General features: G+C 51.0%; 1 protein-coding gene across 1 annotated transcript; it reads right to left on the minus strand.

Annotated features, from left to right (window-relative positions):
• Nucleotides 1–13228: 13228 nt before the first annotated feature.
• LOC128814333 (gamma-aminobutyric acid receptor subunit gamma-4) lies at nt 13229–49285 on the minus strand. Its single transcript, XM_053990078.1, has 9 exons — nt 49182–49285; nt 43736–43884; nt 43462–43529; nt 25615–25835; nt 25124–25206; nt 23409–23546; nt 21796–21948; nt 18910–19112; nt 13229–17821 (listed from the first exon to the last, which is right to left on the minus strand). The coding sequence occupies exons 1-9, from the start codon at nt 49235–49237 to the stop codon at nt 17528–17530; spliced, it is 1365 nt and encodes a 454-aa protein (XP_053846053.1). The 5' UTR covers nt 49238–49285; the 3' UTR covers nt 13229–17527.
• Nucleotides 49286–60948: the final 11663 nt, after the last annotated feature.

The raw sequence follows: 60948 nt of genomic DNA on the forward strand, positions 1-60948 counted from the left end.
GATTAGCAAGGAGTCTTCTGCACCTCTTCTCTTCCTAACTCTTTGCTCTTTCTCTCCCCACTGCTCCACAGCTGCATTTCCCAGTGGATCTCAGCCAGGTGTGTGGGACTGCTGCTGCCTCTAGTCCTTTCAGATCAGTCATGGGTTTGGCTAAAGAAAGTTGAAACAAAGAAAACAAAACCTAAATGACCTTTATGTCTGTCTGACTCCAGCTCACGCTTCAAAAACATTTTATGCCATCAGCTAATTCCACCCAGACTGGAACTGTGTATTTAGAAACATCATTAAACTGAGGAATTGAGGCAGAGACTTTATCAGTGGTCCTGTTGGCCTCACTGTGAGCTCAGCCCTAAATCAGACCTCAGGGATTTTCATCCCAGGAACTCCACAGCAATCCCAGGTTCCCTCGCAGAGCAGCTCACTGGCTCTCCTGGGGCCACCTGGATTTGCACCAGAGCAAGTCCCTGGCTGTTCCCTGTAAATCCCATTGCTTTTTCAGCCTATGTGACAGTTTTCACAGAAAACAAGTCTAGTCCAAAGAGCCACTTCAGATTTAATCTGTGAATGATGACTTGAATTAAAAACCAGCTACAGCAATGCAACTAACACCAGGAAGGCTATGAAAGCCCTGGTCTGGCTGTGAGAGACTGGGCTCTGCACACCTGCCAGGGGTCCCTTTCCCAGCTAGAGAGCCTAGGGAGGGGTCCTGCAGCCTCATGTATCATTTAAAGAGTCACTCTATTCCAGAAAGCAGGCAGCAGCTCCCGTGTGGGCTATACCTCAGCAGTCATAATTTGTCCCAGTTTATAAATAAGATGCTTTTCCTGGACTGCCAGGTCCCAGTGACATCTACAAGGCAAGCTGTGATCTCTGTGGCCTGTGAATCATCTCTGATAATGGAGATCCTGCTGCCTGGCTCCTACTTTTGTCAGCTGTACAGAGTTTGTGGATGCACCCAGAGAGAGCTCCCTGGCACTATGGCAAAGGGAATGATTTTTTCCCTCTGGAGCAGAGCCCCGGTGGAGATCACCTGGGAGGGATGCTCTTAAGGACAGAACAAGCTGGTACTGTTGACTTTTGCTTTCCCTGAGAGGCAGTCCTACCTCCCTGACCCAGCCTGGGGAAGATTCAGCGCCTTCCTTCCTCTCACCTCACATTCATGCCTTTTCCTAGCTCCAAGGCCATATTAAGTCTGAATTTTCCCCTCTCTTGCCCTTGGAACTGTTCAGTGCCTGGCCCATGTGCAATAGCCTCCAGCAATAAGGGGAAAACTTGGGGTCTCAGCATCTACTTCTGCTTCTCCCTCTGGAGCATCAGCATCCTGGCCTCCGTCCCTGGAATCAGTTCAGAACTCCGATAAATCTGCTCTGTGCACCACTGTCCTCTTTACTGTGGCCACAGGAGTATTGCCCTTTGTCAAAGTGAAGATGGCATCAAAAGCTGTGGGGATTAGAATGGACATGAGCTACACCCGGGAGGGTGAGAGCCTTTGCTGGGAGCAGCTCTCAGGTGATGGTGCTGGAGGCACTGCCTGGTGGGTGAAGTGTCTTGGGTCCTCTGCCTGCCTCCACCCGTCTAGCACAGCTGGCAGGGTGCTGTTCCCACACTCTGCATCTCCTTTGCAGCCAGGATAACAACACCTTGTGGGGGGTGAGGGTGGATGTTCTTTGGCATTTGTCATGGAATTGCCTGCAAGCACCCTGGGGAGGCCTATAGATAAGTGAGGGGCTGTGATTCAGCAGCCACTGGAGGAGAAGCAGCTGCCACCGTGTCCATTTCATGATCACTTCAAAAGCCTCGAGTCTTTATTTGATTTGTGTTTTTGCATTACATTTGCAAGAGCCCCCTCCACAAGCGGAGCAGGGGAAGGTGACCTGCTGGGAGGGCGGGCAGGATGGTGTGGAAGGAGCCCTGTGGTAACAGTGCAGCCCCTGGGAGTGATTGCAGGCTCCAGCACGGCACCCTCCCTCCTTATAGATGTGCACCTGCTTTTATGTTTCTCTCCCCTTCCGTTTGCTCTGGTGGGTTTTCCTGATGCCTGTTATTGCTGGGCAGAGAGGGGCAGTAAAAGAGATTGCTCAGGCCAGGCTTGTGGAGAAACAAGCAGGTGTCTGGCTGTGTTATCAAGGTAACAACACTTTTGCATGGGACTAAAATGAGACTGAGTGATCATTGCAAAAAACACAACTGTGTTCACCTCGAGGCTCTGAGCAGCAAAATTGCAGCTTGGATTTAGGTTCGGGTTGCTGAGCTTAACTTTACTCATTTAATTTGCCCAGTGCTTTGGGACTTTATTGGCAGTCATGGTTGTGTGGGGCTGTGTGGGGCTGCACCTCCTGGGACATGCTGAGGTGAAGGTCCTTTCCTGTGTGTATATGAACTTCTGGATGAAACGACAGGATTCTGTTTTCTGCAGGAATTCTGTGGTCTGCCCTCTGCCCAGAGAGCCTCACTGGAGGCCTTGGCTCTGTGTCTGTTTGGGAGGGAGGGTGTTTGTCTGTCCCTGGTGTCAGGGTGGGTTGAAATGTGCTGAGCAGGGTTGTGCATTTCCACACTGATGTTTTGTGGCAGGGGGAATCAGTTGGCACACAGGGTGGTGAACAGTGACCACAGCAGCATGTCTGCCCTAGAACATCCTGCTGGCTCCATGCGGACTGAGCTCCACCGCTGGCTCAAAGCCACTTGACTGTCAGTTCTGTGAAGTCTCTGCAGCTCGGTGAGTGACAACCCCCTCTGTGCCCTGGCTGTGAATGTGGAAACAGCCACAGAGGCGCCACAGGCTTCTTCTGAAGCACAGCCAGGGTGGAGAGAGGATCCCTCAGCCAGCTCACTCTGCAGCTCTCCCTGTTTCTAATGAAGCCTCGTTCCTGATGACCACTCAGCCCCTTCTGCTTTCAAGTCAACAAATTAAAAAAAAAAAAAAAAAAAAGGAAAGTAAGAAGCAAAGAGGAGGAAAAAAAGACAGAATGATATATTTTTGTTCACTCTCCCTCTCCTCCTTCATTCCTTCGAGCCATTTTTAACCCAAGCTAATTCAGCTGGAAATATTAATAACCCCATAAGGAAGCCACCTCCTTGTAATGAAGTGTAAAGGTCACTTCTGCTCAAATCACACAACTCTTTCATTTTGTTCTCTGCAAGGAACGGCTCCTCTCTTTAATTATTCAGTTTGCTTTTATACTGCAGCCGCTGCTCTCTCGTCTCTAATCTCTGACACCTCCCCATTACGCAAGTCCCCAGGAGGCCGGGCGGTGTCACCTGCTGGGTCACCCCCAGGGCCTGGATGTTGTGAGCAGCAGCTGGGGTCTGCCTGGTGCGGGGGGAGGCTGGATGTGGAGAAGAAGAGCTGACTCTTGGGTTTCAGTGTTGATTCTTTGATGGTGTGAGTTGGCTGGTATTTCTTCAGAGTGTGGGCATTGCAAAATATGTTAATTTTTGGTGGAGTTGAATCCTCGTGCATGAGGTGCCAGTTGATGGGAAGGATAGGAGAGGGGCTGGAGGGGGGTTGGGGCATTCCTGCCCTCCTGCTTTACCTGACGGGTGGATGGAGGTGTGAGGCTGTGGGATGGGAAGTGACCTCTGCGTGGCCACTCCTCACTGAGGAAGGTAATTGCTTGTGAAGCCCTAAGACGAAGCAAAACCTCTCAGATCAGTGCAATGTCCTCCATTCTCAGATGTCTCCTGGGCCATGATGTCCACAGCCAGGGAGAAGAGAGGGACAAATCACAGCATCCTGCTGCAAACGTGAGCACTCTGGGACAGCCCGTGGGAGTCACCAGCACAGAAATGGGCAATGGATTTGGGGGAAGCCGTCCTCTAGGGATGAATTTGGGGTCACATGGAAGTTCTCCCCGGAGAGATGCCCAAGAGGAAATGGGGCAGTAGGACCACGCTGGTCAGCCTGGAGAAGGGAAGCCTGAAGGGAGACTAAAGCGGCTCCAAAAGAGCTTGAGAGGGAATTTGGACAAGGATTTTAGTGATGGGACAAGGGGTAATGGCTTTAAACTGAAGTAGGGTAGGTTTAGATTAGATTTGAGGAAGAAATTGTTCCCTGTGAGGATGGGCAGGCCCTGGCACAGGGTGTCCAGAGAAGCTGTGGCTGCCCCATCCCTGGAAATGTACAAGGCTAGGTTGGATGGGGCTTGGAGCAACCTGGTCTGGTGAAAAGAGCCCCTGTCCATGCCAGAGGGGTTGGACTAGATCATCTTTAAGGTCCCTCCCAGCCCAAATAATTCTGTGATTCTATGATTTCAGTGGCTGAGGTGATTATTGCCCTAATTATTACTTATTTATGTAACATCATAAATAATTAATAACCGTAATTAATTGTATGGACCCAAGAGAGCAGAAACAACTTTTGTGGTGGCTGTAACCCCTCCCTCCCTCGAGCACTGCTCACTCCAGAAGCTCTCTGCAGTTTTATCTCCCTGAATGTTTAAATGACTTGAGCAATTTGGGGTTTCCTCTGTTCCCCACGGGCTCCTCACTCTCTGCTCTAATGATAACACCACAGCAGCTGTTAATGCCCACAAACAAACACGGGTCCTCAGCAGCTGCAAGGAGTTAAGGTTTATATAATCATGTGAAGATTTGAGAGCTGAAAAGCCTTTCTCTGTGCACTGCATTAATCATTTAAAAGGAGCCTGACTGATGATTTTGGCGTGTGTGTGTGGTTGTTTCCTTTTTCCCCCTGTGGAGTCCAGCTGCTGCTGGCTATACGTGGTGTGCTCAGCACCAACCAAATCACTGCCAAAGCCACCGGGGGCTCTGAAAACTCCTGTTCACGTTCATCTGGTGATTCGTTCGTGCAGGACATGGGCTGTGCTGGCAGTGAACAAACAGATCCAGCCTCTGATGAGGATGTGCAGAGGTTTTGCTTAATGGTAAGAGGTGTTCTGTGGTAGAAAAAGGCTCACACTGAAAGAACAGGGTTAGTTTTTGTGGTTTTTTTTTTTTTTGACATTGGGATTGAAGGTCTTTGAGATGGCAGTTTGTGTTTAGATTTAGGTGCTTAGTATTTTTTATTTATATTGTAAGTTGTGAATTTTATAGTATTTTACTAATAAGTTATAAAATGCTTTACTATTTTTATCAGGTTTTTAAAGGTTAAATTATTTGAGAAATTATACTTAAATTATCTTTATTTTTAATTTAATAATTAATTACTCAATGTTTGTAATGTGGACTTTTTTGTTTAGCTACAAAATAATTACTTAAAATTATGAAGAAGAAGAATTAGTTACTGCTTTAAAACTTTTATTTTAGTTATATATATATTACTATATTCTAAAACTTTAAGTTTTCTATTTTGTGATATTACACACTTTTAATTAACTACACACTTGTAATCTTAGTGTTATTAATTATTTTTGGAAGTTTTCTCTATGGTTTTAGGTGAAATGTAGTGTTTTCTTGGGAGTCAGAGTTTGTTAGCATAGAAAGTCCAAAATCCTCAACATCCAGAACTCCAACATCACAGAACTGCCACGGTCATTTCCAAATTACAGCTGGCAAATGAAGCACGGAGGCCTGGGAAGCCTAATCAGGAGCACAGCACTGCTCAGCTCTTTGGCCAAGCATGGAGAAATCCTTTTCCAAGCTGTGCCAGTGCCAGGGGTTTTCCCTCTCACTGCCCCTCTTGGGCACGCTTTGGGAGCAATGGCATTGTGGCTAAATCAAGCCACCAATTTCAGCTTTGCAGCTCTTTTCTCTGATGTTGCCTGAACACTGGGCAGCCATCCCTCACACAGCTGGCTCCAGAAGGAAACTGCTGTCCAGCTTTTGTAGCAGCATCATCCCTCCCTCCCTCCCTTCCCCTCTGTGACCACTCCAGTGGATCCTTAGCAGCAGTGCAATATGCAGGAGCACAGACCAGACTGGGGCACAGCTTGCTCTGTGTGCAGCCACACTTGTAGCTTGGTTCCAGCTGACAAACCTATATGAACTCATATCTGCAAAACCTGATCTTAAAACAGTCATTTGAAAAGCTCACATGGACATAAAACTCAGAGTTCAAAAGTTGCAACTTTTCAGACACAGAGGAGGAAAAAATAGCTGTGAGGTTTTAGGTTAAAATGCAGAAACATTGGGCTGTGGCTTTGCAGATGTGATTTCCATGCTGCCACCATCAGTGGTGGGGACAGTTCAGCACCTGCACTGCCACCATCCTCCTTCCAAGCCCCTAAGCATGGCTCAAAGTAATGAGATTTAAGGATGGGAAAAAGTCCTGGCAGAGCTGAGGAAAGATAATCAGGGCTAGTGTGCTGAGAGGCTGAAAGTGGCAGGGGGCTGTGGACTGGGTGGTTGAAATTCCACTTTCCAGAGTCAACATTTAGGCAAATCAAGTCTTCTGGCTGAAGATGTGGCTGTTTTAATAATTAGAAAGAGGAGCTAAGACAAGGGGGCTTGCTCAGGTCTATAGGTAGCAGTGCTGCGGGTGGTTGCTGTCCCAGACCTGTTCATTTGAAAGCATCTCTGCAGGTACCAGCAGGAACTCAGCCGTAACCACGTGCGCTGGAGCCTTCCCCAGCCAAAGGCACTGCAATTAAGGAAAAAAAAAAAAAGGCAGCTTTTGCTCCTGGAGTTCCTTAATGCCCCCGATGCCTGGTGCCGCGCTGTCGTGCCCGTGTGGGTGGTGGGTGCTGCACGGGGACAGCCCTCACCTGTGCAGGCACGGAGCTCTGCCTCAAAGGCTGGCTGCAGCCCGGGAACAGATGGCTCCCCTGACAAATGCACCCCTTCCCGCACTGCCCTGCTCCTTTCCGCTGCAAATGGAGGCCTTAAAAAGGATTGATGGTGCTAACAACAACCTCATCTAGGAGGATTTTTGAAGGGATTAATGACGAGCCGCTGGGGAAAGGTTTAATGGTCCAAAGAGATCAGCAGTCTCAAGCCAGTTTATTAATCAGCTAAGGCCATTACCACTTAAAGGCTCAGCCTGGGGGGGAGGAGGAGGCGAGGGGTGGCAGTGATCCATCTCTGCAGAGAAACATGCCAGAGAAAGTGAGGAGATCCCTGGAATCCAGTGCACAAACTCACTGGGCTTCATTTGGTGCGGACTGGGATTTAGCAAGGAAATGCAAAGAGTGAAGGGAGTGATGGCCTTGCTTCATTTACTTCTGCTAACTGCAACCAACCTCATGCTCTTGTAGCTGCAGCAGCTCCTGAACAAGCCCAGGGGCTTCCAGCCAGGTGTGTCTCTAGCAGTGGCTACCACACATCCCTAGATGCTGTGCTGTGGCCTGGGCACTTGAGGACCACTGTTGTGAGAGGAAATTTATTTCTAACACCTTGTTCAGAGATCATTTTTCTGCCCTGGAGCGTGAAAACGGAGGTTCTTATTATTTTTATCACAGCAAGTCAAAGTGCAGAAGCTATTCTTATTCATATGAATGTCTAATCCTACTCTGATTCCTTCTGAGCTGTTGCATTTGCCATGATTACTTTTTCCAGTTATAGCTAAGATAAAATTTGCAGTATAATTATCTGCCCATACAATAAGCAATCCCTGAGATGAGGAGATGAGGGTTCTGCCAGGGACCCTCTCCCATTTCAGGGTGCAGGAAAAGCTTGGCTGTGTCCTGGCTGCCCTGGATTGAATGGAGGAAAAGCAAAGTGCCTCAGTCTATTTATTTCCTCTTCACGTGAGACCTCTTAGGGGTCATCTGTAGCAGGACGTCTGAGTGCAGCATGGGTATAATGTCATTTTCTGGGGTCAGTGAGGGAGAGCAGTAGGACTGCTGGGGAAGGAGACCCCAGTTTTCACCTGTCTCCATGCAGTGGGACTGTGTAGGGCCAGCCCTGGGTCTGGGAAATGTTACAGCAAGCTGCTATGGGTGGCTTGGGGTCAGGAGGCTTTTTAATTGCTTGAAAGTGAGGTGCTTGTGCTTTATCCTCACAGAGGTTCTTTTAGGCCACCAACAAAGAATCTGATCTTCTGAGGAGAGCTCTGGCTTTGCTCTAGAATCTGATCACAGTGAGAAGTTGTTTCTGTTCCAATACATTTTTAGGTGGCCGAAAATCTATGTTATTTTTGGATATTTTTTCCCCCCTCTGTGCTCGTTCCATCCAAAGTCATGAACTACATGTGAGGTCAGGTGACTTACTGCATTCATCAGCTGCCTTTTGGAGTGAAACCTCTTCTGAAGTCACATCCTGCTTTTCTTCCTTCTTCCTGCAAACTCGTGTATCAGCCAAGTGAATTTCTGCTCCCTTGGGACGCTGCTCCTGGAGAGCCTGGACCTCTGGCTGGCCCAAGATGGTAAAAGCCAGCATGGTCCATATACTCCAGAGCTCCAGCACTCCAGGTCTCTCCTCCTGCCTTGGTATTTTCAAGAGTCAGCAGAAAAACCAACCCCTCTGGAGAGGAGCTGGGACAATCAGCAGGTGAAAGCTGTCACTGCAAGAGGTACTTGGTGTCAAAAAGTGGTTTTGTGTGTGGATGTGGCTTAGGGAACAAACAGGGCGAGCAACCTCCTGCGTCTTTGGATGGTTTTTGCACATCACTTAATACAGATTTTGCAGTTTGCAGGGGCAGCAGCCTCAGTGTAGGGAGTCACAGAGCAGAAAGGAGGTGGCAGATGCCAGGGATGAGCTGAGTTCATCCCTTCCTAGAGTGCCATGCCAAGACCTCGCTTCTCTTCATCCCTCTTTTCACAGGTGAGATGCTGTCTGTGGACTCAGCTTTCTTCACTTTTGGATTCCAAGAGTTCCAAGCTAGATATTTCTATTGCTTTAACTAATGAAAGGTAGGGATGGTTTCAGCCTGCCAAGTTTTCCCTTAATCTTTACATATACACTGGCAGTGAATTTGAATTCAGGCCCTAAACACTGTAGGAATGTTGGCCACCTATAGGTCCACAAGGAATGGTGACCCTATAACCCCTAAACCCAGCAACATTTATTAATGGCTTATCTGAAGTCTCTGTAGCAAACATTTCAGTCCCTTCAGCCAGGGAGAAGTGGGTTACTTTGTGAATATCAATGCAGATCAAATAAAAAGTATCTCAAGGACAAATGTATTTGTTCTGAAAATTTGGCCAAAGAAATCAGAAATGGTTCTTTAAAATACAGCAGCCTAGAGCAAGTTTTTATCTTTCTTTCTGAGCAGTGAATTTTGATGATCAAGCTATAATTTGAAATATATGGTAGGATACAGCAAAACCAATGCCACTGAAATCGCCTTGCAGTTTGAACACACAGAGCTGAAGATTTGACAAAAAACATTTTCTTTGTTCTACAGACATGAGACCATTTTCCTTCCTTTTATGTGTAGCACCCCTGGATTGCTCTGCACTGATCACAACTGCTCTGGTGTTCTCTTTGATGAATCCATTTGTTTGGGTTTGTTTCTTTTGTTGGTTTGGTGTTCCTTTTTTGGGGATAGTGGGTGGGTAAGATCTTACTGGGCATGATGGGAAAGGGACAGTTAATTTTTGTCATGGGTTTGGCATAACTGGGCCATCAATCTCAGCAGAGCATGTACAAGGTGTCTGAAGTAGAGAGACACAAAGATCCAATTGCTGCTTTCTTCCTTCTCTTATGTGAAATGAAAGCAAAAAAGGCAGGATTGGTACCTTCTGGTTCCAGGCTTCGTGGAGCAATGCTGGGGCTATCAGCAGTGCTGCAAAGGGAGAGGGGAAGGAGGGAAGGTGATGACTCACAAGAAGTTTGCCTGTCTGTTATGATTTTGCTTCGTCGTTTTGTGTTCTCTGGATGACTTAGGGAGAGGCGCTTTTCCCTCATCTCCAATTTGCTGCCACATGAATATATTGAGTAGCAGGATATTGAGGAGTCACGGGAAACTAATGAGAAATGCCTGAATGAACTCAGCATGTTCCTCCACTCGGCTGTTAGGCTTTAATATCCCAGTGGTGCTGGGCAGAGGGGGTACAGGGGCTGTGCAGTTCCTTTTGCTCTTTGTTTAGTGCCAGAATGGGACAAGGAGTAATGGTTTTAAATTAAAAGATGTAAAGCTCAGCCTAGACACAAGGACAATTTTTTTTTTTATATATATAATGAGAGTGGTGAAAACCTGGCATAGGCTGCTCAGGTAGAAGCCCCATCTCTGAGAACATCCAAGATCAGGTTCTGAGGCTCTGAGCGATCTGATCTAGATGAACATTTCCCTGCTCATTGCAGGGAGGTTGGATTAGATTGAATTGAAAGATTCCTCCTAACCCAAATTATTCTTCAGTTCTGTCTTCCTACCTGTTTGGCCAATGTGTGATCTTAGTCAGAAATTCAGTCACCTAGAATTGTTATTGTACCTGTTATTTTGAGGTGTGACAGCTCTGGCTGACTAAAAATCCTTAGTACAGCTTTTCCTTCTCACAGATTGTCTTGACTTCCTTCCCTGAGCTCCTGATCTCTGCTGGATGCTGGGGGTCCTGGCTGTGACAGAGGGGATGGTTGGTGAAGGATGTTCCTCATGGAATGTCCTCATGGCAAAGGCCACAGCAGATACTGAGCATTTTCAAGATGCTGACTGTAAACTCTTGGGCAGAGATTCCCTGTCTTCCTGGCCTGGTGCAGTTCTGCTGCTATATTTATATATTCTTAGAGGTTACTGGGATTTTCTGTGGCTAGAATGGGAGGAGACTAGAGGCCCCTTTCTGCCTTAAAATGTGTTTCAGAGCTGCCTGAACCTGGTCCAGCAGTCAGCATGGCAAAGCACTTTTTCCTTTGCGATGGGCACAGCTGAGAGCATGGCTGCCAGCAGGCCTGGACTGCATGATCTTGAAAACCAGACTGCAGTTTGAAGGACTGAATTGCTGCCACGGGTATTTTTTTGACCAGACCTAAAGTTATTTCTTCAGGAAGAGCGATGTATAGCAGGAAACTGGTACTCCAGTCCCAGATGGGCAGCTCTGCCTTCAGCTCATCTCTGATTCAGGTAGTGTTTTACCCTGAGGAGATGAAAACACCCAGAGAAGCAGAATAATGTGAGGGAGACATCTGTGTTTCACCACACATTTGGCAAGGGGAGGTGGCAGCGAAAGTTCCCGAGGAGGTTTGTCAAGGTCAGTAACACTCCAGAGATGCAAATCAGCCCAATGGCAGCCTGGCAATGACTCAACCTTCCCCTACAGCCTGTTTTTGCCTATACGTGTGATACAGGCTGCTGCAAAGATGGGTTTCATTTTTACAGACTTATCACCTTCCTTGGGCCTTTCATGCAGCAGAATGACGAAAGGCAGGAACCTTATGGCAGCTGAATAAAAGTCATATCCCAGGAGCTGTGAAAATGTCCCTGCCTTGTTTTTCTGAGGAGTCCATGGAAGAGCATGGTGACACCCATGGCTGCCACCTCCTGTCCACCTTCTCCTGGGGCTCTTCAGACATCCATGGCATCATCCCAAAACCTCACCCAGGGGCACCCAGCACACGCCCTGTGGGTTTCACATCACATTCAGCTTGTGCTGATAAGATGGGTCTGTGCCTCTTGAGCCCAGCAAAGGGTGGTGTGAACACAGGAGAGGGGCTGCAGAGCCATTCAGCAGCCAGGGTAGGGCCCTTCCCTCAAAGATGGCTCTGCCATCTGATTTCAAAGTTGTCTGCCTTGACACGTGGTATGCTGTGCCTTGTGAAGGAGGTAGTCAAGAGCCTTGAGTTCTCTTAGATAAATGGCTCAGCTCACTGTGGCTTGATGTTCCTGAAGCTGCTAATCCTAATTAACAGGCTTTTTCTGAATCCTTTCATACCACTCCAGCAGCCCAAGTGGGCTTTAAAGTGAATGGAAATTACCCCATGGAGCGCTCTCCCTGGAAATGTTGCTATGCCGACCTGCTCAGAGCAACTATTGAGGCTTCCTAGCTCTCCTCCATCCTGCATTGTTCTTACTGTCATAGAGGCTCAGATGGTGCCAGAAGTGTGGCTGGGACAGAGAGGGCCCAGACTCCATTATTTACTTTTTTTGACGACGTGGGTAGAAGGGGAAAAAACAAGTAGAGAGGGGTAAAATTGTGTCAAGCATCAACAACAACAGAAAACCAACCTGAAAGACCTGAGAGTCCTGACAGAAAATGGAGTGAATTTTCTCATGCACAATCCTTAAAAACAAAACAAAAAATCCATTTTTTTTTAATTGGAGGTCTGCGGGCAATGGTGCATTTCCCCTGGGTGCCTGGGTTTCCTCACCCACTCTGGTGGCAACGCTGGGAACAAGGCGTGTTCCACCCCAGCCCTTCATGGGCTGCCAGAGGCTGTGTGGTGCTGCTGGGTGATGGGGCCATTTCTCCACGAGGGGAGGCAGCTCCTATCCCATCCCGTGCAGGCAGGAGCGCTTGTGGCTCCCCCTTACCCTGAGGCACACAGCTTGGAACGTTTTTGGCCACTCTCCTTCTCCTTAAATTCAATCTTCCCAAGGCCTATGAATCTGAGGCATTAAGAGGAAGACAAATTATAATGAATGTATATTAGGAATATAAAAAGTAACGACTTAATATAACTTTCTCTTCTCCCCTTCCCTCCCCCTTCATGACCTCGTGTTTTTAACATTTTGGGAGCTGTTAAATCTTGGAGGGATACACGGTGTGCCAGGGAGAGGTGGAGGTGCTCCATTTGTGGGCTGGTGCCAAGCCAGGGGCCTCTGCCCCAGGGCGCTCAGAAAGCAGCACCTTCCCTCCCTGTGCCTCAGTGGTAAATAACACCACCTCCACGGGCACTCAAAAGTGGGGAAGAAAGGGGGATAAAATGATTAAAAGGTTCAAGTGCCACAGATGTGGCTGTGTGGGCCCAGGGGCAAGAGGGTGGCTCTTGAGCGAGGCCTTCTCCAGAGCTGGGGCTGTCCTTTGGGTTATGATAGCTCCAGAAGTCACCAGCATGAATGGAAATACAGAAAGGCTGAGAGAAACTCCACCAAATATTACTGCCAAACCCTCTCCACCCCAAGACACTGGGGGAAAACATCAGTTATTTTATTTACAGTGGCAGCAGGCTGAGGGGAACAAGCAAGGCCTTCTGCTTTAGAAATAATGACTTGAAATGGCTGAGACTGCTCCTGAGCAGTGCTGACTTGAAGCAACTTCTGCCTTTCTTAAAGAAAAACAACAAACCCAAAAATACCCACCACCCATCAAAAACATCAGTGACATTTTTCCCTACTTTCCAACAAGATAGTTTTCTCTGGAAATAAATAAATTCACTAGCTCCAGTAACCCCATCAGGAGAGGGGCAGGGGACAACTTTTACCCTTTCTTAAAGGTGCAGACAGACAGTGGTAAGGATGGGCAGTGTATAATGTTGTTTATTATGTATAATAAGAAGCATCCAGAAATCTCAGTTAAGGACCAAGCCCCAGAGTGCCAGCCCCTGTACAAACACACAGTAACAAAATCCCTGTCCTGAAGAGCATACAGGCTAAAAATGGTTCCTTATGCGGCATAATTTGGAGGGGAAGAATAGGAATTGGAGGCAGAGAAATGAAAATCAACCTTTTTCCTGATTTCCTTTTATATTCCAAACAAAGGCCACAAGACATGAATGCTGAGATCATAATTTCCAGTCCCCATCATTAGATACGAGGCTAGTGGAGTGATAGAATCACAGAATCGTTTAGGTTGGAAAAGACCTTTTATGATCATTGTGTCCAAATGTAAATCTAACACTGCCAAGAGCTCCATTAAACCATCTCCCCAGGTGCCACATCTTTTAAACACCCCCAGGGATGGTGACTCCACCTGGGCAGCCTGTTCCACAGCCTGACCACCCTTCCAATTATGAATTTTTCCCCAATATCCAACCTAAACCTGCCCTGGCACAACTAGAGTACGTTTTCTCTTTTCCTGTTTCTTGTTATCTGGGGGAAGAGACCGACCCACCCCTCACCACACCCCCCTGTCAGGGAGTTGTAGAGAGCAGTAAGGTCTCCCCAGAGCCTCCCTGTCTCCAGGCTGAGCCCCTTTCCCAGCTCCCTCAGGTTCCCCTCATCGGGCTTGTGCTCCAGACCCTTGCAAACCTGACCCCAGGAGCTGAGGAGTGGCCTCACAGTGCCCAGCACAGAGGGACAGGTCACTGCCCCTGGGGTGTGTTTGTCTTCACCACGGCAGGGGGATGTGCAGGGCTGGGAATGGGACTTGCTGCTGCCTGGGAAGGGGAGGCAGGAGGTGAGGGAAGCCCAGTGCCCACTTGGCTGGTGAGGCTGACAGCATAAAGCTCTTCCATCAAATTCCTGGGAAGGGGAGAATGTTGAAACCTCCACGAGAGGAGGAGGAGGAGGCAGCACAGCCACTGAGTGCTTTGCAGCAGCCCTGGTGCCTCTGTCCCCCCTGCCCAGAGCAGCACAGCTCAGCCCCATGGGTTTGGTCTGTGTCTAATGCCAGCCTAGGAGGGCACAGAGGGGCTCGACTCCCAGAGCCATGCTGAGCAGGGCAGCTCATGACTGCTGGATGTCTCTGTGCTCTGAGTCCCTCCTGATAGCTGGAAAACCATTTTACAAGTAAACTGGAGCCTTGCAAAGTAATTCCAAAAGAATGGCAGATTTTTCTTTTTGGCTTTTCTTAGCTTTCCCTTTTTTTTTTTTCTTTTTTTTTTTGGATACTATAGAAAATTAAAAACATGACTGAATTATGTGCATGCCTTTATTTATTGTGCTATGGATGATGGGCACAGACTTCCCTAAGCCAAAAAGCCCCCTCCCTCCTCCTTCCCCAGCCTTAGTAATCAGCTTCCTTGTGCTCCAGCCTACGCTAGACTATTTTCCTCTGTCAAATCCTCCATCATTGGTTAAATTACCTAGGTGTGTGTTGGCTTTATCTTTTTTTTTTTTTGCAAAATCTTACAATCTTTCAAGTCTACTTTGTCCTCTTAGGTTTTTGTACACCCTGTTTGTCTCCTGGCTGATTTTGTAAAAGGTCTAATTTCAACAAGCTGCTGCTCTCGGGGCTGAAGTCTGTTCTCCAGTGCCCATGATAATCATATGTGTTCACCAAGAGCTTTGAAGCTACAGCAAATTGCAGCAGTTCGGGCTCCATTGCACAGGGCTGTTAATTTTTCCCTTCCACCCTCCCTTTCTCAGCTGCTGCCCTTCCACATTTTGCTCCCTGTGCTCAGTGCAGCCTCCACTGCCTGCACACCTTTCAAGCCACCATCCTGTTGAGGAGGTATCTGGCACAGAGCCTGGTTTGCCACCGGGGCGTCCCCTCCCACACAGCCCCGACAGCTGCCTTCCCAAATGTGAGGCCGTGCTTCACTCAGAGTCTGTCGTGTGAGCCAGTTTTAATCTAGGATGCTCTTTCCTTTTGGCTCCCCGAAGAGATCACAGGACCCTGTTTAATCCAGCTCCCTGTTGGGGTAGGGCTGAGTCATAGGAGGTTTTTCTGTTGCTACATCTAATAACGCTTTGCTACTGGGAGCAGAACATCAGCCAGCTTGGCTGGGAGTCGGCACTGTCACCCAGCAGCTTCCCTTGTCTGCAAGTTGTTTTGATTCTTTTCTTAGACTTCTCCCTCTCTGTGTCTTTCTCTCTAAAACATTAATTTCCTCTAATTAGAGCCTCCTTAACAATTCTTTTTTCCCCCCTCTCCTCAGTTAATTTCCTCTAATTAGAACCTCCTTAATAATTCTTTTGCTAAATCAATTTCCTCAGTTAGAACCGCCCGCCACAATTTCTTTCCTCCCTTTCAAAAGCTGTCGGAGTAGCTAAGCAAATTATGCTTCTGAGTAACCTTTATCTCTTCCTTGGTATTTTAAAAGAACTGTAACAGGTGAGACAGGCACAATTTCCCCTTTCAGAGCTCTGCTGGTCTGACCCCATAAGGTTATACTTAGCTGAATGTTGTACTATTGTATACTTAATAAGATGCTCTAGCTGTTCATCTGGAACCCAGGTAAGGCTGCATTTGTGAATGAATTAAACATGACACTTCATTATTCCGATCAGATTTAACAGTGTCAAAATCCCTCTTTAAACCAGACCAAATTGCTCTCCAAGAATATGTGAAACCTCCTGCCTCTGTTAGCTGTCCTGTGAGCCAGCCTTTCCTAACTTTTCCTCTGCAGCCATGCCAGCTTTCTTCTCCTGACAAGCCTTTTAAGTCCTATTTTTTTTTCTAAAACATGCTGTTTTTAAAAAAAGATCTTTTTTGTTTCTAATTTACACAGTAAGTAACTATTAACGGCCCACTGCTTTTCACAATCATGCTGTGGGCCACATCAGCAGCTGGTGTAAATGGGGAGGCAGCCAGTTGACACATCATGGACCTTGGGCCTGAGTTTCCTCTTCTTTATTATGCAGTTTCTCCCCAGCTGAAACTGTGTTATGCACTTCTCCATCTCTTTAAGATGGGATCACCTCACTACATTTGTCCTTCTTAAAATCCATCAAGGACAACTCACTCCATGTCCTGATTTTATGAGGAAACAGGCCAAGTGATGATGGCAACCGGGAGGGGTCATCAGTTAGAGTGAAAACTCTTGTTTTGTGCAGTTATGAGAAAAATAAAGAAGGGAACACATCTGAGCTGCAGGAATGCACTGGAAGCTGTGTGTCCCCTTTCCTGTACCCCTTCCTCAGGTTGGCACTGACCACCCAACACAGATCTGATGGCATCAACGAGTGTCACTGCGTGGGACAGCGCTGTCCCTCTGTGATTCGCAGCCCATGTGGACAGGCCAAAGAGAACTACCTCACAACAGGCTCAGGAGGCTTCTTCTGGCCCTTCTCACAAGGTCTTCCCCCCTCTTTTGGCTATGCCCAACTGCAAAGCCTGCTCCGAGTCCTGGTCTCACAGCAGAAATGTCGCCGTGGGCCCTGAAGAGTCTGCTCCAGTAAGGCAGGTGGGCCCTTCCAGCTCGTGAAGTGCTTTTCATCACTGTCGGATGGGAATCAGCAGTGCCTCAGTGGGTGGGTGTCCTGGAGTGATCCGTGAGAAATGCTTCATAGATACTCTGCGGGGAGCTGGGGGAGGCTTGCAGCAACTCCATCCTCGTCAGTGCCACCATCAGATGTCTGGGCAGGCCCAAAACGTTTCAGCCAAGCCCAGCTACTGTGGGAAAGCTGCACTGCTGTCCTTTTCCACACTATTTCCTTCTGACCTTTCCGAGCTTCTAGCAGCCCACAAAGTCTGTTCTGGTGGAAGTGGTGCAGAAGTTGCAAGATGTATTTTATTTCCTTTGCAGTCTTGTTAACTGTGCAGAAAACTCCATTTGCCATCACTTCCCTTGAAATTTCGGAGTAGGATTGGATGGAAAAATGAAATGCATTAAGGGGTCTTTTTTGACAAAATCCCTAATGCTTGAGATGGGAATAGGATGTTTTTGGGTAACCTTACAAGGAGTACAATGCTGGTGGTGTTGGAGAGAGGGGTGTCTGGGGAAGGGTAGATTCTCTAAAAAGATTATGTTAGAAGGCTAAAAAAAAAAGCTGTTTGGTCTTCTCAGAAGAGATGAGAGAGCAGGAAGAGGGAATCACCAGGTCGGGTTGTTCAGACTGACAGCTGACTACAACAGGAGAGACGCTGTTCTCTATGCTCCTCAAGAAGCCCCTCTTGCTGGTGCCCTGTCCATTCCAGCTGAGGACGACGGGGGGCTAGAGATAGAGATAGGCAATCCAGTAGACGATGTTGAAGAGCAGGAAGGCGGTGGGGAAGAAGACGCGGGAGTAGGAGTCCAGGCGGGATATGTGGATGCGGATCCTCCCCTCCCGCCACATTCCCGTCTGACAGTCCTCGATGCAGCAGAAGAACCTCTCACACTCCTTTCCCTCCAGGCACGGCGAGCCGGGCTCGTCATCCTCATCCTCCTCTATCTCCGGGGGCCAGTGCATGATGTGGTTGATGTTGATGGTGGTGAAGGTTGGCATCACCTGTGCACCAGCAGGTGGCTGTGAGGGGGAGAGGCAGGCAGGTTAAAGGAGAGGAAAAGGCAACAAAACATGGTCTGGACATCATCTCCCACCCAGCTGGCAAGAGATCAGATCATCATGGGTGCAGTTCAGTGGAGGGGGATGACTGATCATCCCCAGTCTCTGCACCTGGTTGTGAATCACCACTTTTGGGGAACTGGCAGCTCCCTGCATGACTGTGAGTGTTCTCCCTGGCACCTCAGGGCACAGCCCTACTCAGCAAAGTCTGATTGCACTGATTGCCCATCTGTGCCAATAACAGTCAGTGCAGAAACACGACCTGTTCGATCTGTTCTGGCCTCTTCCCTCATTCCCCTGAGCTCAGCTGCCTCTGAAGACACAGCACACAGCCCAGATGTGTCTGCTGGTTGCTGCCTGTTACTGGAGAAAAGCTGGGGAAAGGCTGTGTGTGGCTCGTCATGAGCCTCACGGAAGAGCTCTGTCCACCCTGGGATATGAGGGTGGGGGGGATGTGCTGGGAAATGAGCCTGGCCCAGAAGAGATATGTCTTTTTCTGTTTCAGTTCTGCCCCAGGTCAGAGGCCTCTTTCAGTTCATGTGTCAGAAGTACCTGCCATGAGCTAGGGCAGATCTCATGGTAGAGGATGAGGATGAAGAGAATGAAGACTGCCATGGGCTCACTGTCCTCACACTCAGGAGGTCTCCTGATGGAAGACCACGAAGGAAAGTCGGTTTCTGCATCTCTGTGACCTAAGATACCTCTGTAATCCAGAGATCAAACTGACACAGGTGTCTTAAAGTGGCATTTGCATTCAGTCATGTGAGTCATTCTAAACTGTTCTGATAAGCTCTCCAGCAATTCTGAAGGGAGCACAGGGTACCTGGCTCTGACAGGGGCTTCCTTGTTTTAAGGGAGCCTCAGCTGCTTTTTCTGGTTGTGTCTCACCTCTCAGACCCAGCACACAGAGTGGTCTGAAGACTGGGTGAACTCAGTATGGGTCAGGCCCTAAAGCCACATCAGTAGTTTCCAATGCAGGCTCAGGAAGGATATTTTTAAATAGCGTGGGGTTGTAACAGCATCCACCTCTGCTGGCCCCTCTGACCCACCAGCCTGGCTTTCCTGTGGCTGTGCTCCAGTGGTTTCTTGTTTCCCACCAGGTAGTTGAGCGTGGCGTACTCCATGAGAGCGGCGAAGACGAAGATGAAGCACACAGAGACAAAGAGGTCCATGGCTGTGATGTAGGAAACACGGGGGAGGTGCTTGCGGGAGATGGTGCTCAGGGTGGTCATGGTGAGCACAGTCGTGATACCTAAGAGAGAACACAGCTGGCTTAAGTACCGACAAGGAGTGCATCTGTCTTCTACACGCATCCACGCCTCAGAACACCCCCCTTTCCCCTCTGCTCTGATTGTCTGGTCCCATTTTGGCTCTGCTCAGCCAGACTCTGGTCTCGAGGAACCCTTTGACAATGCTCTGTGAAAAAGAATGATGTTCAAAAGTGTGTTATCGCACTGATCATCAATGTGGACTGGTAAAGGAGTGGGAAATTCAGACTCTATATGAAGCTGGGTTGGTCAGGCAGGGCTTGCCCTCACCTCCTGTCCTCCCTGTGCCTCAGCACAGCTTCTAGAAGGATCTGTTCCACAATCTTCCCAGGCACAGAGGGGAGGCTGACAGGTCTGTAGTTCCTGGGGTCCTCCTTTCTACCCTTTGAAAAAATGGGTGCAATGTTTCCCCTTTTCTGGTTACTGCCATGACTTTTCAAGTATCATGGAGAGTGGCTTGGAAACCACATCAGCCGTGCACTGGGATGTATCTTGTCAGGTCCCATAGACTTATTCAGGTTCTTCAGGTGGTCTCAAAGCTGATCTTCTCTTGCAGTGAGAGGGACTTTGCTGCTCCAGTCCCTGTCTTGCAGTCCACCCACTGTGGAATGTGGGGAGAGAGGCTGCCAGTGAAGACTGAGGCAAAAAAGTACCTCAGCCTCCTTCTCATCCATTTTTACCAGTTTGCCAGTTGTATTCAACTTGCTTTGACCTTCCTTTTCTGGCTGACAAACCTGGAGAAGCCCATGTTAGTATCCTCTGCATCCCTAACCCCATCCCTACACAACTGGGCAGTGTCCCTGTACTCCTTCCAGGATATCTGGCCCTGCTTCCACTGCCTGTGTATGTCCTTTTCACCCTTTAGTCTGATCAGAAGCTCTAGAGACATCCATGCTGGTCTCTTCCTTTCCTGATTTCTTACACCTGGGTATTGAGAGCCCTTGTGCTCTTTGGAAAATGTCCTGAAAAATCTGCCAGTGCTGTTCTGCTCCCTGGTCATCAGGCTGTCCTGTAGCAGATACCAATCCCAAGGTTCCCTTTATTTCCTTGGTCCGATTCCATAAATTTTCAATCTGCTCCTGGCTGTTCTTCAGAGACAACTGTTCACAATCTATGCATTCCTTGATGCAGCGGGCAAGTGCGTAGGAGGTGATAAGGAATTTCTTTTGACATGAGTGGGGCTTGGAATTGTTTTTGCAGGAGCAGCAATGGCCATGTTTCTGCTTCCAGAGATGAAGTGTCAGGAGCCAACAAAGGATCAGCTACAGGACTTGGTACTGTGATCTCATCCACTGATTTTCAGGATGTGGGGAAGGAGCAGAAGTCCACCTGTTTCTCCTTCTCTAGCATCCACCTACATCCACCTGCCACTGTTTCCTGAGGTCACCTCAGTGGCTCTGGAGGTGAGCATGGCAAAAGATTTTCATGTTTTCCCACCGCACTTGCATTAGCAGATGTGATGTGACTTCCCATGTTTTTGGAGTGCCAATGGAACCGGTCCAGTTTATATCTCCCTAATGTAGGCTGGCAGGCTCGAAATGTGCTGGGGCTCATTTGTATTAAGTACAACAGGGGCTGTGGAAAGAATACATTATTCTTCGTGGGCTGTAGTCCCTTCCCATAGAGAGGGGCCCCTCTCCTGGGGAAACTTGCCTTTGATTTTTGAGACAGTCACTGGAGCCCTGCACATTTTCCTCTTGCTGTTTATTCCTTTACCAGCCACAGACTGTGGCACACCCTCACCTTCATTGGAAACTACACCTTCCTCCTCCTCCTCCCTCCATGAGCACCAAACTAATTAATTTTGAGAGGGATGGGTCATCATGGATGGGCTCTGAATAGCTGATGGCCCGTCCTCTCCTCTCCATCCCCACAGAGACCTGCAGGCACGGCTGGGAATGCTACCTCCAATTAAAGGCAAAGTCAGCGGGGCTGATAGGAAGGACAGCACCGGGAATCACAGCTTGCTGCAAAATTCAGATACAGCCAAAAAGTACTAAAGACTGCAAAGATGTCCCCAGCACCCATCAGAGCAGCATGCAATCAACAGAAGCGTTTCTCCTGCCTCAAGGAGCCACTGCAGTTTGCTGAGAAAATCTAAACAATAGGCAGAGCTGTTGTCACTCTCTGGGTCCTCTGGGGTGACTGACAGAAAAAGGTTGTACCTACAGAATTCCAGCTTCTGCCAGAGCCTGTGGCTCTGTGGATGCAGCCAAGCAACTTTGCCCATTAACCCTACAACCTTCCTGTCAGCAGCCCTAGCCAGAAGCCTTGAAAAGTTGTGAGGAAACGTGGAAAATGTGCATGTGACAGGAGCCCGTTGGGCAGCACTGCAATGCCACAGCTCTGCCCTTCTCTCTCCCTTTTGGTGCATGAGAACATCCCAATGTCAGCTTGGAAAAGGCCATGCTTGGGTTTCAGGTGGAGCCATGAGAGTGAGGTGCTCTCCTGAGGTAATCCAGCAGCCCAAGCCAGCACAGCTGGAGATTTGGTTGAGCTGTGGAGTGTTACACACACAGGAAGCTGAAGGAGTGGAATACTCTCTGGTAAGCTCAAAAATGCCGGAAAATGGCAAAGTGCTTCAGGAGATTTTGTAGTCCAACACTGCCAGTCTGCTTGCCTGGCAGAGTTTGACAAGCATCAGACATGCATCATCCTGTCTCTTACCCAGAGATGTCCTGGCTGGCGTAGAGTCTCTCTTGATCCAGAAGGAAACCCAGGAAAGAACAACAGTGAGGATGCAGGGAATGTAGGTCTGAATGGCAAAGTAACCCATACGTCTGCTTAGGTCAAAAGAAACTGTCATCACCATGTACTCCCCTAGGAAACAGCAACAGACATTGGCATCACAACCTGAGGCTTCCTAAAGCAGAAAAATCAGCAAAATTTCAGAATCTGGAGTTTCTGGTGAGGCTTTTTCATTGCTTTAAGTGCCTGTCCATCTGGTTTGGTAGCTGCCCAGATTGTTAACTTCACATAGCTGGCAGAGTAGGTTTGGTGACTCACTGGTTTTCTTACTAGTGGATTCTGTGGCTACATGGCTGGCTCTGTAGCTGTCCTGCTTGATGTCTTTGTGACTAATTTAAGGGCTGACTTTGTGGTTGCCCACTGGCTGTTTGCCTGGCTGTCCATATGGCTACCAGGCTGCATTCATACTGGCCTGGCTAAGGACACTGAAAAGCACACAGTTTGGACAATTTTCAGGGGAGGAACTACAGAGAGCATTTATCTTCAGCTGACTGCTGCAAGGGTTTCTTTTCTATAGAAGCTCTTTGGCTGTAACAGGCTGCATGGCCTGGCTTGCTAACGAACTACCTGAGCTGTGACAAAGGAGGTGACCTTCAATCACTTCCACTGAGAGTCTGGTTCTGCCTCTGGAAAAGACATGTGGTGCTGTACATCCTAATTGCTCATTTGGCAACTTACAGTGGTGGTTCTTTCTTTTTTCAGAGGCTCACAGTGAGTATTGGAAGAAAGCCACCTGACAGCTCTGGGGTTAAGATGAGGCTTGCAAGCAATTACCAAAAAAAAGAGAATTACAAACATCAGAGGGCCACTGGTGCATTCAAGACACTTTCACTTCTTGTCCCAGTTTGTGCTGCCTTTCTACCCTGGCTGCCACTGTTGAGAGCAGCAGCTTCCTGCAGAGTAGGAGAAGCACTGCTCCTTGCTGTTTCAGAGGGCTTAAAAGTATGAGCTCACCCCACCTTCAGGAATCCAGAGGCTTTCCTCAGTTGTCTGTGGGAAGGAAAGGGGATGTGAGCTATTATGAGGAGGAGGAGGAGGAGCTGAAGGGCTTCCATTATTTAGTTTCTTCACACATGCAGCCTTGTCCCTGTCTCTTATAGCACAGTTCAGGTGTTCATCAGCCTGACATGAGTTTACAGAAGGAAAGATCGAGACCTGCAAGTTCTGATTTCTCCAGCTCCCGTTCCAATCATAAGCATCACCCAGAGATTACACAGCATGCACACATTGCAACAAGAGGGGATTTAAGTTCCCTCTCCTCTCCCTCCTGACCCTCTGATTAGGGATAGCTTCATTCACATCAGCACTGTCACCCCGAAGTTCACAGATGTCAGTGGTTCTGGTCTCTCCTTGCTCCATCTTCCTCTCACCCTTCATCCCTGTCACTTCTGCAGCCTCTAGCCAAGGTCCATCCCTTCATTTTTGACTTTTTTCTCTGACCGTGCTGTTGTAACTTCCCTTCCCCACTGCTCTGCCTCCCACCAGGTCTCCAGCACAGTGGTGCTCCTGTGGGCTGCCTCCGCTTGCCTCACCTGCCCCGGTCCTGAGGACTTCCGAGGTGTTCCTCAGCCCCGTGAAGTCAAACTGGTAGAGCCTCCAGGTGCGCTGGTCAGAGACCTCGATGGAGTAGCGTCTCCAGCGATAGACAATCTCCTCCCGAGGGTATCCATCTGGGAAAATCCATCCACGGACATCAGTGGAACAGTATGCCATGCACCCCCACCTCGGGCACCACCCCGACTGCAAAAGCACGGGCACCTCAGCAGAGCTGTGCTGCAAACACCAACCCTTCAGGCAGGTGTTTCTGGTGCCTTTTGTTTAGATTCCCTGAGGCATTCCCACTTGGAATGGGAGTAGGGACTGCATCTCCCCTCGTGGGCTGCTTCAGATCCTGGGGATGGGGAAGGCACTGCCAGAAAGAAAGCACTGCCAGAAACAGAGCCTTTCTAAGGACTGCACTGCTGGGAATGAGATGTGGGTCGGTCCAAGAGGACTCTGCTGGTTTGAGGAAGAACTCGTTTGAGGGTGGCAGGGCAATGGAACAGTGTGCCCAGGGAGGTTGTGGAGTCTCCCTCCCCTGATTCTGGAGTCAAAACTCTGGATTCAAAACCCCACCTGGCTGCATTCCTGTGTAACCTGCTCTAGGTGATGCTGCCTGCCAGTGGGACTGTTCTAGAAGATCTCCAAAGGCCCCTTCCAGCCCCGACTCTTCTTTGATTCTGTGATTCCACCAGCCTGAAAGCTTTAAGGGTTTTAGCTCTCTGGGGCAGCCAGCACCTCATGAGTGCCATCCCAGCCATGAGTACACTGGGAATCCAAAGCTGCCAGCATGGCTCTGGCTGCTCTGTGTGCTCCCTGTACCTCTTGCCCTGGGAGCTGATCTTGGAGAAGAAGGGGTGCACTTTCCATGGAGAAGAAAACCTGGCCCTGCAGGCTGCAGCACAGCTTCTCCTGCCTCTGGCTTTCTTGATAAAGAAACAAGCCTGCTGTGAAGCAGGGACCTAGGAGAAAGTCCCTTGGAGGAGGATGGAGTAGAGAGCTTGGCAGCTAACTAACAGTGTGTTTCTAATTATCAAGCATGTACGGCATGCACCACTAATTAGCAAAGATGAGGGGCGGTGGGAGATGAAGGGATGAGATCTCCTCAGCATGCTGCCTCCTTCTGAAGCACCTCAGAGCTCTGAGCTGCATCTCTTCAGTGGCAGGGGAAGCAGGAGAACCCGAGCTCAGATGATTAAATCAGATTTCCCACCCACGCACGAGGACAGGGATCTCTTGGTGCAGAAAGGCTGCCTGCAAAATTACCAGAGATGTGATAACATCAGAACCCTCTCTGCTGAAGAGTCTGCATGAGTAGTGACTGAGAGGGGAGGTCTGAGTAACCCTCCTTTGGAGCAGAACGTTTCCAGACCTCACTCAGAGAGTGGGAGAAGGGGGAAGATGCAAGGCAGGACGGGTGCCATTTGTCCACCGGAATTTATCCATGTTCTGTCTGGAGTGACCAGAAGGCCAGTGAAATAATCTCCTCCAACACCCACCCAAATTAAGGAGAAACTCAGAGATGTTGTGAATCTGTCCCTGACTCTGCTAGCCCAGGAGTGGGAGATTCTTCAGGTCAGGAAGGGTGCCATAGAAATTAGGTGAAAAAATGTAGCTAAAAGGGAGGGTGGTTTCCCCAGAAAAGTATCACTGCACTGAGGTTTCTCTGCTCACCTTCTAAAGCTATCTTTGAAATAGGTATACTCACAACTGGAAAAAACCAAAGGGCAGGAGTGAGTGTCCATTGGGAAATTCTGCAGCTGGAGCAGACATTCAGCCTCGATTGTCAGCCTGAGACAGGGGGAGAAAGAGAAAGAGATTTTGAGCTGGTGAAGATGGTTTGATTCCAACATCTAAATGTGACAGAGGCATTCTCACTTCCTTGAGAACTAATTTGCTGAAGATCAGTCTGTTTGCAGGAACATTCCAAACCAAAAATATATGTTTGGATATTTTCAAGGTGAGGAAAACCATGTAAGCTTCACCTTCAAAAAGCCCTTCTGTTAAGTCAACTTTTCAGATCTGTTTATGAAAGTGAGAAGTTATAGGAACAAAGAGCCCATAAAATAAATAAACAAATGTTTATTAACAGAATAAAACAGCTGGACTGACCAAGACAACACTTGAAAGGATTTTAGTTCAGGGAACCACTTGAGCATCTCTCTGTTCCCTCCCCTCAGCAGAGCCTCCTGGACGTACCTGAGAGTGTAGAGCACTTTTCCATCATTCCAGATGCGGAGGAGCTGATTAGGAGTGGTTATCCAGTGGGAATCAGCCCGTTTGGAGTTCCTGAAGAAGGTGTCGGGGATCCAGATGCGGCTCACCATGTTGGTGTTCAGCGTCAGCGCCTTCAGGGTGCTGTTGAACCGCAGGCGCCGGTCGTACCACGTCTGAGCAAAGAAGATGTCAATGGTGTATTCCTGGGAAGGATGAGGAAGAATGGGATGTTCTGAGAGGGATTCAGGCCAAGCAGAGGCTGCTGCTCTGGTCTGCAGGAAGGCACAGCCAGAACGTTTATTTTCTCAGTCTAGGAGCAGGTGTTGGTGGCCTCTGACACCTTTCCAGGCTCACCATTAGCTCACAGCCAGGACATCCATGGCACACTTAGGAAGAGCCAAAGACTCTGTGTTTGCTGCTGGGCTGAGCCTGGCCCTTGCCTGGAAAACCAGGACCACACAAACAAGACTTTGGGCTTCCTCTTGGCAGACAACTCAATACTCCTTTTAAGCACAGGCGTGGAGGGGCAGTGTGGACGTTGGCTGAATCCAGCCTCAAGTTCAGCTCCACCTTTCAATCACAGGCAGGGAAAGCTGCTCACCAGCTTAGCAGAGAAGGCAAGCAGACAGCTCTTTCTGTTATTTATTGGGGTACAGCCCAGTCCTGTTCCACACACCTAATTTGTACAGAGAGCAATAGTAGTGCTGTGCATAAATCCCTTGCTACAGGACTTACACTGCAAAGGGTTCATATGAAAACTCAGAGCACTCTGGGTCCTTGGGTGGATACTCCTTGCTGGAGATCAGAAAAGAAAGCTGGGGCTGCATGGTCCCAGCTCTGGGTGCAACCAGTTAAACATCATGAGTCTTTTTTCACTGACAGAAGAGAGATTTTCCACTGTAATAAGGACCTCCAGTTTTGGTAAGAGAGTGTGTCCTAGCTCATGGATAACTGGCAGTTCTGAGAGGCAGCTCCTGCCTGGATTGGACTCGCAGTAGCCCACACCATTAGCCCACCACTCTGCTGCTCACTGCTTCAACTCCGTTTGCTCCTTAAACTCCCTTTCAGCCTGCTTGAGAAGGTGCTAATTAATGCCATGCAGGAACAAGTCTGGCACTCAGCAGCTGTCTGAACCAGACCCCAGATCCAGTTCCACCAGTTAGTCACCTGCTCCTGGTAGCTCCTGATGAAACTGTTGGTCCCTTTCACTCCTGTTGAACCTGCATGACCCCCACTGCCTCCCTCTCTTTTGTGTGCACAGATGAAGAAAGTCTGACTTTGCCATCCCTCCCTCTCACTCTCCTCCTCCCTCTATTGATTTATCTCGGTGGAATTTTTATGACTGCAGCACATCCTCCCCGCGCTGCCCTCGCTGCTGGTTCAGAGCCGGCTCCTCCAGCCGTGCTGCTAAAATAGCCGCAGCACTCCCTCGGACAGCGTGTCCTGCGGGGGGCGGGCAGGGCAGGGCACAGCACGGGCCCCACTTCATCCTCCTCGCCCTCGCTCCCCTGGCGGCCAGCAGAGAGGAGCGATGGGTCCCCAACATGTCCCCTGCATAGGAATGAGGTGGTGAGGGAAGAGCTTTTGCCATCAGACAGCCGAGTCACTCTCCGGGCTGATGCTCCACCCGGGTTGGACATGGGGATGAGCAAAGGTGACAGGGACAGGGTCCTAATGGATGTCTGAGGAGAATGGGGACAGGTGCAGCACGGTCAGAGGGGTGGCTTTGCCTCCACAGTTCATTCAAAGCAGACACGAGCAGACACAGAGGTAAGGACAGCAGCAGCCCTCAGGCCAAGTGCACAGGCATGGCCACTGCCCAGACCCAGGGGCTTGGGAGAGCCCATCCCAGCACCTGAATGTGCTGGATCACACCAGGCACTGCTTGGACATAGGGTATGTGGTGATGGAGACATGTAAAAATGTGAAATAAAAGTAGCACTGGCGCAATGCTGGGGCCAAAATAGCACAATATTTGACATATTCTCCCCCATCACTGCACACCCCGTTTGAGTACATGTGAGTTTACATAGCTCCTCCTAAGTTATATCTCTGGTGTAGGAGAAAGCAACAAAAACTGCAGTGATAAATTCATGTTTGATGTCACTATCAGTGTTTAACTCCCAGCTGGAGTTGCTGGTGACATCTCACTTCTGGATGGCTGCTCAGTTGTGTCCTGCCTTAAAGTTCAGCACTCAAGTCTGGGATAATCAATGCTAACACCCTGGAAGAGTGGAGGGTCAGCTATCCCAGGGGCTCAGCATTTGTTGTCAAGCCCAGATTTTCAGGAGGGATCAGCATTAAAGAGCTCCTCTTGAGCCATTCATAGCCAGCCTTTGCAAAAGGTGTGGTGCACAAGTCATTCAGATCTTCTGAAAAATCTGAGCTGTTATTGTCACTGTCCTGTGGTTTGATCTCATTTCAGTGGCTATTATTAGCACAGCTACTCACGAGGCAGAACTTGGGAGCTGAGCTGGCTCCCTTGCCTCTCTGTAGGGAGCCCATTGGGAAATTCTGGCATTTACAAATGTATTTTCTTTCAGAATTATCTGAGGCAAGATTTACACAAAAGTGCTCTGGCCTTTGGGAGGACTTTCACCCTTCCAACTTCCTCCTCCAAGTGAGTGAGCAGCTGTGTGGCTGAGCTGCCCACTGGGGGTAAACCACAACAGCTCCTGAAGAATTCAGCGCCCATTCCCATCAGGAATCCCCAGTGATGCTGAGGAACCTTGCGTGGCTGGGCTTCTGCACTGATCAGCTCTGGGATGGTGCTCAGAGCCCTCTCTGCGCGTTACTGAGATCCCACTTGGCTGTAGGCATCTGCCAAGGTGGTTAAAACAGGAGGTGTTTGACCACGAGTTTCCTACAGCCTTTGGTGGGGGGGGGGGAGGTAGGGACTTCTGGAGGGGGATCTCAATATGAAGCAGTCCAAGTTGTGTTCTGGAAATACCTCTTACTCTTCCTGACCTTGGGAGAGTCCACTGATCAAAGCTGAGTAGCTGGAGTTGGGCAGGATGAGCTCAGCCCCTAAAACTCAGGGCACTGTTTCTCGATCTCCTGCTCCCCTGTAGCTTTTCCCTGCCCCTGACACTCAGCCATTAGAAAGAGGCTTCTCAATGCCTCGATTTCCCCATGTGGAAAAGGGTTATTGTAAAATACGCCCCCACCATTACTGTACCATCTGCTGTGCAGCACATGGAGGTTGTTAGCGTCTCTGTGAAGGCACAGGCATTTTTAGTGTTTTTAACAGAAGGAGCTAACGAAGGAAGGAGGAATTGCTTTAACAGTTTGGCCACACCATTTGGATCACACGTGGGGTAGCACACACATGTTGGCACACATGCAATATTACGTCAACTTTCAGTCATGAAATAATAAATCAAGCTCCCCACGAGGCAAACCCAGAGGGCTGCCTACCCTAAATACTGTCACGTGAGTCTGTCCCGTGCTAAGGGATGCCCTGCAGGGCTGCCTCTGCTGCTGAGTGTGCTCCAGCCCAGCCCTTCAGCATGTCCCTGCTGGCCCTGGGGCACTGTCACCACCTGGCACTGCAGCACATCCCTGAGCAGCCCTGGCTTTCCTCATGTGGGCAGCACAGACGCTGGTGGAAACACAGTTCCAGAGAATGGCATAACCTGAAAACATTTAATGGCAAGAATGGTGTTCGGTAAAAGAGCATTTGAATGAAAGGAAATAAAAGGATGGGGAGCTGATAGGGGTATTTCATATTGGGAGGAAAAAAAGTAACAACAAAAAGATTTTATTGCGCTCTCAAACCCTTTCAGTTTTCAAAAGCTATGACCTTGCTGTGTGAAAAGTCATTTCTAAGAAAACCCCAAACATTTTCAATCCAAAAGAAAAGTGATTTGTTCAGAAATCAGCCTGTCACCAGCACGGGAGAGCTGGGAGCTGGCCTCGTGTGCTACCCTGAGGCCTGCTCCTTGGGTTATCTCTGCTGCTCTGCCCTCACACATGGGGAATCAGCCCATATTTCCCGTCAGATTTGGCTTTAGGAACTCTGCTCTGGACCAAGTTCCACCCTGGGTTCAGAGCAAATGTAATTTAGTGCTACTGAGTTTCAGAACAACAGCTTAAACTCACGGGGTTTGCATGACAAGACTTGAAGTGAACAGTGTGTGTTTTCAGGTTACCTTCCACACCAAATAAGCACAGCTGGGCTCTGCCAAAGCATCCTTTTCAAATGGCTTTTATCAAGTTTGTGTGTTCAGTTCAGCTGACCCCTCTCAAGAGTGCAATTAGTGGGATTCAGAGGGGCTAAGACCCTGTGGTTCCTCTGTTCCATTTATGAGCTTCTTTTTCTGTGTTAAGAGCTCAGCTTTCTGCCAAATGCCAAAGAGAGGAGCAAAGCCATGAGATGAACATGTCGTAGATGGCCTCCTAAATGAGGATAAAATGAAGTATTTAAATGTGGTTTTTGCAACTTCACTTGTATTCAACAGCAACAAGAAAACCTCTGAACAAAGGGCTCAGAGACCTGGAAACACCTTCCTCAGTTTTCCTCTGCTGCAGAGATCGTTTAGTCTTTTCCAACTCAGAATACTCAGTGAAAAATCCTAAATAACAGTGGGGCTGAGAGATTAATATCCTAGACAGTCACTTTCTAGCTTTCATTGTTCTGATATTCATTTTTACTCATAGAGCTCCCCTCCCTCTTCACCTCCAAGCAAATCCCTCGCTGCAGGCCAATAAAGCAGGCTGCTTTCCTGGGAAGCAGGGACAGCATTTCAGGTGCTCTGACGTGAATGTGATGTGTCCCTGCTGTCAATCACGCAGCCAAGCAAAGCAAAGTTTGTCACAGGCAAACTCTTAGGGATGCTGCAATTCAGGAAATTCTCAGTTCTTTCCTGGAGGAGACCCAGAAATGGGGTGGTTTTTTTCAAAGGCTGTGTGCTCACCATGTCCACACCCCCACAGCTCTGCCCAGATGAGAATTTTTCTCTCCAGGACACCCCACACACCCTCCCAGCCTGCAAACATCTCAGACAAATCCTGGGTTGCACCACACATGTGCTCCACATCCCAGGGAACACATTCAACAATAGTAAAAAGTCTGGAGATGCCTTCAGGACTAAATAAATAACCAAAATAAGGTAATTATTTTAGAATGATCTTGACATCTGAATGCACCACTTCTTGTCCCCACAGCTGGTGGGCAGGGAGGTGCTGCTGGGCATGACATGTGCAAGCCCTGAGAGGGCAGCCAGCAGAGGGGACAGGTACCAACAGCACGTGCTGTGCCTGACACCCACCACTCCAGGGACTGGCTGGGCAGTGCCAGGCTTCTCCCAGTTCTGCCATTACTAGAGTGGGACACCTCACTTGTGGCCACCTCCATGGCCCTGCTCTGGGCAAGATCTGTCTCTCCAACACGAAGATGAAAAGAATGCAAATATAAGTTTAATTCCACTTCCAAGGTCCTCTTCCCTCGAAATCAGACCCCAGAGAGATTTCTGAACATGGTGCTGGAGTGACTGGGGGAGCTCTCAAGGACAGCAGGAGCAGAGCTGTGATGATCTGTGTTTTCAAGGTGACACACTGAACTTCCCATCTGTTTCACTTCTGCAGCAACACCGACAGTGCTGTCCTTGCCTGAATGTCTTTCGCCTCTGTCCAGGGAATCTCAGTTGAAACAGAGTTCTTTTTATAATACAAACGTGCTATTAAAAACCATCTCCATGTCCTGTGCTCGTGCCAGGAGCTGTCAAACAAGTCATGCTAGAAATGCTGCTCTGTCGATTGCAAACTCCCCCAGTCATGGCTTGCTCACCCCTGGAGCTGGCAGATGGGAACTGGACAGGGCTTTCAAAACTGTGCTGCCTTCTGAGAGCCCCATCTGCCTGTTCCCCCACACCTCTGCTCCTTCCTGCTGCCATGGATGTGCAGGTGGGGACATCTAAAATGCAGGTTTTACACTCCTGACAGCCAACCACCCCAAAGTCTTTCTTCAGAGATGTTCCCTTGTGCCATCCTTCCTGCCCTGCACTGATGTTATCTCCTCCCAGGCAGCCCCAGGGTGCCCATTCCTCTTTCCATGGGGACACGGGCTGGCACAGGGCACAAGACCTACACGTGTGTGTTTTAGCATCTGTTAAAAGCCATTACCCAGAGGACTGAGGAAAGTCCTTGAGGCGAGACATGACATCAGCCAGACTCTGCTTTGCAGAAGCACAAGTCTGTCTGCACTGTCCCTGATGAGGTTATTACTGAAAAGGCAGAGATGTGGACATCTCTATGCAGATGGGGCAGAATTGATTAAAGGGGAAGGTACTGAACAATTCACTGAAATATTATGCAAAGCACCTCAAGGAAGGAACCACCTCCTTTTAGCTTGATTTTTTTTCCTCCACTCTCAGGAGAGGACCTGCCCTGGGTGGAAAGCACCTTCTGATGCAAATAAAGATGCAGCCCAGTTTCCACAATCTCTGGAAAATACCTGGGCAGAGCAAAGCCAGGTTTGTCCAAAGTCTTGTCTTCATGTCACACCTCACTGCTAAATGCTTAACTGCTCCCTCCAATGTTAAAGGAACTTTGTGCAGATGAAGAAATCAGGTGGGGAAAGAGAAGAGGTGAGGATGGAAGCACATAGGATAACTGGAGGAGAATATTTTGCACTTTGGGCAGGTGCTCTTGTTCATCTGTCCTTCTGGCTCATGGGGTGGGTGTTTGAGGAGACAAAAGGAAATTTCCTTGGGAAGGGCTGCAAGACAAACCTTCTGACTGCATACGATTAACTCCCCGGGATCGCTCCCCCAGGACAGCTTGACAAGATTCAGATGAGAAGCTGGAGTTTCTTTAATTGCATTTCCCATTCCCGTGCCACCCACTGTGACTAAAATGAAACACTGGGATGGGCAGTCCAGCTCTGCCCAGGACTGGGGGAGCAGCTGCTGCAGCCCTGCTCCAGGAGAAGCACTCACTACCAACAAGCACTGAGCTCTGTCAAACCACCTCTGTTGGCAGCACTTGAGAGGGTGGAGGATCCAGCAGAGCCCAGAACTGGGTCTGAGAAAGCACAGTGCACCCAAGTCCCTGGGATGCCACCCGTGCTATGGAAATGCCTGCACTGGCCAGGAGAAAAACCACCTGTATAAATCCCTGTCTAATTCTCACCCTCAAGGTGAAAAAAGACATTCAAAACATCTGAGAAAGTTTCACAAAAGGGGAGCAGTTTGTTCCCTCTGCAGAGATCCTCACTCCTGACCCTGTTCTCTCCCGGCCCCAGGTGAAGAAGGAGATGGGAACAGTGTACTCTGCTTCACCAACTCTTTCAAGGAAATCTGTTTCATGTTGTCTCTCATGCCCCCTTGCTGTGCTTACCATCTCTCTCTTCCTGCCCTGCCAGTTCCTTGATAGTCCTCCTCTCTGCCTCATTTTGTTTTTCCTTTTGCAGCTCTTCTTTTCAAGCCTCCACACAATCACAGCCCAGCCCTAATGAGATTTCAAGGGAGCACCAGGCTGTGGAAAGCAGTTGGGAGAAACGAATCGGGTTACAAAAAAAGAACAATTTCTCTCTGCCTCCCCTGTTGGGCACTGGGAGGGCAAAGCAGCGGGATGCAGTTGCAGCAGGGTTACCAGGCCAGCTGATTCCCCTCTCCTGGCAGACATCCACACTTCAGACCAAGCGAGGAGGACATTTGGCAGTCAGGTCACCACCCCTGGCTGCTGAGCTCTGCTCCTGAGGGCTGCTCACTTCCCATGGCACCTGGTGGGTGCAAACCACTCTCCTCAGAAACAAGGGATCAATATTCCCAGCCTTTTTTTTTCCAGCTCCCAACTGTTTTGTACAGTCTCTGCCTGCTGTAGATGTCTCCTTTGAGACTCAACCACCACTTGACCTTCCCCAGCTCCCCTCAGTGACTTTAGAACATCTTTGGGAAGTGGTGGAAAAGGTCAAGGCTCAGTTTTCTACACAGCGGTGTAAGAAATACTCTGGCAGATCTTGTATATCCCAGAATCATACACAGAAAGAAACCAAACAATTTGGGATCTTTGGCTTAGTCCAATGGTCCCAGGAGCTGCACAGCACATCTTTAACTGCTCCTTACCAAATTCCAGCACCCGGACTTGGCTTTGGCTTTTTGTGAGAGCAGCAATACCAAGGTATTTTCATCCCTCCTCTTGCTGGTCCAGAGAGAGGAACCAGGTCCATTGTGCCTTCTCACGAGGTACAGAGTCACGTGAGAGACTAAGGCTGCAGTCCCTGGACATGCCAGGTCATGGAAGGAAATTATTTATCTTGACTGTTACAGGTCTCTCTGCCTTCAGCTTTTCTTTTCAAGAACCAAATGAAGATCACCCAGTTAGCATCTTAACTTCGCTCCTATGGCCGTAGCAACAACCAACCTAACTCCCTGAAGCTTTTCCCACTCCTCTGCCCTGCTGCTCTGCTTCCTCTCCTTGCCTTTACAACACTACGAAGGTGGCTTTGGGTGACTGTGGAGGAGAATGACAGACTAAAGGCCACAGTCTGGTGTGGGAGGCATCACAGGTGGCAAATGTGGAGGGAGAGAGAAGCTGATTGAGGGGAACTGTCAGAAACAAAGCTTCCAACATTTGGAGAATCCCCACTCTGACCTCCCCTGCTCCCCAGCCACATGGAGACAAGGTGTTCCCCCACCCACACTCCCAAGTGTTTTGGTTCACACCTCCCACGGGCATCTGCCTGGGGGGAGCCTTTACCACCACCTGCAATTCCCCTGTTGAACAAAGATGATCAGATGGTTGGAGCCATTCCTGGCCAACTGCAGGTCAGGGAACAAAGACACAAATCCTCACCATGAAGCTCTCTGGACACGGGGATGGACACACAAGGCTTATGCCAGGGTCTCCAGCCACCGTGCCCCTTTATTCCCCCACCCACAGTGCCCCAAGCAGGCAGCAGGACCCCTCTGGGGCTTTGGCAAGCTGGGAACTGGGAGCTGGTGGGGCAGTCAGCAGCGCTGCTGTGAAGGGGCTGCAGTGTCCACCTGCCCACTCACTGACCACATCTCACCAAGCTGGAGCCACAGGGACACCGAGGCAATTTGAAAAGATGTGAGGAGAAGCAAAGCCCCAGGAAGGCTCATTCTCGCTTCTCGCTTTCAATTTGTACCACGGGCAATTAAACCCTTCCTGTGCGTGGAGATGGCATGCAATAATCGAATATTCTGCTTTCGGCACCGAGGCATGAAGAGGTCCTTGAAACATATTGATTGTGGTCACCCACAACCACTGAATTCTCAGAAATGGTCTCCATTTTGTGACACATTTATAGCAGGCAGATTTCACAGCAGCCTTTTAAGGGAAATGGTAGGATGGCTTCATCTGGGAATGCAGGAAATAAATAGAACTGATTTCTACTGGAAAAAAAAAAAAAAGGTGTTTTGCTCAAAATAAATTAAAATTGTCAAATCCTAAAATGAATTATCTCAACCTTATAGTTTCATTCAAAACTTCTTTTTCTTCAGTAAGCTAACACAATATTTCGTTTTACCCTTATCTAGTTGATGCACTTCACTTTGACGTTTATTTCCAAATACTCATTTTCTTGCTTTACTTATGCAGGACAGAATTTATCACCATATGAAGAGCAAATCAAAACAATCTGATGAAACTAAATGTAAATGTTTTGATTGTCCCTGAACCCATTTCTCCTTGGAAATGCTGAAGAATTCTGGCTATTTGTCCCAAGTGGGAGGGGAGAATGAGCCTATCTCTCCTATGATGCTGCTCTTTGCCCTAGACCAGAAGCCTTGGTCTCAAACCCTGGCCTCTGACCAGCTCTTGGACTTGATTCTCACACACCTGAAATATCCCATCCTCTCCTGCAGAGACATCTATGGCCTTCAGTTCAGATAAATCAACTCTGCCTTAAAAATCATTCAGCCCACCGAGTGACAACTATTGGTACAGCTCAGAGTCTATATATCTTTCAAATTTGACACAGCAGCACTCTCCCTTTGACTTGGAAGAATCAATTTAATGAGGGTCAGAGCACGGATCAGTAGCTGGATCACACACAGGCCTCCTGCCCTGTCCATGAGCACAGCCTGGGGAGCTGCAGGGCTGGCTGGGCTCTGACCAGCCGTGCTTCGCATCCCCTCCAGTGCAGCGGGCAAGGCTGCGTGCCCACCCTGCAGCAGTGCAGCCTCTGGATCACAGCAGAGCCTCTTTTAATGCCCTGCCAAGCTGAGAGCCAGCAGCTAGGGTGGCCAGGGCAGGGACACCCCTCCAGCCTGGGCCAGACCCCAGTAAGGACACCCCTGGTCACTGGAAAGGTGTCGCTGTGGCCCTTCAACAAGCAGGAAGCCCCGCTGCTGGCAGAAAGCTCTGGAAAGGGGGACCGGGTGCAGCTGCTGTGACCCCAGAGTGTAGGAAAGGTTTTCTGTGGGTAAGGGTGAGGAATTAATGCTCTCAGGTCAGGTACAGCGAGCACAGTGGCTCCTTGGGAAGCACGCACTGGAAGCATCCTTCCCAAGCTGCCTGCAAAGGTTCAGGGCGAACAAATCCCTTCTGCATTCAGCCCAGCTGAAGAAATGCGAGTTTTCTCCAAAGGCTGGCACGAAATGAATGAGGGATTGAGTCATTCCTGCCAGCAGAAGGGCGGAAATGGGATCCGTGAAGGAATTTGCAAGAGCCGATTACTTCATTATGGATGTTGATTTATCCCGTGTTGCCCGAGGCCAGAGGCTGCCCCAACTGCGGGCTGCGGGAGGCACCGGTGTGCCAGGACTGATGCTGCAGTTTAAGAAACCTTTAAGTACAGCCACATTCCCCATTTAGCACCAGGCTGCGAGCACAGATGTTAATTAACTTTAGGGCTTTGCTCTCCAGAAATGTCTCCGAGGAAAAGCACTTTCCCTGCCCCCAGGAGGCCACTGTCCAGATTTCAGGTTTTATTTAGCTCCAAATTTCACATGCAAACCTCCAGCTTTTCACTCGTCTTCCCTGATAACAGACTCCTCGAGTTTTCTGCACAGCCTGTAAATAAAATACCAACATGGATGTCACACAGAAAATATCTGGAGGGGATTCGTGTATGTTCTGGATAATAAAAGGAGCTGGCTGAATTATTCATCGTGAATAAGTCAGCTCTTTTCCATTTTGGAAGCAAACTTTGACAATTCTGGAAGCTCTTGGGTTATGTTTAGGATGGGAGCAACTTATTTATTTCATTAGACCTTTTGTAGCAGCCCATGGTTTGTCCCACAAGTCACACGTGGTTGGTGTCATTTCTCAGTGGCCTGGGGGGGGGGTTTCATAGGGAAAGACAAACTTTTCGTGAGGAGGGCTGCTGCCCTTCCTGTACCTGACCTCACTGCTGTGTGAGCACCAGCATGAGGGACAGTGACTGCTCCTGAACATCGGGGAATCAGGAGATGGGAGCACTCTCCAGGCACACGAGGGTTTGTGAAGACACAATAAATGCAGCACCGGCTCCGGCAGCTCCGAGCCGGCACTCAGCCATGGAAAACAACAGCCAGAAAAAGCGCTGGGGCTGTTAGTGAACAACACCCATCTCCCAACACTTTAAATTTCTGTGCTACACATGGTTTTTGGGGACCAAAAGCCAGCCTAGCCCATGAGTGTGTCCTGCAGAACCTCAGCAGGGTTGTGCTGATGGCCAGCTCTCGCTGCACGCCGGGCAGGCCAAGGAGAGCATGCAATCCTTGGCAGAGCACTGCAGCGTGCTTTAGGCATTGCAATCCACCCTGAAGTGGGTGCATCTGGGCTACTGCCTCCCAGACAGATGATTTGTGAAGGATTTTGAAGTCCTTTCACTTGAGAAGTGCTGTGCAACTGCTGGAACCTATTATTATCAGGAAAGGAGGGGGGAGGTAGCAAATTTCCTTTACCTATAGGCTTATCTTGTGCTCCAGAGGAACACAGCCGAGCATTTTAAACAGCGTGCCATTTTCAATTCATTTCCTTCCTACTTATTCCAAAGCAGCCAAAGCTAAGTATAATCAAGACTTAAGTGTTCCTCAGAGCCAGACAATTATTACTGGTCTTGGTTTCACCGTCTTCTAGGGAGGAAGGAAGGAAGGAATTAACCCAAGCCTTGCAGCGGGACAGCGGGGCTGTCACCCAGGGCTGTCGCACGAGCTGCCTCCCAGCAGAGCACTTTTTGGGATGTGGCTGAGCTTCCCCAGCCTCCAGCTGCCCCAGGGCTCTCCGCAAGGGTGGCTTAGCTCCTGCAGAGCCCTGCTCCCCTCTCGGGGGTCTCTGCTCCTGCTGCTGGGGGAGCTCAGCCGTTCTCAAGCAGCTGCTGCCTCGCTGCACTCTCCGATAAGGCGGGGATTGCGCTCCGGGAGCCGCGATCCAGAGCTCCGAGTGCGGAGCAGCAATGCTTGGAGAAGGGCTCTGCACACACCCACTGCCTCCCTGGCCCGCTCAGCCATCTCCCCACGAGCCGAGATGAAGTGCCCGAGGTCCCCAGGCTCTTCTCTGTCGCATCAGCCCCCTTCCGAAGCACTACCCCTTGTCAGCTTTAACTTTGAAAGCCGAGCCTCCCTCCCTGCCTCCTCGGGATTTACATGAAAGGAGTCAGTGGGGGGTTCTCTTCATTCATGCTGGGCTTATACGTCTAAATTATAAAGTGTGTCAAATGAGGATTTAATTTATATTTAACAAGACAATGTTTGTAAATTAATTATTCATCAGCTGATAACGGAAAAACATTTCCCTCTTCCCTCCCTCCCCCTTTTTCACAGTATTTCCACAAATGCACCCTACGTGCAAATCTATTAAATGCTTTCTGCAGTACTCCAGATGTGGGAAAATACATGCTTCAACCTCAGTTTTGTGAGTGTATCTAATGCAGGTTACTAATGTAGCCAAGCAGAGCATTATGAATTTCAGAGCGTGCAGCTTCTCCTTCCTAGAGAGGCAAGGGGGGAAAAGCCAGCACTTGTATTTGGACATATCACCTTCTTCAGGTTCCAACCCCCCACTCACAGGCAGAGATAAGAAAACAATTTGCTGTAACAATTGAGATAGGAGCTCAGAAACCCCACTGGAAATCACAGGCACTTCTGAGGCAGCAGAATCCGGCCCCTGGTGAATGACGGAGGCCAATTTTGCTCTTTCCATCTTTATTATCATTAAGTAATGAGATTGAGGTGGTGTACAACACCAGCAGAAGAGCTGTCGTTCTGTTTTGCTACAAAATTTGGCACACAAGGGCATCTCCTCACACACAGCAAACAGGGGAGTCCTGAGCCCCCAAACCAGCCCTTAGTGCAGTGCCTCTGATCCCAGACACCTGAAGCAGGTAACCAAGGCAGGTTCCTGGGTGGCTGAAATGTCTCCATTCACCTTTGCCAGGAGGCTACCACAGTGTCTGGACCATGCTCTCAGTCTTTGGCCCCTCGAGCCTCACGCCTGGTTTTGTGTAAGAAAGGAAGAAAAGGACATTCAGCTCTGGCCTCTGGGAGGAATCTGAGAAGCTCTGGGCAAGACTTGCTCCATCCCTGGGCTCAGAACAGAAGCACATGTCCCCCTCTCACTCATGCTGTCCCTCACGGACACTTCAGGGACATCCTCAGGACTGAAAGACACTCAGCCCCAATAGCTGGCACCCGCTTTACTTCTACAGCATCATTTCCTGAGAGTTAAGCATCCCTAAAGGAAGGTGATCCAGAGCTCTAGGTGCCCTTGACACCAGTTAAAGCTGTAATCTATAGCAATAAAGCCATTACAAAACAAAACCAGGAGCAAATCCCTCCAGCAAACAACCAGTCAGCGAAAAATTTGAACCCAAAGTCTCCTCCCTGGCACCTCTTCCCACAAACATGCTTGGAGAAGGAAGGTGGCTCCTTGCATCAGGCTGAGCTTCTGATAAGCCAGGGACACCTCAACACTGTGTTCATGGGAATCAAAATGGGCATCCAGCTCCAGACACAGCTTGGGAAGCTGCAGCCCTGTGGGTATAACTCATTTGGCACCAGGGGCTGCTGGCCAGTGCTCAGTGGCAGCCAGAGCTCTGGAGGGCCTCATGTCCAGTGCATCCTTCCCTGTAAACACAGGTTTCCACCACCCTGAGAAGTGCCAAGTGCCCCAATCCCACCCAAAGACTCATGGGGTTGGGGAGGAAATCCCAGTCCACGCAGTGAATGGAGTAAAGAGCTGTGGGACCTGATTGTGCCACTTTTCCCCCTGTCCCACTTCCTATCCTTGAACCATCTTCTAGCTCTGCTTCTGGTCACTGCCACATTTTCCTTGGAGAGCACAGAGCATCCTTTCCCCAGGGAAGAGAGAATAAAATCTGAATAGAATATTCTGAATATTTTTCAGAATAAAACCTGCTCAGCCACCTAAACTGGAGACAAGACTGCCATTCTGGTGTACAAAAGATATCAGGAAATCACTTTACATTTCTTCCTGCTCCAAAGCTGCCCACCTTCTGCTGACTCCTGAATGTTAATGTTATTTGTGACAAGTGATTGATGAGGGAGACGCAGAATTCACACCCAGCACAGGGCATTTTCAAATCACCTATTCATTTTTAAGGACCGGAATCAGTTTTGTATCCTGACGTGATTTATCATTTGGAGGCTGGGCAGTGGCTACGCAGGACCAGCTTCCAATCCCTGACAGAGCACCAGCAGGATGAAGACAGCAGTGAGACATTAACCCTTTGAGGGCGAGCAGGGGATCACAGGAGACCAGGATTCAAAGCAGATTGCTGAAGATGGAGCCTTCTACTCCAGCAGCATGTCAGGCCATGCTGTAGCCTTCAGCTGCAGATTTATAGGCCACAGTGGGCTAAGCTAAAAACCATAGCGATTCTGCTGTGTCTCTTAAAAGCAGAACTTGGTTTTTTGTCTTCTACACAGCCTACGAGAGAAATATTTACGTAAGGCACTGTCATGGCAATGCACCTAAAAGAGATCAATGGGACATTTCCCCTCCAGTGGACCTTCCAGCCTGCACAAGCCTCTCTGTCTGTGGCAGAGTGAAATGTCACCACGGGCTCAAGAGAGATCTAGCTCTGAGACAAATTCTAGCTCCCTTGCCTTGGAAATGTGCATTTCCTCAGGTTGTGCACGGGAAAAAGGCAAGATGAGGCACGTGGGATGGGCCTGGCAGCTGGCAGAGGGCAGAGGTTCTCAGGTTAGGAGAAGCTGTATCAACAGGGACAGAGTGGGAATGACATGTCCCCAGCACAGACCATCTATCATGTGTTTGATGCCAGCCTGCCAGGGGCTGGCACGACCCACAGAATGCCTTAATTCACTTCATCAGCATGGAAAAGCAAGCAAACACCAAACAACTGGGTGAAGCAGCCAAGTCTAGAGGTGACACTGTGGCAGCTTTGTCACTGCCCTTTCCTCTTGCTTCAGGAGACCATGGAGCAGGATGCAGCCTCTCCCATGAGCAGGGGGAAGTATACAGGGTACAGATAGCAGAAATCTGAGGCTTTGAGACCTGGGTCTAGCTGCCCTCAGTACCTTTAATATCACCTCAACCTCATGGGAAAAGGTTTCAAAGTTCAAGGGCATCACAGGTTCAAGATTAAGAAGTTACCTAAGGGAACAAGGAAGGAGAGATATCCCTGGAGAGTCTGCCTGGGTGTCATATGGAGGTGTCTCAAGATCACAGGTGACTGCTGGGACCCCGCAGGAACCCCTGGACTGGCAGCACCAAGGCACTTCAGAGGGACAGCACAGCCAGTTGTGACTGATGCAAAAAAACCTCTCAAAATTATCCACACTGAGCAGTTTCCTCCCTGCCTGAGCAGCTCCCGGCTGTTCCCACAAACAGCAATCCCTTCCTCAGGTGGGAAGGCTGCAGAGGGGTGGATCAGCCCCATGGCAGCAGCTTCCCCAGCACAGCTCTGCAGGTGCTGGCAGTTCCAAGTGCCAGCAGCCCCAGGGGTCCTGTGCACTTGTGGGGCCCCATTTCACAAAGAGAAAAAGCTTCTGCTGACTCTTAGAAAGAGCTGAACACATGGCTTGAGCTCTCCTACATGATTTCCTGGCCTCTAGTAAGGGCTGAGTTCACACAACAGCTTTTCCCCTTGGTGGGGGCGGCTGTTGTCACTGCCTGGCATCTTGTTTTCCCCAAAATACCAGAGATACTGAATGTGCTTGAAGCTCCTGTACCTGCAGCCATTTATGGCTGGTGCTAGCCCAGCAGATCCAAAATCCTGAAAGCCTGGGATGGACGCGCGTACGTTCCCACATCCCCATCACCATGGCATAAGCTGTGTTTCTTAGGAAACCAGCCTAGCAGCAGTATCCCTGCTTAGGAAGAAAGATGAACTCTGGATGTAGACTGGATTTTAGAAACCACTCTCTGCTGCACAGCTCTGCAGTGCTCCCGTGACAGCGAGGGGAGCAGAGCTTCCAGCAGGGCTGGAAAAGGGTGGTGGGAACGGATGAGAGGGAAAGAGAAGGATGAGGACGCGCTCTGGGTTTTGTGTGGGTTTCTTGGCACATCCTTGAGCAGCACAAAGCAGGTAGAGCAGCCAGCTGTAACATGACCCTTGTGCTCTACCTGCAGGCTCACCTGGAGGGTGAGCACACCCAGCCCCTGCACTGCTGCTCTTGTGTCACTTTGGCCTCACACCCCATGGGCTGCAGGCGCTTGTGGCAGGGGGTGACATCCACACAGCTCGGGCTGTGGCTCTTCTCCTCGAGACCAGGCATGCTGGAGCAATGCAAGGAAATTTTGAGCCTCGAGGCCGTTCCTGCTGGGCCTCCTGATGGTGCCCTCACCGTGGAGCGAGCGCGTGGCCGGTGCCCATCTGGTGGCTCGTGAGGGGGCACATCCTCCCTCGGTGCTGGCCGGCCAGAAGGGCTGCTTCAAAATGCTCCTTGGAGTGGAACTGGTACCTCAGCTACTGTACCATCCCTCCATCCCCAGAGGGGTTTGTTCCTTGGAAATTTTGTACTTGGGAAAGTAAAAATAACTTGCCCATCCTGGGAACTTGGGTTTTGTTGGTTGTTTTGGTTTTGTTTTTTTTTTTTTTTTTTTTTTTTTTCCCAGTTTAAGGCGGCTGGTTTTGTTCCTGTTCTGTTTTGCATTGGGAGAAATAAAAAAGCCAAATTGTCCTGGCTGTATCTTGCTTTTGTCCCCTCGATCTCACTGCTCAGTGGACTGGAGAAGTCTTTCAAAACCTGACAGCAGTTCCTTGCCATAAAAGGGAAAAAAAAGATGACTTTGCAGGGGAAATAATAATAATAAAGGAAGTTTCCTGTGAAAATTAAATAGTCAACAGTTGCTCCCCTGATCCAAGAGTGTCTCTGTTAAGTGTTTTCACAACTCTTGGTACAGATGGGTCCTGAGCCATGAGAAGAAATTGTCACCGTCCTGGAGGGCATCTCTCTAAGGTGTTACTCTATGAAGAAGAAACGTTGGAGCTGAAGCCCCCCTGCTTTCCCCTTGCTCAGCACTACAGTCCAGGCCTGGGCACCCAAGTTTCACACTGCCATGGAAACCACCTCCAGGTACCTCTCTCAGTCCTCCTGGAACACGCTGCCCTGGTTCCACCTTGCCCTAAGTATCCTGGTGCCCCCACACTTGCCAGGGAGGAGAGGGCAAAGCCACCAGGCAGAAGCGTCTGCACCTCTTGCCAGCAGAGACCCAAGAGCAGCATCGTCCCACAACGGAAGGGCTGTGAGCTCACCGAGGGCCCTCGAGAACCCTGCTCCTCACCAGGGATGGTGCTCAGGTCTTTCCAGCTCCCAGCAGGCCAGAGCACCTCTCACCAAGGGAGAGGAAACCTCCACTCATGCCAACAGCACCCTCACAGCGTGACACAGCCTGCCACAGCGCCGGGCCAGGGGAGGGGACACCGCGCCCTGCGGCCACGCGAGCACTCACCATCTGGATGACAGACACCGGCCCGATGCTGTTCACGTAGATATCCACGTCGATGAATGTGGGCTTGACTGGAAAGACAAGAAAACAGGCGCCATCAGCTGGGGCCAGGGCACTGGCAGAGGGATGAGGACAAGGGGAACGCCTGGGATGAGCGTGGCTCTACCGCAGCAAAAATCCCACCTCCGGCAGGCACCAAAGCATGCAAAAGACAAGACACGGCCAGGCCAGGTCAGGTCACCACCTGTGACCACAGGGAGCTTCAGGGGACACTTACTGCCAATGTCAGGCCTCAGCTTGTTGTCATAGTTCTTGAGCAGCGAGTTGAGGATCTGCGTGGCATCGGTCTCCTGTGCCTTGGGTGTGAGGACCCAGGTTTTATTGATGCTGAGGTAATCGTAATCGTATTCCTCTGTGCTCTCACACCTGGAGAGGAGAGACAAAGGGCAGGGACGTGGCTGTGGCAGCTCTCTGGCACTCCCTGGGAGCGGGGGAGTAGCTGTGTTTCAGAGATACCAAAGGAGGAGGATGCAGTGCAGCTAAAAGGCAGAGCATGAGCAGCTCAGGGGTCTCCTCTCAGCCACACTGCTAAGAAGACACAACTCACCTGGCACCTTTGCTCACTTCAGGGTCACCAGACATGCAGGGGCCTTGCCACCAGTGGGAAAGACTAGCATGGAGTGCTTCACCTCCTCCTTAGCTCCCTTTGGAGGCACACTGCTCATCCCTGAGGTGTGGGAGGCAGTCCCTGCTTTCCCTGCCTCCCTGCTCATCCCACCCAGCAGCTCCTGCTGCCAGAGCTGCCTGTTAACCTCAAATACCTCCACTGCTCTGCCTGCTGCTGACACCTGAAGCAGGCTTCCTCTGAGGGAAGAGACAGTGACAAAACAGTGGTTTTGGGGAGCAACACATTTGCAATAAATGCATTTCAGAGAAAAGAGGTCCTAATCTACCATGCAGGCATCCTGCACGTCTGGCATGCCAGGAAGCCAGCCATCTGCCCTGCACAGATCCCTGGAAATTAAAGCCTTATGCAAACTCCTCTGCCTCCAGGCCAAGACCTGCCACAACCCATTCCCTACACTCACCAACCCTTCCTCCCCAGCCTGTGCCATGAGCTCCCATTTAAGGATGTCCCATCTTCCCAATCTCCCAGTTCCAAGCCAGGCAAGGGAAGCTCATATCCATCTTCTTTTGGACACGATCCACTTAGCAACAGCTTCTCTCGCTGCCTTTCAAACCTGCCCTCTCTAAACCTTTCGCACTCCTCCCTTTTCCTAGGGGAGTTTTCCTAAGCCGTCTAATTAGATTAGGTCCACACGGTCACCCGGGAAACTCTAACCACCTGCTGCCGCTCTGGGCAGCTCATTCACAAGGCTGTCCCCGGAATGCCACGGCCATATGTGGGAGAGATGCTCCCACTGCCGGCACAGCCCCCTCGACGTCTGCCATGCCAGCGTGTCACCTGCTCCAGCGACAGGGAGGGTCTCTCAGCGGGAGCTGTCACCGTGTTGACACTTCCCAGCTGGAGCCTCGCAGCTCCCAGGTGCAATCAGGCACCGCGGATCCCCATCTCCCTCCAGCGCCTGGGGACGCACAGCCCGGCCGAGGCACTCGGAGGGGGCGAAAAAGCATTCAAGTGACACGTTGCGGCCCATTTGTCAGACGCTCCTCTTCCAAAACCCAGACAAAAACTCGCTCTCACAATCGCTTTAAAACTCTCTGCATCTCCGCAGCTCCCCGGGCCGGGACGTGTCCCCCGCCAAGGGCCGGGGGCTGCCTGCCGCCGCGCATTAGGTGTTGGTACATCAGCTCACGGCTGCCCGTCTGATTGCGCTGCACTTTCTAAGCGTGCTCGGGAGCGCTGAGCAGCGCTGTCAGGATGCGCTTCCCCACCCGAGCAGCGCCAGGCAGCGCTCTCGCCAGGCTCCGGCTGCGGCGCTGCCTCCGAACCGCGGGCGAGCAGGGAGCTCTGCAGCACCCGGCAGCTGCAGGAGGCACAGGGCACCGCCGGGAGCACACCCCAGGGTGGCACAGGGCTCAAATCGGGGGCTGGCCCCGCTCCTGCCAGGAACAGAGAGGGACGCGTGCCCACAGCGCGGCTCAGGGCGAGGGAAAGCAATCCGACACGCAATCCCAACTGCTTTCCCTTGCTGCCGGAGCCTGGGGTGATGGAGGCTGCCTCTGGCAAAGTGGGAGCAGCTACACTGAAACGTTTTCTCCGTGTTCCCCTGAGCTTACTTGAAGTCACCTGCCAGCACTGAACTCTGCACATCCCCCTGCCCTGCCAAAAATCCCGGTCCTCTGAGAAACTGTAAGGCTACAGCAGAAGCCGAAACATCCCTTTGGGGGCTGAGCAAACCCAGTCTGAGCTAACCCTGCTCAGACTTCTGGTTTCCCCCCATTTAGTGTCACTGATTAACACACTAAGGCTTGGGATAGCATTTCCAGGGAGTCACATCCCTGTTACAGATGCAGGGACACCACCAAAAATATGCTTTTTGCTAATGCAGCTAATCCCAGTCGACTAAACCATACTAAGCCATCTTAGCATAAGCAAGTCAGCTTTTGCTGGAGAAAATATGCTTTTTCTGAGTGCCTGTGCACACATCAGCACACACAGACACACATCAGCCCTTGCTGGTCAAGAGTGTAACTCTCATGCCACCCCATGCAAGCCAGTACCTCCTCCCTGGTCTGTCTTCTTGGTGGCCCCACTTTAAACTGAGAAGGGAAGAGCCCAAGATCCATTGCAGAGAAGAGGTGTTAAGGTGACATGTGCATGCCCCCTCCAGCTGCTAATGGAAATGTCACACTGCAGACCTGCAGAGATCCCCAACGTGCTGTGAACACTTGCTGGCCTGGCAGCTCCGTCTCCAGGCACAGGGCGGCTGGCTTGGTGACAGGGGACAGCCAGTTCTCATATGTCTCTGTGCAGCCAGGGGGAAAGGCAGAGCCGTGTTTCCTCACCTCTGCATGTTGAGATGCCAGAACACCCTCCTCAGAGCAGGGCCATGGGGCTGGGCCACAGTGTGGGCAGAAGGTGGGCAGGGGGTGATAGCAGGACAGAACTGGGGGCGTTGCAAGGAAATCCCCGGTCTTGACAGGGCCATGGCAGCTCCTGCTGGTGCCCCGAGCAGGAGGCTGGCACGGCAGGGAGGTGTCCTTTCGGATGTGCTCACATGTATGGATGAGGTTGGACAATTCTCCCTGGGCAGCCCGTGGCATTACAGCAGGACAGAGCCGTGCCTCGGCTCCCTAATTCCTTCTTTGGCTGAGGCACCAAACACACGCTGCTGGGGAAAGTCACCTGAAGAGCTGGTGCCCAGCTCCCCCCGCCAGTGGCCAAGCTGTCTGCCAAGGTGTTCCCTTGGCAGGAGGAGGAGAAGAGCAGCAAGAGCCACAAACCCTTGAAGACGCTCCTGCTCCTTGCCTGCTGGGGCAGCTGGCGGCGCTTGGCTGGGATGCACACCCACTGTTACTCACTGCTGGTGGTGGCCCCGAGGCAGGACCCTCCCAGCGCAGATGCAGATCCCCGGGCTGTATCCAGCCCTGCTGCAAACACAGCTGAAAGCCTTCCCTGCTCCCAAGGAAAAGAGAGCAGCAAAATGCAGGAATAACATTTCCCTTGGTTGAAAAGCACTGTGGTCAGCCCTAATCACCACATGCTAATGTGTCCTTCTAGTCACCCATCCAGTGCCTCCTGGGTTGTAGGCACTGGGGTGTCGAGGCAGACGACTCTGAATTACATGTAGGCAGAGGATTTAAGGATGGGGGGCTCTAACTGCCCCCTACCCATTTCACATGTCTTCCTACCTCTGACAACACACTCCGTGAAGCCCCAGTGGTCCAGTTTCAATCACCCGCCAAGGCCAGCATCTGGTGTGATGCTGTGCAGGGATCCTGCCTGCAGGGCTCAGAGTTGGCTGCCCTGGTCCCAGCCGAGGCAGTGCCCTGGGAAAGGCTGCTGAATGAGTCTCTGTGCTGGGGGGACCCTCTGGGGAGTGCTGAATCACCTGGCAACAAGCATCCAGCCCGCTCCAGTGCCAGGGGAAGGGTCTTGCTGCTTGCACCGGGAGAAGAGCTCACACACAGAGCTCTGTTCACAGAGCTCCTCACCCCAGCACCCACCGTGAGGAATAGGGAAGAGCAGATTCACCCTCCACAACTGCATCCAGGAAAAATGCAGCAAAGGCAGAGCAAGACCCTGATATAACTTGTTCTTTTTTCTCCTCTCACAGGGTTCCTCTCCCACTCCATCATGCCCACCCCCCAACCACTGCTCCTGGCAAAGCAGGGCTCAGGGTTGAGGCAGACTTGAGGCACTGGGCAGAAGAGAGGCCGGGCCAGCTATGGGGTGAACATTCCTGCTCAAGGGTATGTGAATGCATGATTTAATTACTGCTCCATGTGATCTTGCAGCTTACAAGTCACCCTCTCGAAATGCAAGGCTCGTGGCAATGCACTGCAGGGACAGTGGGGCACAGGAACCGGGACCACCACGGATCCATCCCCCTCTCAGCCCTCCAGTGCCCCCTGGCACCTGCACGGATCTCCCCCCGGGAGGTTTTGTGTCAGGGCACGGCAGAGGATGGTGTCAGGGCACGAGCAGTGGGGCAGCTCTTGCTCCTCGACCCTGGGAAGGCCAAGCCACGCAGGACCATGGCAGGGATGGACTTTGTGCCCACCCCCGGGGTCGGGAAGCACTGGCAGGGCAGACCATTAGTAGCAGGATTCATGCTCCCTGTCCCTGACTGCATCTGTAATGGGATTTGATCGGCTTTAAGGCGGCTTATTCTGCCAATTAGCTTCAGCCAGTAAAATCCCTCTTCCCCCAAGCCCTGGGGGTAACAATCTGCTGACAACATGTTCTTTCCCCATCTAGCCATTAAACTCATCAGCAGGGCTAGGAATTGTAAAAAAAAAAAAAAAAAAAAAAAAAAAAAGAAAAAAAGGAAAAAAGAAAAAAAAGAAAAAAAGGAAAAAGAAACTTGAAACCCCCTTGTGCGTGGGCTCTTTCAACGCTGTTTACAGAAAAGCGCTACGAACGGCTGTCCCTGGGAGAGCACCGCCACCTGCCCGCCCCTGCCTCCGCTCGCCTCCTCGCCCAGCGCGCTGGGGGCACCGGGCTGGCACCGGGCTGGCACCGGGCTGGCACCGGCACCCAGAGCCGCGACCTGCGGCCAACCTGTAGAGCAGGGCAAGGCAGGAGCCCGCTTTGCCCTCCCGCTGCCAGGCTGCACACCCTGCGGGGGCTTCGGGGGCCCTGGGATGGAGTGCAAGGAAGGGGACGCAAGCTCCTTCCCACCCAGCCCGCCTCCACGTGGACATGCCCCGGTGATGGATGGAGCTCCCCGGAGGTGCCGAGCTCCCTCTGGTCCTGCTCCGGGCACCCCCGGAAGGGGCTCGGTCCCGGGCAGGATTAGCCAGCGGGGTGACGGCAGGGTGGAAAACGGGATGTCCTCTCCATTCCGGCTGGCGGAGAGGGAGCCCGGGGTGCAGTGGACACGCAGGCACTCGGTGCTGCCGCGACGGGACCCGCTGGAAGGAGCAGCTGGGGGCACGGAGGTGCCAAATCCCCGCTGGAGCCGGGCTGGCGAGCGGGGGGAGAGGCGCTGCGACTCCAACCCCCTCCCCTCCCATTCCATTGCCCCGACGGGTAAACTGAGGCGGGGAGGGGGCGTCCCGGTCGGCGGGGGTGGGGGCTGGAGGGGGGGACTCACCTGGCGCGCAGGACCGGCCCGAGGGCCAGGCAGAGCAGCAGCACCGTCCCGGGCATCTCTGCGAGGCGAGCAGCGGCCCCGGGGGGCGGCGGCGGCCGTGCGCCCGCCCGGCGGGGCTCAGCGCGGGGCCGGGCCGGGGGCGGCGACGGGGCCCCCCCGCTGCCCGCTGCGCCGCGCTCCGGCCCCGCCGCCGCCCGCGCGGCCCCGCGCTCCGCGCCGCCGGCCGCGCACCGCAAAGTTGGGCATCTCTTCTCCGGGCCGCGGCGGGGAGGGGCTGGCAGCGGCTCCTACCGCCCCGCGCAGGGGCCGGCCTCCCCCGCAGCCCCGGGCTGAGCGCCGGCGGGGGGGCGCGCCGAGAGGCACCCGCGCATCTGCCGGAGCCGCGCTGCCGGGGAGCGAGCATCGTCAGCTGGTGCGAGCAGCTCTCGCTCCCCCTCTGCGTAACAAGGCGTTTGATTTCTCTTAATACTCGCCTTTTTTTTTTTTTTTTTTTTTTTTCTCCTTTCCTTCCCTTCCCATGCACAACAGTTGGGGTGTTTGTCTAAAAAAAGAAAGAGTGGGTAATTATTGCTAAATTACGCAAGGCGTCAGGCCCCGCTGGGCTGAGCTGCCAGCGAGATGCAGCCCGGAGAGGGTCTTTTCCCACCTGTTGGGGCTGCTGCCCACAAAAACAGCCAGGAGGGTGTGTGGGAAGGGGCCGTGGGACAGCGGGTGGGCCGTGGGTTCCCAGCCTGTCACTCTTTGCCTTCAGGCTTTGCCAAGCTGCACTCGGGCATTTATTTACTGACATCCGAGTGGCAAACGGGAGTAGCAGATTCCTTCCTGGGCAGCTTTGGGTGAGGGCCGCTCAGAACAAAGTTTGTCAGACCTACACGAGGTCCCAAGAATTGTGCCTTGTTGTTTATTTAGTCACAGGCAGAGGCGCAGGAGCAGGTCCCCAGAGAGGCCTGGCCCTGCATCTCCCGGAGCTCTGCTAATTCTGATGGCAAATCCAGCTCCTCTGGGCCAGAGCGGGACCATCCCTTTTACTGAGAGCTGACTCTCTGCTCTCACTCCTGGGCCTGTCACCCGAGCAGGGGGAAAATCACTCCTCTGCTCCCCATCTGCAGCGTTCTGGTGCTGCTGCCTCGTTTGCTCAGGGTGGGAGATTCCCGTTGCCCAGGCACACCCAGTGCTCGCAGCCAGGACCAGTCTGGGTGGCCATGGGGATGCCACAGGAGCACAAGCAGCAGTACCAGCGGCACACCTGGGTGGTTTTCCGAGGCTCTCTCCCTTGCTGATTGCTGCAATGATCACCTTAAGCCCTCGAGCGTCAGATCTGAGCGGCCCCAAAGCCACAAGAGGCAGCTGCAGCCATCAGGGCCCTGAGATGGCATTTCCCTGGAATGAAGCAGCTACAGATGATGTTGCCTTTACTTCATGCAAAGAAGCCAGCTCTGGATGGCAGAGTTTAGAGGAAACACGTCAAAAGAGTAAATAGCGAATATCAAAGCAGTAGTGAAGGTGGAAAGAGCTCTTTAAGCTTCAAAGCCATGGATTGTTCCAGAAGTTCTTCAGGGATGCAGATGAAGCTGAAGTTGGGAAAGGTGCAAGAATAGGTGCAGGGAAGATGTAGCTGTCAAGGATTCTGGTCATGAGCAGACCACAGAAAATCCAGGGGTTCATATATGTGCTCTCAGCTCCCCCTCAAGACGCAGGATGTGAAGTGGGATGTGGGGAAATTCACAAGACTGATTTCTTTTGGCTACCCCATTCTGCTGCTTGAGGACTGAGAGATCTGGCGAGGGCTGTGCTCAGAGCAGTGGAGATGGGCTGGGAAATGTTAGGCAATCACAGCATCCCCTCATGGTGCTGTTCTTCCAGGCAGATTTTGTGCACCAGGAGCTGCCAAGCAATTCTCCTCTCTGGTCTTCTTCATTTCCAGGGGTTTCATTTTGTAACTGGTGCTGAGTCTTTCCCTGGAACCAAGGACAAGAGTGAAGCCTGTTGATGGTGTTGGAGAGCAAGGGCACTGCTTTTCAAGCAAACACCTTATTTATCAGCAGCACAGGCTCAGCTGGGGAGAAATCCATTTCAAATTCACCATGATTGGTTCTGACCAGGACAACCACCCTCAGTCCAGATGCTGAGAAGGACAAAATGTCCTGCTCTTATGTTTTGGGAGGGAGCAGGCCCTATTTTCCACTTTGAAGAGACATTTGTTTTGAGGTCTACTGTCAGGGGATTCGAAACTTAAACAGGAGATGCCATGTTTTATTCAAGATGTTTTTTATCCCTTCTGGTATTTCAGTTTAACTGGCAAACTAATAAAACCTATTATTTACAGAGTCCTCATGAGCCCAGAGCCTGGGGAGCCAAGCTGCCACAGCAAATGAGGGTTTGGTTGTGCAGCCCTCACTGCAGGACTTAGCTCTGGGAGACAAGGAGACCATTCCAGCTCTGGCCCAAGGATCCCAAACCTTGCAAGGATGGCAGTGCTCTCGGAGGGATGAGCCTGGGCACATCTGCAGCCCTTTCCTAACCCCTCGGTGCTCTCTCAGAGCCCCTTTCTGGGGTGAGTGCTGCCTGCTCCTGCACTGGGGGTGTGTTTGGGGCTCAGGCTGGAGCAGCAGGGGAAGGCAGGAGGCAAAGCTCTGCCACCTCTTGCCCCTGCAGAGTGCTGGTCACAGCTTGCCTGAGGAGGCTGCTCTTCTTCTGGGCTACATCAGAGGGAAAACTGATACAAGTGGGGAAAATTATTATCCCAAGGTGCTCAGGAGCTCGTTTCTGAGAAAGCTCAGGCTCTTGGCACTTGCACGATCTCCCTCACAGAGCTCTGTCTCTCTCAAGGGTGGAGAAGCACCTGCAGCAGGACTGGAGGACCCCAGGCAGGGACAGGTCCCACGGGGCTCTGCAGGAACAGGTCAGGTCTGAGAGCACTGCTGGCAGAGCTGGGCACTCCGGGACAAGGAGCTGCCAGGGCGCTGGCAGGCAGCAGTGCCAGGGCCATGCAGCAGACTGCTCTGAAGGGCTGCATGGAGGTGAGCTCGCCTTCCCCCTCCTCCCTCACTCTCCACGTCATCTGGCTGAGGACAGAGCACAGCTAGAGCCACTGTCCTCGATGTCCTCTGTCCTCCTGGCACTGAACTGGTCCTCGAGCTGTCACGGAGCCAGAGCATCCCCCGGGGGCAGCGCAGGGTCAGGCCAAGCCCTCTCCCCACGGCCAGGGCCGTGTGCTCCGGGGCAGGGCAGGGCTGGTCACGCTCCTGCAGCAGCACCCGTGAGGATGAGCACGCTGACAGACCTGCATGAGGTGGGGAAGGACAGCTGAGGATCCCTCTGCAAAACTTGGAGGATGAAAACCCTGCATAAGGCTTGACCCTGCTCTCTGACTTGGGGCATGTCCTGCACAGGAGAAACATTTGTTTACTCTTCCAGGGCATTTGTTCAACATAACCCTGGTTTTGTCTTTTTCAGGCTCGCCAGGCACAGCAGCAGATGCTGTATCTGGGCTCACATGACATCAATAACAGCTTCAGTTGGGCTCTGCCTCCCCACCTTTACAGACAGCAATGATAGATGAAGCAGACAGGGCACAGTTCGGTTTTTAGGTGCTGGAGTGAACTTGCAGTGCTGACAGATTAAAAAAATGTTTTTGGAGCCTGAACAAATGTGACGTGAATATTTTCCAAGGAGAGTGAAGGGTGTGGGAGGACAGCCCAGGCCGTAGCAGGAGCTGGTGCAAGCTGTCCCGGGGGTGATGAGAGCGTTGACGGGAGCAAGAACTTTACCTTCATCCTCTGCTACCGTGCCAGGCCCAAAGGAGTCTCTACTTTCCTTCCATTTCAGGCAGTCCCTCTTCAAAATTAGTTTCTTAGTGGAAAGAGATCACCAAATGCTAGGTGATCTGATCCTGTGTGTCAGAAGAGCTCTTGCTGTCACCTTGGGGATGGGAAAGGTGCCATTTCCTGTGCTTTTATGGATCTGCTTTTCTGAAACTCTCCCCAGCCCAGGGCTTAGCATGTTACAGTTCTCCTAGGGATGGAAATGCAAAAAGAGAAAATGTACGTGGGAAAGGTTGGGAAGGGGAAGAGAACTGGCAGCATTTGACAGAAAAAAGGGAAAAACCTCAGCAAACCTGAGCACCAGGTATTTCAATACTTTTTTCAAGTGGAATTTGCATGTGTACATCTGATGTGATACGTCCAGCACAGGACCATGAGCTGGTAGTTTAGACCCCAGAATAACTCCCATCCTTATTTTAAACACCGTGCAACTGCTGACACAAACTTTGGGGACACGCAGCTGCAGGAGCAGGAACAGCTGCTTCTCTTCTCTGCAGAAACGTGGCTGCTTCTGGATGGAGATCCACTACTCCTTGTGACCCCATGCCACAACGGTTCAGGGAAGGGGGAAAGCAGCCAGGAAGGTCACGGATCCAACAAAATCCATCATTGGGATGCAAACTCTTCTTGGCACAGTGATTCCAGGGTTGCTCAACAGCTGGGAAAAACTTGGGGCTCTCTCGAGGACAGGCTGGGATTCAGAGCAGAGCCAACACGTGGAAGGTGGTGCTGACCATCAAAACCCCGTGGCCAGCAATGACTGCCCAGCCCTTCCCCTGCTGCAGCCCTGAGGGCACAGCTGAGGCCACAGCAGCACCTGCTGACCCAAAGGATTTAAGAAAAGGAGAGAGGGAGGCACAGTTGCCTTTTGCTGTTAATACCTGTAGGCATTTCTGCCCAGGGGCACGGGGATTTCAATGCCTTCTCTCTCCAGTGGCTCAGGAATGTTTATACACCAGTAAATAATGGGAACTGCTCATCTGTGTCCGAGTGTGGATGTTCAATTACAGCCCTCTCCCGCAGCTGATCCGAGCCCGGCGCTGCGCTCTCCTCTCGCCCGGCTCTGTGGTTTGCTGGCAGTTTGACATTTTGTCAGCCCGAGGATAATGCAGGACTGTTGACAAGCGGAGAAACCAGGGAAAGCAGCTTTCCTCCCCGAGCTGAGGCAGAGCACAGTCCCTCCTGTGGCAGGTGCTGCCTGATCTGGGGTCCCAGGAGCTGTTCTGAGCTGTCTGTGATGGGACTGACTCTGAAGCTCTGTGATGGTTGCCTGCAGCAAGCCCATTTTTTCACGCCTCTTTCCTTCTTGGGAGTTCGTAGGCATTTTCTAGGCCTCTTTAATTTCTCCTGCATGAAGCTCCAGTGTCTCCTGTGCAAGAGAGGGAGATGCCCTTCTCTCTCAAATGCCAGAACTCGAGGGACACATTTTGGAGTGGCTGTTTTTTGTTGTTTTTAGGGAGGCAGTGCTTGGGAGCGCGGCACTGTGGCCCTGAGTGCCACCCCAACAGGGCTTCATGAGCAAGAGCTCAGCAGGGCGGCGACCAGCTGAGGACAGGCTTGGCAGACCAGAGGCACTTTGCCCATCCAGCGTGTGGCCTCGCAGCACACCTGGCCCAGGGCAGGGGCAGCGGCTGCTCCTTCCCTGGAGCAGCCTGGCAGATCCTCTTGCAGCCCTGCCCCAAAGCATCATTCGTGCAGGGAGAAGGGAGCACGTGCTGCGCTGCTGTTATCTGCTCCCAGACGGGGGAATCAACGGGACTGCCTCTCCTTCCGTGCCCTCTTGGCCCCGGTGGGACACAGCAGCACAGCTGAACCCACAGCAGCCCTGAGAGCCCCCCATGGTCCTGCCATCAGGGTGTGGTCCCACCCTGTGTGCCTGGCAGAGCAGAGCTCTCTGCCCATTGCTGGCACTTCCATCTGCACCCTTTCCCCCGACACTGCATCCCTGGTGCTCCTCAGTCCATGCTCACAGGAGTTCATGGGGAAATGCCAGCACTGCTCTGTTCCTCAGCTCTAGGATCCCCCGTGAAACACTGACCCAGATCAACCCTGTGCTGCACGGGGCTGCGCTGCGTGGCAGCCTCACGCAGGTACCTGCTCCAGGATTTTCCTTTCCAAAATGTGCAAACCCAGACCCCATCCACCAACAGCCAGTGCTGCTGTGTCCAGCACCCACCATCCCTCTCCCCTCTGGCTCCCAGCTCCATCCCAGCCCCTCTGCCTGCAGCAATCAGCGGCAGCTGAAGTGCAGAGAAGCCGACACCGGGCGCTGCCCTGGAGCAGAAACGCCTGCACGCGGAGCCTCTCCAGGAGAGGGATGCTGGCACCAGGATCTGGCAATTGCCAGCACGTCAGGGAAGGAGAGATCGTCTCCTAATACTCTCTAAGCTCCAATCTTAATCTTGTTCATTGCTGTTAAGTCTCAGAGAAATCGGGCCGATGCGTTGAAAGGAGGCAAAATGAAAAGATTCAAGAGGAGGCTGAAGGCTCTTCAGAAAACTGAAGAGAAATAATCTTCAAAGGTTCCCACGAGCCTGTGCTCCCCAGCCTGGAAAAGCAGAACAGATAAACACTGAGCCTTGCTGGAGCTGTTTTTCAGTCTGGTATTTTCTAGGAGGAGACAGAAGTGTTAAGAAGTGTTAAGAATGTTAAGGAATATCAGAGAGCAGTTATGGGATGTCAGCACACAGGGTTTGACTCCTTCCCTGGGGTCTCTTTGGTCTGGCAGGCTCAGGTCCCCAAGGCTGATCCTGGTTCCCATTTCCCCATGGGGGTGAGGGTCAGACAGAGCACAGGAGGGGCTCCAGGTGGGTCTGCAGCCCCTTTCCATTGCCCCACCTGCAAGAGTGATCCAGTCAAGTGGGAACACCTGCAGAGAAACTACCTGTCCTGGGGGGATGAAAGGGGTTACCTCGGGCTGATGGCCTCTGCCTAGGTGCCATCATCAGGGCAAGGAGCCAGGGCAGAGCAGCCCCTTGTTCCTGCTGCCTCACCCCTCTGCATCCCGCTGCCTTGCAGCATCCCTGAAGCCCCATGCCAGCACCCTCTCATCCCCAAACAAGGGACATCCATGGAAGGGTCTCCCCTCCCCTCATATCCTCCCCTAAGGCCTGGGAGGTTCCTACAGTGGGAGCTGCTTTCAGACTCTGCACTTGTCACCGCGGGCTGAGCTGCTGCTGCTGAATCCCCTCCTCCAAACTCACTTTTAGCCTCCCTGACAGCCCAAGGCAACACGTGCTGCCATTTGAAAAGGCCTTGCTATGAAAGGTGCTGCCTTTTCACCTTGCAAAAAAATGCTTGTGTTTGGAGGAGAGCGAGGATCATCCATGGCACGCTCCAAGTGCACCCCCGTGCAGAAAACGGGGCACACACTCTGTCCCACCCACTGCAGAGGGACATGCCCAGCCCCGGGGCTTTGCACTGCAGGGATGGAGATGAGCTGAGCAAGCAGGGGCTGTGCAAGCAGGGTGGGGTCTAAAGAAGGTGCTGCAGGCTGGGGGACAGTCTGTCTGCAGGCTCCTGGCCAGAGCCTGTGTCAGGGAGGCAGAGCGCTGACTCCCCAGGCAGCTCTGCCAGCTCCAGCCTTTGCAGCAAATTTTGCCTTTGTCATTGCCCATGTGCTTGGTGGACAGGGGACTCCTGTCTTCCAGGAGGATGTCAGAAAATGCCTTTCAACTGCAGTAAAATTCACCCTTCTCTCTCGCCCCACAAAAAAAAAAAAAAAAAAAAAAAAAAAGAGTAAGCCATAATTACACCCACGCAGCTCTCCACACTGCTTCACCCCCCTCTCAGAGAGGCATCTACAGAGTGGATATGTTGATTAAAAGTCCCCCAAAACGAATAGATCAAGAAAAATCTTCCATGCCCCTGCAGCAAGGGTGAAGTGCTTTTTAATTAAGGACAAAGACATGCAAATGTCCTGAATCATCACAAGCAAATAGCAAAATAGCACCTGTCAGAATATTAAAAAACAAGCACTCAGCATTCCCTTGTGATCAGCTTGAAGGAGGCCTTGAGTTTTAAAAAAAAAAAAAAAATTCCACTGAGAGTTGAACAACGTAATAGACTGGGAATGAGCAAAGAATATGGCTCCAAAAAAATCCAGGTGGGGGTGACTTGGTGGTGGTTTGGGCTGGAGAATGTGTTAGGGTGACCAACAGGAGGGTCTGCTCCATCCCTAGCCCCAGGGAGGCTGGGATGGGTGACACAGGGCACTGCTGACCTGCCCATCACCAGCCAAGCCCCTCTTCTCTCAGGTGCCAAGTCCTTGCCACTACCCAGCAAAATCTGTAATTATGAGCACTCAAATAACCCCAGTCAGCTGGGCAAGCACAACGTAATGCATTCTGAAGGGTTTGCTGGAGGAGCAGCCTCAGGGTCTGCTCCTCTGCCATCCCCTCGCCCCTGTCAGACCTGCCCGTGCTGAAGGAGGGGATTTCAGCCTCTGTGGCTAATGGAGGTGACAGGCCCTGAGCATCCCAGAGCCCTGTGACAGCACCCCGCGTTCTTCTCGTGTGCATTTGTTTGTGTGGCAGCCCAGGAGCGTGCGGGAAGAGCCGTGGGTGTGCTCGGAATCTTTATTATTAGGATTGATTACAGGGCAAACTGGCCTGAGCGCCAGGGCTGCTGGGCAGAGCAGGCAGGTGCTCTCAGGCTGATAGGGCAGGCAATTGTTTTCCCAGAATAGGGCTGAACAGGGAGGTTTGAGGAATTCTTTGGCGTTTTGGGTGGTTTTATTGCTATCATTGCTGGCTTTTACCTAACCCCACGAGTGCCCAGGTTAAAAACCCAGCTGGGGGAGGACGTGGTGCTGTGAGGAGCAGCCCAGAGCAGCAGCCTCCCCTCTGGCCTCCAGCTGCTCCGCTGCACCCCAGAGCAGTGGCCTTGGGCGCCCCTTGGCTCGGTGACACAGCTGAGGCCACCGCTGTCCCCAGGGCTGTCCCAGAGCCAGGAGGGAGGAGGAGTGGGAAAGGCAATGAAAGGAAGGAGTGTTGGGAAGGACAGCGAGAGCCAGCACAGCCCAGCAGCAGCCACAAAGGGCTGTGAAGGGGAGGCAGAGTGAAAGGGAAATGCCTGGAATAATAAGTGACGGACGGATGCCTTTGAAGGGGACTCGGATATCTCGGGTCTCCCGCCTGACCTACTTAAAACCGCCGTAATCTGATGAAGGAGCAACCCCCAGCTCTAAATATAAACTTGTCTCCTCTTGATTTAAATTCCTTCCCTCTGCCACCCCGGGGTGGGGCTGTGGTTGGCAGCTGGAGGCACCGTGTGAGTTCGTAGGTCCCGGGCACCTTTTCTGGTGAGAAAAAGCAGAGGGATGGTGCTGGCCGTGCGTGTTTCTGCAAGTTGTGAGCAGCAGCAGAAGTGCCCGTGGAGACTGGCAGGAGGCACAACCAAAAAAACCTTGCACATCAGGAGTCAGAAGTCAGGGGACCTTCATTAGCTCCTTGTATACACGTGATTTGCGAGCAAAGATTTTTCATTTCAAATGAACCACAAATCTGGTGCACAACAGAGCCCCGGGGCATCAAATTAATTGGTAAATATAGGCAGAATTTGGCGATTAGTTGAAATGAGAAGAAAAACAAACGAAACCACAGTCCAAGCAAAACCAGCTGCAATTAAAGCACTTTTTCCCTACCTGTTTTGAAATAAAATCTTTTGCTTAAGAATGCCAAAATGTTTCATTGATCCATGTTCTAAATTAAATGTTTCAAGTTTTTCCACTTCAGCACACCATTGTTCATTTAAAACCTCACTTTCTTTAAATAAAAGAATAGAAAAAGAACCACTGCTTTGGTTTGAACAACATACTGAAATGACAAGATGAATTTTTTTCATTTTTCCTCTTTCACTGGAAAGCCATATTAAGGAAAAAAAAATTGATTCTATATGAACCAAATTTAATCCATTCCTCGCTTTGCTCCAAAGCAATTTTCCGATCTGCGATGTGTATTGCAGGACATTCCTGGGGCTTCCGGGGCTCCAGGTCTTCCCCTTGCCATGTGGGGAGCAAGGTGGCTTTGGTGGGAATTCCCAGCAGATCAGAGCAAGATTCAATCTGGTTTTATCAAGGGCCTTCGTCAAGCCCTCAAGGACATAGAATTTCCAGCTCACAGACTCTGGGACTGAATTAGCTGTTTATGAACCTTCATATGCTTTATTCAACTTCCTCGCTAAATAGCAAAAATGTATGTGGGATTAGGAAAGAAAAACAATTAAATATAACCAAAGTCATTACCGAAAGCCAGCGAGTCTCTCAGTGCCCCCGTCAGAAGGAGATGAGTTTTCTCTCTTCGTGGAGATGGGCCCCGTTAATTTTCTTGGCAGGATCACCCATGTTAAAGCAACAAGGCAAATGTTTACTCTGACTTCTCAACAGCCCTGGAGGGGCTAAAAAATAAAGAGAGAGAGAGAGAGAGAGAAATTCTCTTAATCTGAAATGCTCTGCACATTAATTTTTGCAAAGCTCAGATTTAGGGTCAAATTCAAACTGACAGAGTCTCCTTGAAGTAGGAGGAGGAGCAGGAGATAATATTGGGTGAAGAGAAGAGAAAGATGAGGCTGGCAAAGTGGTTTCTTTTGCTTTTTTTTTTTTTTTAAGCTTGCAGGGAGATACTAAGCCCAATAATCAGACAAGAAAGGCAACGAGCAGCTATCAAAGCAGCAGCCGTTTTAAGAGCTGTGCTCATCTGAAAGCCACTCTCAGTTCTTGTGAAAACTGCCGCCTTAACAGCTGTCCCAATTAGAGCCAGCCGGAAATTTCCCAATAAACCCACGGTTTTGCCAGAAAATAATTCGCTGAGTCTGAAATGCTCCGAGCTGGCTGAACTTTTGTTGAATGGGAAAAGCAGGGCTCCAACTGGGTCCGGTGCTCAGCTGCCAGGTTTGTGCTCCGAGCGGCAGCGCTGATGGAAAAGTCAATTTTGCTGAGCAGCTGCAGGCACCAGGAAGCGCCTGGTTGCCATAATTTATGTTTGGGATTTGGTTGGAGTTGGAAGAGGGGGGTAAAAAAAAAAAGATAAAAAAGCAACTGAGTTTCTTATGAATTTGAGCTCGAGCCAGCCAAGTAGCCAAGTTTGCTCATGCCATGATCCCATAAGTGCCTGGTTGCCATAATTTATGTTTGGGCTTTGGTTGGAGTTGTAAGAGAGAGGTTAAAAAAAAAATAAATAAAAAGGCAACCAAGTTTCTTATAAATCTGAGCTCGAGCCAGCCGGGTTTGCTCATGCCATGATCCCATATGCCTGACCTGTTTTAGGATCTTGGCGGCTGGATCTGTGAGAGAAAAAATAAATCAACCCCAGAGTGCTGTGGAGAGGCCAGTGCTGGAAGTGGCAGCACTGCTGACATCCCCGTGCCAGGGGACACAGCTCATGGCTGTGCCCGTGGCTGCATGACAACGAGGGCACTGGGTCTCCTGGGGTCTCTCCTTCCCTAGCAGGAACATCCTGATGCCACCTTCCTTCTCTTGGCTTTATCTTGGTTTTACTTTTCATTTATGGCACAAGCAGTAGCTACAGTTACTTGGGTTTTTTTGCAGCTACGTCTTTGAAAACTGATGTGTTGCCACTGGATGCATCGTCAGGGTTTGGTTTGTTTTTGTTTTTTTTTTTTTTTTCCCAGCTGTTTCACTGCATCAAAAACTTATTAAAAGAAGGAAAAAGTCAACAAGCCTTAGTCTAGGAGAGTCTGTGCGACACGTCTCATGGAGAGAATTTAGCTACCCATATTTAAATTGTGTTAAAAAAGAAAAAGTTACCAGGCAGGACAACAACCCAGGCTCCTCTCGACCACCTTCCAAGGGGCTGTGAGGATCCAAGGCAGCTGCCAAGGCCAGAAGAATCCCTGAGTCAAGCTGGAGCTGCGTTTGCAGGAGGAAAAAAGAAGCTGTTAATGCTCTTTGTGACTCCTGACCAGCAGAGAAAATCCTTCCTGTG

This window comes from Vidua macroura, chromosome 14 (assembly GCF_024509145.1).
Source record: "Vidua macroura isolate BioBank_ID:100142 chromosome 14, ASM2450914v1, whole genome shotgun sequence".
Classification (NCBI taxonomy): domain Eukaryota; kingdom Metazoa; phylum Chordata; class Aves; order Passeriformes; family Viduidae; genus Vidua; species Vidua macroura.

Excerpts from the sequence above, each read along its gene's own strand:
- LOC128814333 (XM_053990078.1), bottom strand. The coding sequence starts at position 49,237 with ATGCCCGGGACGGTGCTGCTGCTCTGCCTGGCCCTCGGGCCGGTCCTG. Across the intron at positions 43,885-49,181 it reads GGGCCGGTCCTGCGCGCCAG|GTGTGAGAGCACAGAGGAAT; the intron begins GTGAGTCCCCCC and ends TCTCCTCTCCAG. Across the intron at positions 19,113-21,795 it reads GCCAGCCAGGACATCTCTGG|GTATCACGACTGTGCTCACC; the intron begins GTAAGAGACAGG and ends GTTCTCTCTTAG.